The 72,089-nt window shown below is 38.7% G+C and overlaps 1 protein-coding gene across 1 annotated transcript; it reads left to right on the forward strand.

Moving 5' to 3' along the window:
- Positions 1-26,871: 26,871 nt before the first annotated feature.
- On the forward strand, positions 26,872-27,849 carry LOC114311598 (UPF0481 protein At3g47200-like). The gene has a single exon (XM_028257725.2). It carries the CDS (start codon positions 26,872-26,874, stop codon positions 27,847-27,849), a length of 978 nt encoding a protein of 325 aa, XP_028113526.2.
- The last annotated feature ends 44,240 nt before the right edge of the window (positions 27,850-72,089 follow it).

A 72,089-nucleotide genomic window follows, 5' to 3' on the forward strand; every position in this document is an offset into this window, starting at 1 on the left:
GCTCGAGCGTGAAATACAAACTCGTAGTACTTTTACAGACAGAAGACCAACGCTTAAGCTCAATAAGGGCCACTCGAGCCAAGATCGCTCAAGCTCAAGAAGTTTTGCTTGAGCATAGATTACCACTTCCCAATACTTTTGCAGACCTGCAAAAGTACTGAGAGTTTACAAAGACCGCTTGAGTGCAAGAAGTAGGGCTGCTCGCGGGTCGGTTTTGGCCGGGTGCGGGTCAAAACCGACCCGACCCGCACTTATGCGGTTGGGGAAAAATGGACCCGCAACCGCCCGCGATGCGGTTCGCGGTTTGTGCGGGCGGGTGCGGTTCAGTTTGCGATTTAGGTTTTTTTTTTTTTTTTTTTTTTTTTTTTTTTTTTAACTTAAGCAAATTTGACATTTTTTGTTACTTTCTAAACACTTTTTTTTTTTAGAAGAGTTATAAATTAAATTACAAGATATACAATTCATGATCATAATAAATAGTCCACATGTTAGATAAGATGATATGGAACCATGCTTGAGGATAGTAAGTAATCTTCCTCCTTAGCTTGCAAAAACAAACCCTTAAAAGTCAAACTAGTAACACTAATTTAAATATGCAAAAACAAACCCTTAAAAGTCAAACTAGTAACACTAATTTTAATAGTGGATTAATCTTCACTGTTTAGCTTTTAATATGCAATAATGTGATAATAGAATGACAATTCAAAATATCATATTTAACTCTGTCTACTAGACTAATGGAATATAATGATTTTTTTTTTTATATGTATAAATAAAAGTCAAACTAGTAACACTAATTTAAATATCATTAGATCATGATAATGTATATAAGTGCCCATGTAATAAATTTTACTTTCATCCAAAATGTAAAAATAAAAATAATAACTAGTTATCTCCATCCATCCAAAATGCAAAAAATAATAATAATAACTAGTTATTTTTTCTTCAAAAAAAAAAAAAAAAAAAGATGCGGGTTGCGGGCGGGTCGGGTTCGACCCGAACCCGACCTTTTGCCATTTTCTTGACCCGCACCCGCTCGCCTACCTACATCGAAACCGCCCAAAGCACTGCAGGTAGGGTAGGGTCGGGCGGTTTGTGCGGGCGGGTGGGTTTGTTGCCCAGCCCTAACAAGAAGTGATGCCCGAGCGTAAGAGCAAAATTGTAGGCAACAAAAGTTTGAAAAATAAGCTACCAACCTATTCCAAACTCAAAGAGGTATAAGGGAAACAAGACATGAATAACTATAAAAAAATAATAAAACCCGGATCCAAAACATATAATGGGTCGAGTCTAAGCTAGAAACGCTACATTAATATTGAAATTTAAAATAACTCAATAATAATTTTCAAAACAAAATAAACTTTTTTGATAATTTATGACTTTTTTTAATACAATATGATAATTTCTACAGTAAAAAAATATTATTTTATTTAGATTAAAAATATTTTCATATTAAATAAGGGGCAAAATTGAGATAACATCAACCATTATGGAGCAATGAATTTTTTGAAAATATGTTATGAAAAATAGGATTTAGTTATCCATATTGAAACTTGATAGGGCTTTAGGGCCCATTTGTTTTTCGGTAAAGCAGTCTGGATTGGACTAATAGTAAAATAATATCCTGTTTGTTTTGGAAATGAAGGATCGGATTCATAGTCCCTTTGGACTACGAAAGGCCATGGTGAGCAAATTATGAGTTTGGGCGACGAGATGGTATTGAAAAATAGTCTGTTCGGCTTAGGATGTTACTGGTTGTTTGCCCGCTCAACTGGCCAAGTGCAAATTTTTTTTTTCTTTTTTACATGTGAACATTGACTTTTAATTATTTTTTTTCGTTAAGTAAAAACCATGGTTTTTATTTGTTTTATTATTTTATAAAAAAATAATTTAAAAATCTTCCACTAACAACTATCATAAAAACAAACACACTTTTACTTAATTTCCTCACATTAGAAGAAATTACACATTTTGCTACTAAATTTGGCGACCAAAACAAAATTAGTCGCCAAAAGTGACATTTTTTGCAACTAAAAAATATATTAGTCGGCGTTGGTTCAAGATTTAGCTACTATATTATTTTAGTTGAGATATGTTATTTATTGGCGACTAAAAAAAATTGAGTTGCTAAATATGTAGTCATAGGCGACTAAAAAATTGTTAGTCGACTATAGTCTACATTTTAGGCTATGAAAAATTTAATTTGGTCATCGTATACAATTATTTGCCGACAAAAGGAAGTTTAGTCGCCAAATACAAGGCTTATTTTTTGGGTTACTCTTTGCCGACAAAAGAATTTCGTCACCAAATATGAGCTTTTGGTGACTAAAAAAATTTAGTCGTCATATAATAACTCTTTGCCGGCCAAAAATAAAAAATAAAAAAATTTGGAGCAAAATAGTACTTTTGGCTATGAAAGTGTTAGTTGCCAATTACCTATCTTTACTCTACAAAAGCTTTTGTCAATGTTTACAGTACCTGTTCCGCCTAAAAGTAGTTTAGTTGCTAAAGGTAGAATTTTTTTTTAGAGGGAAAGGAATTAATATTGGCGTCTGCGTCTTCTCTGTACACTTAAACAAAATTTGCTCTCTGTTTTGTGTCACACACATAGAGAACAGAGTCACCTCCAAATTTCACCTCCGCTTACCACTGAAGTCACCACCGTCGCTAGCCATCGTCGCTCACCATTGTAGCACGTCACCCTCGCCATGGCTGCAAATCACCACCACCACTGCCGCGAATCACAGGTTTCTCTCTCTTTCTCTCTCTCTCTCTCTCTCTCTCTCCCTTAATCTATTTCCCCATTTCTCACACAATACTCTAGGGTTCTATATGATTTTTTTTAGTTTAATTTTGTGTTGATTTTTGAAATTGGTTTGGTTCAGGTGGTTTGATTTCTAGAGTTTTATGGGTTTGATATCCAAAATGGGTAAATATTTTAGTGGTTTGATACCTTTCCCCCTCTTTTTTCTTTCTCTCTCATTAGTTTGAAAACCCTAATCTGTTGCTCATGTATTTATTTTCATGTTTGGCTGGTAAAATGTGATTGTATATTTATTAACCATGACTGAATATTTGAATTGGAATTTGATGCTATGATGCTATAATTGCAATAGTATAAAAAAGAACATTCCCAAAAAACAAAATTTAATAGAAAGAAAACCTTGAAAAACACTCATATATACAGGTCTACAATTTATATTTGACTTTTCTATTTAATTGGATCATAATTCAACTTCCAAATAAATGCATTTTCACTTGACATTAATAAGAATCATATGAAAAACAAATTAAGGCATAAAAAAAAAAAGAATAGAACTTACATGAATCTTGATGTGTAGATGGTAGAGAGAGGAGTGATGAAACTCATAACGGAATGCAATGAAAGAGAGAAACAAAGGGTTAAGAGATTAAAGGTGTTTATGGGATTAAAAGGGTGTTAAGTTTGTCGTCATTTATTACTGGAAACGAATGTTTTTTGGGTCAGTTAATTTGGTCCAATAACCATGTTTGCTCCTTTTCAACATAGAGACAAATTTGTTACTATGTATAGTTCCCAAAAAGTTAACAACTCATTTTTAACTGCTTAATCATTGTTGGAGCCATTATTTCCATTTATTTTCCTTTTGAACTAGAAGAGAGGTACTGGGCATACTCAAACATGAGGAAATACAGTTGTTTCAATCTTAAGTTCTACACTTATGTCTTTGGAATTCAAAAATGAATTTAAGAAAATGTTAGACCTTTGTATGGTCTATTATGAGTTTGGTTTTATAATTTGAATATTTTATTATATAAAAAATCTGGCGACCATTGTTTGTAAGAAAAAAAATTGATCGATTTGATAATCATGACTTAGTATTCGTTGTAATGAAAATCCCTATTCATGCTTTTCTTTCTCTCTTATTGTAGCACTTTGTCATTTTCTTGTAATTATGTCATGAGATAAAAAAAAGTAAGTGCTAATATTAATTCACATTGGCACCTTGAAGATTTATTTAGTGATCATATATTCATTTGAGTACGATGTTGATTCTAAGTTCACTAATATGATTTGGCCTACACTTCAGAAGAAGCTTGTAAAATAGAGAATAGGACAAATAGGATGTTCTACTATTAACAAACCTTGCATACTGTGGATTGGAGATTGTTAAGTATTTTGCTATGTGTTGTCCATTCCCATGTTCATCTTTGCTTGGTTTGTAGGGTTCGAAAGATGGAAAAGAGTTGGATGATGATAAACAATAGATTGAAATGTAAAGAGTATCAACAAGGTGTTCGGTCATTTATTGAATTTGCTACGAAGAATTTAGGCCCACATGATCAAATTCGTTGTTCGTGTGTCAATTTCTTGAACGGCACAAAATTTAGTCGACGAATTGTATTGTTGCACTTGATTCAAAGAGGAATCGTGTGCTCTTATAGAACTTGGGTGCACCATGGGGAACATGTTCCTATGTGTCGTGATGATCCTGCTATGAAAAACAATGATAGTCAAAGAGATGGAGCTGGAATGACAGACAAACACAATTTTTTGGATGAGTTGTTTGTTAATTTAGAAGAGATTTACATGAGTGGTCTCATGGATGATCATATCGATGAAGAACCAAATAGTTCGGAGAGGCAAAATTTATTAAAGTTCATTAAGTTGTTCAATGAGATGCAAATAGTTGGCGTAAGTAAGATCATTGTACTTACAAATTGTCAATTATTTGTAATATTGTTATTTGGCATTTCAATTAGATTGTCAATTATTTGTAATATATGTAGTTGCAAGTTTTGATTATTTGGTTGTGTTTAACCTGGGTGAACTAGGTCAACTCATGTACATGAACCTACACTAGGAAAAGGAGTGCCAAAAAAAAAAAAAAAAGTGCCAATAAAAAATGCGAGAAATTGCATGTGTATGTCAATCAACTGTTGAATGCAATCACTAGAGGGAATGCCACCCCAGCAACGAATGAGTTGGAACTGTAGATTAGGAGGTTGTGCCCTTTTAAAGGCATGAAGTCATGGAACAAAATTGATCAGAGTACTAACAATGTTGTTGTCCAAGCTGTGCTAGTAATTATTGATCTTGCGATAAATGTCCTTATTACCTATAAGTATACGTGTTGAAATTAATTATTGTAATACTTCATTTGTTATGCTTGTAGGACAAGTTTCATATCGGCGAGGATTTTCATAGTATAAACAAGCTCAAAAGATCATTCATAGAAAGGCCTATGTCTTGTACAAGGATTGGAGATACAACCTAAAGCAAAAGTTCCTTCAACTTCAGAAATAGGGTGTTGATGACCCCTACAGTCATCCGCCTATGGGCGTGAGCTTGGAGGATTGGAAATGTAACGCCCCAAAATAATAACCATAATTCATGTCATGACAATTGTTAAATAACAATACAATTATAAATAAAGTAGCCTTCTATTCATAGGGTTCCATTTTACAAAATGTAACACATTCAGTTATACATTCATAAGTCATAACTCTGAATCTATAGCATGTGTTACACGTTAAAGATATGAAATAGAAGTTTAACAGATATATAAATGCCCTAGTGGCCACAACTTTCCAAGACGATACTTGGTTACAATTTAAGCACTAGGCTTGTACAAAAATAGTTACGACAATAACAAAAAGAAGCTCTTGGCTCCAGGTCCTCCCAAGCTATGGCCTTGGTAGAGGAAAATCATCAGCACTTGAAAATGACTTTTCATATAGGGTGAGCCAAAGCTTAGTAGAGATACACTAACACAGTGTATGAATCTTAACAAAGCTATAAGGTGAATGCATATGCAATGCTCGTGCCAAAATATTTTATATCTCTTTCCAAAAACTATGCAATGCCAAGTTTATACGACAATTCATGAAATTATTTCATTTTCAAGAGAGAACAGGGCAATGGATATAACACTGGGAATCTGTAGGACATGTTTGCAAGTAAGCTATATAAGCACTACCAATTACCATTTTTACCGGTATTAACCCGAAGGCTCGGCACATATCCACGTGGGTTTCTGAACTTTCACCAAGGATAAGTAGGCCAACATAATTCTATAACTACACCCCTACCAAGATTCACTAATGCATTCACCCATTTTTCTCAAAACAATATACATTTTCTGTTAAGTATGTAACAATGCTCAATGCAAATAGATGAGAAATTAGTTTCAATTCTCCTAATTCTCATGCAATTTCTATAACGATCATAGTTGTCCTCCATCGATAGCCCAAAATAGATATCTCTAAACAGATAGCTAAACTCCACAAAGATATACTTTCCAAAATTTCAAGATGGGGTTGATAATGCATATCCAACACCACCACCATCATCATCATTATCATCATCATCATCATCATCTTTCCAATTTCATAAAAAAAAAAAAATAAAACGCCCAATACCATTTCCATTTCCCTTTTACAAAATCAAATGTTCACATTTCAAGATGAAATCCCATTTCTTTATTAATTCAATTCAAACGATAAAAATCCATTATTTTATCACCCCTCAACTACATTTACAAATCCACAATCATTTCCAAGAAACCATCTTGAAAACCCCTATTTTGATTTCAAAGCCAAAACCCTAGATTCCTTAAGAAATCCCCAATATCAAGATATTGTGTAGAAAGACAAATAACTAAGTTAAAAACCATACTAAAATGCAAAAAAATCCTTACCTCAAGGCTAGAAGACAAGAGAGGGCATGGAGAAATCTCGATGAAGCAGAAACCAACTTTGTTTCGATTAGAATGAAGCTTTAGGTGAGCTCTACCTTTTTAACAAAGAGACAAAGGTGTAGAGATCAATAAATTGAGAGTATACGGAGATTGAAGATGAGTTTTAAAGAGAGAAGGTCTAGATTTAGGGTTTTGAAATGTTTAGAGAGAGAGAGATAAGAAAAAGTGACTCAGAAGATGACTTTTACAGACTGATATAAGCACAGACCGCTCGAGAGACCAAAACACAATAAGTGAGACTGCTCGAAGTAATCACTTGAGCGCACAATGACACCCTCCCAGAAGTTTTGCAGACAAAAGCTAACCACTTGAGCTCAAGAAGGACTGCTCAAGCGCAGGAAACACCGCTCGAGTGAAGAACACTACCCTCCCAGTACTTTTTGCAAACCTGCAATATAGCGACCCCGGTCTTTTCCCATTTGATTATTGTATCCGGACTTAGGTTCCGTAGATTCTGTCATTGTATAATTGGTGTTGTTGTCCTTTATTTTCTCTTTTGGAATTATAGGATGTGTTGGGCAGGTTTGTTTCAGGTTGGTTGGGTTTAGAAACCAAGTGTTGCTGTCCAGGTTTTTCGTGTTTCGCTCGAGCGAGGCGTTGGTCGCTCGAGCGAGATGTCGTTTTGGTTCTTCGCTCGAGCTGGGGTTTGGGTCGCTCGAGCGAGAGTTGGCGTCCTGTATGGACCTGTAGCTTTGCATTCTTGGCTCGAGCGAGCTTTTCTTCGCTCGAGCGAGTTAGTTCATCTTTCGCTCGAGCTATAGTTTCTTCGCTCGAGCGTGTGTCTGTTTACAGACCTGAGGGTTTGAGTTCTTCGCTCGATCGAGCTTTCTTTCGCTCGAGCGAGCTTTTGGGTTGTTGGCTCGAGCAAGGCTTCCTTGGCTCGAGCGTAGTTTCTCTGTGTCTGGTCGCTCGAGCGAGCCTGTCCAGTATATATTTACAGCAGCGGGTTTTGATCAGTCCTTTTCATCTTCTTTTTGATTCCAAACCCTAGGTCCGACTTCTCTCTCTCCCTACTCACCTTCTCTCTTAGATTTGATCCATTTAGGGAGTGTTTCTACCCTAGATCCTTCATTAAAAAGATAGAGTGAGGTAAGGGCTTCCATTTAATCTGAGCATTTGGCGATTTGGAGCACTTTGGTATTTGGGCACTCATCTCTTTCTGCACCATTTGAGTTGTTTTCTTTGAGGTAGGGATTTCCTACTCCATTTTATAGGTTTTGTTCTAAGTTTTGGTATTTTAACATGTTGGGGATACTTTGGTAAATTTTGGGAAAAACCCTAGTTGTATTATTGAATTAATTTGTATAAGTAATTCAAGGAATTGGGAAAAGAGGGTTAAATTCATGGAATTGGGGAATTCATTGATTAAATGGCGTAACTGGGTAATTGGTATCATTTGTCTATTGAATTGTTGATATAGTTATTTTCAGTTTAGAAATAACTGTTTTGGGCTATCGGTGGAGGATAGTCGTGATTGTTGTAGACATTGCATGTGGATTAGGAATAACTGAAACTAATCATATTGGTTAAGTCATTAATTTTGACTATGGAATTGATACAGAAAATACGTGTATTGATTGAGCATTGCATTTGCATACATTGTTTTGTGTGTGGGAGGAGATAGGGGATGTACTCCACGGTTTAGGGGAAGATAGGGGATGGACCTCTAAACCGGATTTTGTTTGGGAGGAGATAGGGGATGGACTCCATTAGCATCACTTTTATGTGTGCTTATTTATATAGAAGTGTTTTATTGATACAGCACTAAAATGTGTATCAATCTGGAAGTATGAAGTGTTTGATTTGAGCTTGAGTCTCATTTGTTTGTTGATATTGGAAGGATGTGAAGATTATATATGTGATTCACTGTTGCAAGTTTGGCCAGGTTCTGAGCCACGTCGATAAAATTGGAAAGTAAAACGTATCTTAGACAATAGTGTCATGAGACTGTAAAATGAAGTAATTGATTATCTTGGTTAACCATCTGTTGAATGCTATTACTTTATTCATTGCTTGTATGTGGTTTAGTATATTTCTACTGGGCTGTGGCTCACCCTTTATGGGAACATCATTTTCAGGTTCAGGTGATAAACTACCTCCAAGGACTTAGTTTGGGAGGGTTTGGCTTCTGGGTTGAAGAAGACTACTTTTAGTTAATTGTCTTTAATTATTAGTACATGTAAACATTCAAGCCTTGGGCTTTTTCTTGTATTGAGTTACCAAGTACTGGCTTGGAAAGATGTAAGCCTGTAGGGCATTTTATTCGATGATGCATGTAATACTTTATTTGGTAATACTCTGATGAATGAATTAATAAATTGTCTTCTTTAAATAATGCATGTCAATGATATATAATGGGTTAATTTTGAGGGCGTTACATGCAAATATACTGGAAGTTCACAAAGACTGCTCGATCAACCAAAGGACCACTCGAGTTCACTAACTAAAATTTGGGCAAGGACGACTTTGAAAAACAGACTCCGAACATGTTCCAAACGCAACGAAAACACTCTAATAACCAAACTTAACAAAGAATAAGATGAAATAAAACATAAACCACCATCAAGACAACGAATCCTGAATCCAAAAATAAATGAGTCGGGTCTAAACCAGAATCGTTATAGGAAACATATGATTGATGTCGCTTGGAAAGATGAATCTCATTCGGCAACAAATGAATATAAATGACTCTATTGATTTGATATTGTATTATGCCTTGATATGTAATAATTGTTGAATATATATATATTTGTTTTTTGGTTAGAAATGATCGAAAGCTGGTAAAGCAAACAGGAGTATGCTACCATATAATCATACAAGTGGATCTCGATCGTTTCCAATAGAATGTTGATTATGGTGAGAAGTTGTTCATCTCAACATATAGAAATCACTTTCCATGTTTCAATTTTCTCTTACATTTTGTGCAATTCTTCATTTTTGTTATTTGAAATAAACAGGTAGATGAGAATGGAGAGCTAGATTTTCCTGAATTTTATTCGAAATCGTATAAGTCGAAGAAGACTAATGACTGGATTCATCCCAAATGTGTTGAGCTACATGTAAGTATTGAACATTGACGCTAATTGTATTTAATATTCCTTAGTAAGGTGGACAAAATTCCTTCGTTATTTTTTCTTCAGTTTAATAGTCTTTTTTTTTTTTTTAAATGACAGGATGAGATGGTGAATTTACAAGTGGCAGCCACCAAAGTGGGGACACCATTGACCCAGGAGGAAATGTCAAGGCAAGTGCCTAGACAAAAAAATTAAAAATAAATAAAATTTACTTGTGTGGATTTGGCATAGGCCCACAACCCTCTTCCACATCAGATAGTGCATCACGAGCTCATGATAAACATATCGAGGCAATGAGAGCTGAGATGGAGATTCTTCATGAAAAGTGACAAAGGGATCACGAAGAGCTCATGGGAGAGAAAAATGGGCGCCAAAGAGATCGTGAAAATCTTATAAGGGAGAGAGCCGAGATGATGAAACAAGTCAAAGAAGGAAAAAAAACAAGGAAGGCACAACAATAACAACTCAATCTTCTTAACAACATGGTTTTATGGCTCATAACCCTCTTGCAAGGTTCAGATGGTCATCCTACTATTTGGTAAAAAGAATATAATTCATATGACACTAAAAGATTACTAATGTAAATCAATTTCCTTCCAACCTGTTTTGCAGACTAGGAACAACATACATTCATTTAAGTTCAAAACAGCAAAATAAAAATAATCTAACCCACTTTCAAACTTGCTTTGGCTGAGAGTTAGAGCTTGAAAACGGGTTAAACGCAGTCGAAGCAGGGCGTTTCGGGGGGTGAAAATGCAAAACAGTCCTTCACCATCATATGGATGCCATGGCCACCTTTGTAGTGACAAATAGTACATATGCCAATAGACAGCACGTAATTAGCACGTGTAGGTTGAGAGTTAGAGCCGAAAACGCCTAAAACTTAGTCAAAAAAAGGCTTTCAGGGGGACGAAAAATGCCAAATAGCCCCTAAACCAATGTGTGGCTACCACGAGTAGAATCCTCGTGACAAATACAACCTGTGGCCATAGACGGCATGCAATTTGCATGCGTAGTTTGAGAATTAGAGCCGAAAATGCCTTAAACTTAGTCTAAAAAAGGCTTTTGAGGGGCGAAAATGCAAAACAGCCCTTGAACCAACGTATAGATGTTACAAGAAGCATCCTCATAACAAATAGGACTTGTGGCCATAGACGACATGTAATTCGCACACATAGTTTGAGAGTTAGAACCGAAAACGTCTTAAACTTAGTCGAAAAAGGGCTTTCAGAGGGACGAAAATGTAAAACAGCCCTTGAACCAATGTATGGCTGTCACAGGCAATATCTTCAAGACATATAGGACCTGTGGCCATAGACAGCATGTAATTCGCATGCGTAGTTTGAGAGTGAGAGCCGAAAATGCCTTAAACTTAGTCCAAAAAGGGTTTTCGGTGGGCGAAATGTAAAACAGCTCTCGAACCAATGTATGGATGTTATGGGCAACATCCTCATGACAAATAGGACATGTGGCCATAGACGACATGTAATTCGCATGCGTAGTTTGAGAGTTAGAGCTGAAAACGCCTCAAACTTAGTTCAAAAAGGGCTTTCACGAGGTGAAAATGCAAAACAGCCCTCGAACCAATGTATGGCTATCACGGGTAGCATCCTCATGATAAATAGGACCTATGGCCATAGACAGCATGTAATTCACTAATGTAGTTTGAGAGTTAGAGTCGAAAATACCTTGTACTTATTCGAAAAAGGGCTTTCGAAGGGAGGAAATGTAAAATAGCCCCTGAACCAATGTATGGCTATCACGGACAGCATCATCATGAAAAATAGGACTTGTGGCCATAGACGGCATGTAATTCGCACGCGTAGTTTGAGAGTTATAGCTGAAAATGCCTTGAACTTAGTCGAAAAAGGGCTTTCGGAGGGTGAAAATACAAAACAGCCCCTAAACTAATGTATGGCTATCATGGGCAGCATCCTTGTATCAAATAGGAGTTGTGGCCACATATGGCATGTAATTTGAACACATAGTTTCCGAGTTAGAGCCGAAAACATCTTAAACTTACTCCAAAAAGGGCTTTCGAGGGGAAGGGAATGCAAAATAGCCCCCGAACGAATGTATGGATATTACGGGCAACATCCTCATGACAAATAGGATATGTGGCCATAGACGGTATAGCGACCCCGGTCTTTTCCCATTTGATTATTGTATCCGGACTTAGGTTCCGTAGATTCTGTCATTGTATAATTGTTGTTGTTGTCCCTTATTTTCTCATTTGGAATTATAGGATGTGTTGGGCAGGTTTGTTTCAGGTTGGTTGGGTTTAGAAACCAAGTGTTGCTGTCCAGGTTTTTGGTTCTTCGCTCGAGCGAGGAGTTGTTCGCTCGAGCGAGAGGTTGCGTCTGATTTTGGACCTGTAGCTGTGCATTCTTGGCTCGAGCGAGCTTTTCTTCGCTCGAGCGAGTTAGTTCGTTCTTCGCTCGAGCAATAGTTCCTTCGCTCGAGCGTGTGTCTGGTTACAGACCTGAGGGTTTGAGTTCTTCGCTCGACCGAGCTTTCTTTCGCTCGAGCGAGCTTTTGGGTTGTTGGCTCGAGCAAGGTTTCCTTGGCTCGAGCGTAGTTTCTTTGTGTCTGGTCGCTCGAGCGACCATGTCTTCGCTCGAGCGAGCCTGTCCAGTTTATATACACAGCAGCGGGTTTTGATCAGTCCTTTTGATCTTCTTTTGATTCCAAACCCTAGGTCCGACCTCTCTCTCTCCCTACTCACCTTCTCTCTTAGATTTGATCCACTTAGGGAGTGTTTCTACCCTAGATCCTTTATTAAAAAGATAGAGTGAGGCAAGGGCTTCCATTTAATCCGAGCATTTGGCGATTTGGAGCACTTTGGTATTTGGGCACTCATCTCTTTCTTCACCATTTGAGTTGTTTTCTTTGAGGTAGGGATTTCCTACTCCATTTTATAGGTTTTGTTCTAAGCTTTGGTAATTTGATATGTTGGGGATACTTTGGTAAATTTTGGGAAAAACCCTAGTTGTGTTATTGAATTAATTTGTATAAGTAATTCATGGAATTGGGAAAAGATGGTTAAATTCATGGAATTGGGGAATTCATTGATTAAATAGCGTAATTGGGTAGTTGGAATCATTTGTCTATTTAATTGTTGATATAGTTATTTTCAGTTTAGAAATAACTGTTTTGGGCTATCGGTGGAGGATAGTCGTGATTGTTGTAGACATTGCATGTGGATTAGGAATAACTGAAACTAATCATATTGGTTAAGTCATTAATTTTGACTATGGCATTGATACAGAAAATACGTGTATTGATTGAGCATTGCATTTGCATACATTGTTTTGTGTGTGGGAGGAGATAGGGGATGTACTCCACGGTTTAGGGGAAGATAGGGGATGGACCTCTAAACCGGATTTTGTTTGGGAGGAGATAGGGGATGGACTCCATTAGCATCACTTTTGTGTATGCTTATTTATATAGAAGTGTTTTATTGATACAGCACTAAAATGTGTATCAATCTGGAAGTATGAAGTGTTTGACTTGAGCTTGAGTCTCATTTGTTGTTGATATTGGAAGAATGTGAATATGATATATGTGATTCACTGTTGTAAGTTTGGCCAGGTTCTGAGCCATGTTGATAAAATTGGAAAGTAAAACGTATCTTTGGCAATAGTGTCATGAGACTGTAAAATGAAGTAATTGATTATTTTGGTTGACCATCTGTTGAATGCTATTGCTTTATTCATTGCTTATATGTGGTTTAGTATATTTCTACTGGGCTGTGGCTCACCCTTTATGGGAACATCATTTTCAGGTTCAGGTGATAAACTACCTCCAAGGACTTAGCTTGGGAGGGTTTGGCTTCTGGATTGAAGAAGAATACCTTTAGTTAATAGTTGTTATTTATTAGTACATGTAAACATTCAAGCCTAGGGCTTTTCTTGTATTGAGATTAGAACTTATATTTTTGAATCCAAGTGTTGACTTGGAAAGATGTAAGCCTGTAGGGCATTTTATTCGATGTTACATGTAATGCTTTATTTAGTAATACTCTGATGAATGAATTAATAAATTGTCTTCTTTAAATAAAGCATGTCAATGATATATAATGGGTTAATTTTGAGGGCGTTACAACTTGGTATCAGAGCGTACCGGGTTTGAATACTTTGGGTACGTGGGAAGTGATTAGTATCACATTGGGTTCGTCTCGTTTGATAGAGACTTAGTGTAATGTTATATGCTTATGTGATAACATGTTTATGTGATTATGTGGGTATGGAATGTAGTTTCTAGGATGTTGATTGGACCCTTGAGTTTCTTGTAGTCTTGTTGGAAAGGCACTTGATCACTGCTGCTTCCAACCGGAACTATAGTAACGCATTGGGACTATCATTATCCGGGAATGAAATTCGTAGGTGCTTATGTGATTATGTGCTTACGTGGAATGTATTATTGTTGTCCATTGCATTAGGACGCGAGTGTTTAGCTTCGGCACATTTATTAATGTGCTAATGTCTCTGTTTCCTTTATTAGGATGTCAGGACGAGGACGAGGACGCGGTAGGCGTGGTAGGCCGGGTAGGCAGGAGGTGCCTGTGACAGAGGAGATTCCGGCGGTTCAGGAGGGAATTGGCCAGGCCAATGTGGCCGAGCCAGTAGGCCAGCAGGCTATGGGCGCTCTAGCCCGAGAGATAGCAGGGGCATTCAGGGAGTCGGTAGGCATTCTCAGAGCTGCGAATCAAGCTCAGGTTGTTGCTGCTGATGCAGGACCTTCCTTTCTAAAGAGGGAGTTCTTCCGGTCTAATCCGGATGAATTTGTGGGTGATCCTAAAGAGCCGCTTAAGGCAGATGAATGGCTCGAACAGACAACGAAGACGTTTGAGATGCTTGGCATCGAAGACGAGGGGTTGAGAGTGACCTTGGCATCTTTCCAGTTGAAGGGGGATGCAGGTCAGTGGTGGAAGTTTACTAAGGGGCGTATAGGAGGTACGTGGGAGGCTTTTGTGAATGCTTTCCAGGAGAAGTTCTTATCTTCAACAGTCAGGGAGAAGCTGCGAGACCAGTTGTGTCAGCTTAAGCAGGCGAGTTCTTCAGTGGCCGAATTTGAGGCTGTATTCACTAGTTTGTCCAGGTTTGCACCTGAGTTGGTGGCGTCTGAGGAACGCCGTTGTATTGAGTTTGAGAAGAAGTTGAGGCGTGGCCTCAAGCTGAGAGTTGGGGGAACTATGATTCGGGATTATGGGCGTATGGTTGATGCTGCAGCCCACATGGAAATCATGATGCAGGAGGAGGAGGAAGGGCAGAAGGGCTCCAAGAGGAGTCAGGATGGTCAGAATGATGGTAGGAGACAGAAGGGTTTTAATCCCCAGCAGTCTCAGGGTAGCTTTTCCAGATCGACTTTTCCTGTACCGAGTGGTAGTTCGGGGAAAGGCAGTCAGGGAGATATTACCTGTTTCAAGTGTGGCCAGCTGGGCCACAAGTCTCCAGTTTGTCCTCAGAGGGGAGGAGTTCAGAGAGCAGCATCTTCTTCGGCTCGATCTCAGAGCCAGAGTCAGGGTAGAGGTCAGCCACTCTCGTGTTATCAGTGTGGTCAGCCAGGGCATATGAAGAGGTATTGCCCGCAGTTGGGTGGCACATCAGGTGCATCTGGTTTGAGGCCGATTCAGGGTCAGCAGCCAGCTCAGTCGGGTCAGGCCTCGAGGGCCAATCAGGGGGGGGGGCTTCATCGTCTCAGTCGGTGCAGCAATCTTATGCTCCTAGGATTGAGCAAGGTGATCAGAGGTCGTCTGGGCGCGTGTATGCTGTTACCGCGCAGGATCTTGTGCCAGCACCATCAGTTGTGAGAGGTACCTTCTTGTTTTGCAACTCGGTTGCTAATGTTTTGATTGATATGGGTGCATCTCATTCCTTTGTGTCTGCTGCATTTGCATCTGTTTTGGAGTTGGAGTTAGCACAGTTAGCATCTCCTATTTGTGTAGTGTCACCTCTTGGGGGTGAATTGATCTTGAAACAAGGTGTTAGGGGTTGTGATATAGAGGTTGATTATCATAGAATCCCATTTTCCTTTGTAGTTATGCCTATGAGGGGTTTCGATGTTATTTTGGGTATGGACTGGTTATCGTCATACCGGGCAGTTATTGATTGCTACCGCCAGAGGGTCACTTGTTGTACCGTGAGCGGAGAGTATTTTCATTTTCTGGGGGACCGGGTTGGTGATGTGTTGCCACCGGGGTATGTTCCGCGAGGACGGAGTGAGCTTAGTGGTCTACTTGCTAACCTTTCGATTAGTGAGGATGTTGAGACTCAGATTGTGTTGCCAAGGGTGGTTTGTGAGTACTCGGACGTCTTTCCCGAGGATCTTGTTGGTTTGCCACCGCATCGAGAGATTGAGTTCTCTATTGACCTGGTGCCCGGCACGGCGCCGATTTCTATGGCACCTTATCGTTTTGCCCCAGCCGAGTTAGTTGAGTTGAAGATTCAGCTCCAGGAGTTGCTAGACAAGGGTTTTATACGTCCTAGTGTTTCGCCGTGGGGAGCACCAGCCCTCTTTGTCAAAAAGAAAGGTGGTGCTTTGAGACTGTGTATAGATTACCGAAAATTGAATCGGGCTACGGTTAAGAATAACTACCCTATGCCTCGTATAGATGATCTGTTTGACCAGTTGAAGGGTTCCCATTGTTTCTCTAAGATAGACTTGAGATCAGGTTACCACCAGTTGAGGGTCAGAGAGGAGGATATTCCGAAGACGGCATTCCGTACGCGGTATGGCCATTATGAGTTTCTGGTGATGCCATTTGGACTCACCAATGCACCGGCAGTCTTTATGGACTTGATGAACCGGATCTTCCGGGAATTCTTGGATCGGTTTGTAGTAGTTTTTGTGGACGACATCCTTATCTATTCGCCTTCTGAGAAGGAGCATGAGTCACACTTGAGGGTGGTGCTTGAGTTACTTAGAGTCCATAGGCTGTATGCCAAATTTGGGAAGTGTGAGTTCTGGCTGAGGGAAGTCAAATTCTTAGGCCACGTGGTATCCGGGGAAGGAGTGTCTGTTGATACATCTAAGGTGGAGGCAGTGCAAGATTGGGCACAGCCTAAGAGTGTATTTGAGATCCGTAGTTTTCTGGGATTAGCTGGGTATTACCGTCGGTTTGTGAAAGATTTCTCCAGATTAGCTTCGCCTTTAACTAGATTGACTCGGAAGGGAGTCAAATTTGTTTGGAGTGAGACTTGTGAAAAGTCGTTTCAGGAGTTGAAAGTTAGACTGACCACCGCTCCAGTATTGATTATTCCAGAGAGAGGGTTGGGTTATACAGTCTATTGTGACGCCTCACGAGAGGGTCTGGGTTGTGTGTTAATGCAAGAGGGGAAAGTAGTTGCCTATGGCTCACGTTAGTTGAAAATTCACGAGCAGAATTACCCTACGCATGATCTAGAGTTAGCAGCTGTGATATTTGCCTTGAAGATTTGGAGGCATTATCTTTATGGTGAGAAATTTGAGGTATTCTCGGATCATAAGAGTCTGAAATATTTGTTTACACAGAAAGATTTGAATTTGAGGCAGAGGAGGTGGATGGAGTTCATAGAAGATTATGACTTTGAGTTGCATTATCATCCGGGAAAGGCCAATGTGGTGGCCGATGCCCTTAGTAGAAAACCTGTTGGTGTCATAGCTAGTATAGCCATCCGAGAATGGGAGATGTTGGGTGCACTTGGGGAGTTTGATTTACTTCTGGGTGAATCCGTTGAGGCTGCGGCCTTGTTTTCTGTTATTGCACGGCCTACACTTGTGACTCGAGTGTTAGAGGCTCAGAGAGGTGACTTTGAGGTAGAATCTCTTCGTGAGAAGATTTCCGGTGGAAAGGTTGAGAAGGATTTGACGGTATATTCCGACCTGAGTGTGAGATACCGAGACCGTCTGTTTGTGCCGGAGTCTTGCCGAGAGGAGGTACTCCGAGAGTTTCATCATTCACGTCTTGCGGTGCATCCGGGGGGCACTAAGATGTATCGGGATTTGGGTCGCCAGTTCTGGTGGCGGGGTATGAAGAGAGATGTGGCAGCTTTTGTGTCTAAGTGCCTTACTTGTCAGCAAGTGAAGGCTGAACACCAGAGGCCAGCGGGTTTGTTGTAACCCTTGCCTATTGCTGAGTGGAAGTGGGAACACGTCACTATGGACTTCGTTGTGGGTCTTCCGAGGACTCAGCGGGGTAGTGATGCTATTTGGGTGGTTGTAGACCGGTTGACTAAGTCGGCGCACTTCATTCCTAGGCGCGTGAGAGATTCGGTAGATCATCTTGCCGACTTGTACATTCGGGACATAGTGAGGTTACACGGGGTTCCAGTGACGATTGTCTCAGATAGAGATCCTCGTTTTACTGCCAGGTTGTGGCAGAGTTTGCAGAGTGCCTTAGGCACTAAGTTGACCTTTAGCACGGCTTATCATCCTCAGACTGACGGACAGTCCGAGCGTACTATTCAAATACTTGAGGATATGCTTCGGGGTTGTGTTCTAGACTTTAGTGGATCGTGGGAGAGGCACTTGCCGTTGGTATAGTTTGCCTACAACAACAGTTTCCAGTCTAGTATCGGTATGGCACCATTTGAGGCCTTGTATGGCCGACCGTGTAGATCTCCTGTTTGTTGGGCTGAGGTGGGTGATGCACCTCTGTTGGATCCGGAGCTGGTGAGGGAAACGACGGAGAAAGTTGAGCTTATCCGTAAGAGGCTTGTTACAGCACAGAGTCGTCAGAAATCTTATGCCGACCGTAGGAGGAGACCCTTGGTGTTTGCGGTGGGTGATCATGTCTTTCTGAAGATATCACCTAGACGGGGTTTGATGAGGTTTGGGAAGAGTGGGAAGTTGTCCCCTCGGTTCATTGGTCCGTTTGAGATCCTTGAGAGGATTGGCGAGGCTGCTTATCGTTTAGCTTTGCCGCCGCAGTTGTCCGGAGTACTTGACGTGTTTCATGTGAGTATGCTTCGGAAGTATGAGCCGGATCCATCACATGTGTTGGATTGGACCGATTTAGTGGTTGATGAGGATGTCTCGTATGAGGAGAGACCGGTTCGGGTATTGGATAGGCGGGATCAAGTTTTGCGAGGCAAGACCATCCCTTTGGTAAAAAGTTTTGTGGAAACATCATGGAGTGGAGGAAGCCACTTGGGAGCGTGAATTGGAAGTCCGCGAAAAATACCCGGACATGTTTATTCATTTGTAATCTTATATTTAGATTTTGTAATATTGTTGAACTTAAGAGCTTTACATATGTCTTAAGTTGTAAAACGTTGAGTATGTTTTGGTAAAGGGGTGTATCTTGAAACTTGCTTCATTACAGAAGTTTAGTATGGCATTGCATATGTTGATTACATTGCGGAGTGTGTTATATATATCATGTAATTAAATATGATATGGGGATTGTTAACATTGAAAGGAATAATGCATTTGTATACAGGTTGAGACATATGTTGTGTTATATATTTAATATGAGATGCCTCTTGATAAAGATATGAAATGACCAGTTTTGGGTCAAGATGTTTACTAATGAATTGTAAAAAAAAAATTTTGTTTTCAAAAACTTATGCTTAATTTCGGGGACGAAATTCTTTGAAGGGGGGGAGGTTATAGCGACCCCGATCTTTTCCCATTTGATTATTGTATCCGGACTTAGGTTCCGTAGATTCTGTCATTGTATAATTGTTGTTGTTGTCCCTTATTTTCTCATTTGGAATTATAGGATGTGTTGGGCAGGTTTGTTTCAGGTTGGTTGGGTTTAGAAACCAAGTGTTGCTGTCCAGGTTTTTGGTTCTTCGCTCGAGCGAGGAGTTGTTCGCTCGAACGAGAGGTTGCGTCTGATTTTGGACCTGTAGCTATGCATTCTTGGCTCGAGCGAGCTTTTCTTTGCTCGAGCGAGTTAGTTCGTTCTTCGCTCGAGCAATAGTTCCTTCGCTCGAGCGTGTGTCTGGTTACAGACCTGAGGGTTGGAGTTCTTCGCTCGACCGAGCTTTCTTTCGCTCGACCGAGCTTTTGGGTTGTTGGCTCGAGCAAGGTTTCCTTGGCTCGAGCATAGTTTCTTTGTGTCTGGTCGCTCGAGCGACCATGTCTTCGCTCGAGCGAGCCTGTCCAGTTTATATACACAGCAGCGGGTTTTGATCAGTCCTTTTGATCTTCTTTTGATTCCAAACCCTAGGTCCGACCTCTCTCTCTCCCTACTCACCTTCTCTCTTAGATTTGATCCACTTAGGGAGTGTTTCTACCCTAGATCCTTCATTAAAAAGATAGAGTGAGGCAAGGGCTTCCATTTAATCTAAGCATTTGGCGATTTGGAGCACTTTGGTATTTGGGCACTCATCTCTTTCTTCACCATTTGAGTTGTTTTCTTTGAGGTAGGGATTTCCTACTCCATTTTATAGGTTTTGTTCTAAGCTTTGGTAATTTGATATGTTGGGGATACTTTGGTAAATTTTGGGAAAAACCCTAGTTGTGTTATTGAATTAATTTGTATAAGTAATTCATGGAATTGGGAAAAGATGGTTAAATTCATGGAATTGGGGAATTCATTGATTAAATAGCGTAATTGGGTAGTTGGAATCATTTGTCTATTTAATTGTTGATATAGTTATTTTCAGTTTAGAAATAATTGTTTTGGGCTATCGGTGGAGGATAGTCGTGATTGTTGTAGACATTGCATGTGGATTAGGAATAACTGAAACTAATCATATTGGTTTAAGTCATTAATTTTGACTATGGCATTGATACAGAAAATACGTGTATTGATTGAGCATTGCATTTGCATACATTGTTTTGTGTGTGGGAGGAGATAGGGGATGTACTCCACGGTTTAGGGGAAGATAGGGGATGGACCTCTAAACCGGATTTTGTTTGGGAGGAGATAGGGGATGGACTCCATTAGCATCACTTTTGTGTATGCTTATTTATATAGAAGTGTTTTATTGATACAGCACTAAAATGTGTATCAATCTGGAAGTATGAAGTGTTTGATTTGAGCTTGAGTCTCATTTGTTGTTGATATTGGAAGAATGTGAATATGATATATGTGATTCACTGTTGTAAGTTTGGCCAGGTTCTGAGCCATGTTGATAAAATTGGAAAGTAAAACGTATCTTTGGCAATAGTGTCATGAGACTGTAAAATGAAGTAATTGATTATTTTGGTTGACCATCTATTGAATGCTATTACTTTATTCATTGCTTATATGTGGTTTAGTATATTTCTACTGGGCTGTGGCTCACCCTTTATGGGAACATCATTTTCAGGTTCAGGTGATAAACTACCTCCAAGGACTTAGCTTGGGAGGGTTTGGCTTCTGGATTGAAGAAGAATACCTTTAGTTAATAGTTGTTATTTATTAGTACATGTAAACATTCAAGCCTAGGGCTTTTCTTGTATTGAGATTAGAACTTATATTTTTGAATCCAAGTGTTGGCTTGGAAAGATGTAAGCCTGTAGGGCATTTTATTCGATGTTACATGTAATGCTTTATTTAGTAATACTCTGATGAATGAATTAATAAATTGTCTTCTTTAAATAATGCATGTCAATGATATATAATGGGTTAATTTTGAGGGCGTTACAGACGGCATGTAATTCACATGTGTAGTTTGACAGTTATAGCCAAAAACGCCTTGAACTCAGTCGAAAAAGGGCTTTCGAGAGGCAAAAATGCAAAACAACCCCCAAACCAATGTATGGCTATTATGGCTAAGTTAGTTTTTATTTTTTATTTTTTCTTTGATAGACCATTAAGCAAGTTAGAAGATAAATCAAGTTTGTTTAGGAAAAACTAGCTCCATTGATTTTCTCGTCTCCTTGAACACATCTCCACCTATACATGTGGATGCGTTATAGTTTACACAACCCCTAGATTTCAAATATCCTTGGTCAGGATCACAATTGACCATTATGTTGCAATAAAAAGTATAGTCATAGAAATAAAGCACTCTAGAAGAATCTAACCAAATCAAATTATATGTATCAATGTCGTTCTAAGGGAAATAACTCTCACTCTCATTCTCATTCGAGAAGTAACTGAATTTGAATGAATTATCGATATTAAACAAAGCATAATCATCCTTATTAAGTAAACTAAAATTGTACCCATTCCACATTCCACTTCTGCAATGAACAACTCTTCTCGATCTTTTCCAAGTTATAAGTGGTTTTGTGTTGTTTAGATCAATACCTAGAGTGAAACCCCCCAGATCCGGATCCTCTAATGTTGACCATGAAGCGATAAACCGATGTTGCGTTGATGTTAATACTAGAAGATTGTTCAAAGTTGAGAGTGATGGCAATCCCTCTGCTGTCATTGATCATCAGCTACCGCTCTTGAGTTATCTTTTGTACTCTAGAGCTATCTGTCAATGGATTGTCTCTATTGGCAAGCAATACCACCGTCTTGCTTCCAAATAGTGTTGTGTTGACTTGAATTCCCAAGTAGCGGTTGGTGGATCCACTAGGGCTGCTGAAGAAGCCTAGTTGAAAATACCCATTTGGAGAGGATATATTTTCCCATTCTCTTATTTCTTGGCCAACTACAAGCATTTCTGTTGAATTGGAAACATTGAAATGAAAGAACCAGCAAGAGAACACCAACAACCCCAAACAAGGCAAAAAATCAACCACCAAACATTGTTTCATCCGGTTTGCATCTAATTCTATAGAAATTAATGATTCACATGAAAATAGCATTCCACAATATATACTTCTCTAAAATTTTGAAATTGATGGAACAATCAATACTTGTTTTTCTTTTCACATGAAAATAGCATTCCACAATATATACTTTTCAATTGAAAATAGCATTCCATAATAATAGCATTCCATCAAGGAAGTAATTCTAAAATTCTTCCATGTACTTTTCAGTCCAACTACATGAATACAGTACATGTTTTTCTTGATATGGCCACATCAACAAATACTGAAGATGTTTTCCTTGAGAAGAAGAGGAAAGTGATGGAACAATCAAGTAGCATCTCCATGAATATGTCTTCTACAGTTCATGGAACTGGATTGAAAGTAAAAAAATTAAAAACCCAAAAAACTGCACAAGGGACAGATCACAGTCAACACCAAACAGCTATTAGTAATGCATTACTATGTAGTTTTAAAAAAACATGAATAGATAGATACATACATTGAAGCATGCATTTCTCAATACTAATGTGTGCAAATTTTGTTTTTTTTAGATGGCTTTTGGAATGGACTTGTGGATATTCCTTTTTTGTGTATTTTTGTTGTGGTGCAGATTATGATGGTTGTTTATACCACGACAAATGGCCATTTCGCATGGTAGTACATACATTTTTTGTACACAAAGGGCTTGATTTTCTTAACTTAATTGTTATGTTTTGTGTGGAATTATTATTTCAGTTTGGACTATGGTTTGTATGGAATTATACTTTTAAAGTTATACATTTTTGGATGGTTGGAAGTGAAATGGATATAGATATATTTTGAAATGATTAATAATACATGTATGCTTTGTTCATATACGTAGTACATGTTGTAAACAAATTAGAATTTGGAGAAAAAAATACAAAATTATGTTTTTGGCGACTAAAATATTCGTGTGGCAAAGGGAAGTATATAATTTAGCGACTAAATAGTTAGTAGCTAAAAAAATTGAAATCTTTTTTTTTTTTTGACGACTAAAAGTTTAGTAGCCGAAAAACAAATCACACTTTAGGCGACTAAAATGTTTAGTAGCTACAAAATTGCAAACAAACAACAAAAAAAATTTGGCGACTAAAGATTTAGTAGGTAAAATCAAGTCAGACTTTAGGCTACTAAAAGTTTAATAGCCGAAAAAAAATCAAATATTAGGTGACTAAATTATTTAGTAGCTAAACAAAAATAACCTAAACAACAAAACATTTTTGGCGACTAAAGGTTTAGTAGGCAAAAACAAATCAGACTTTTGGCGACCAAAAGTTTAGTAGTGAAAAAAAATCAAACTTTAGGTAACTAAAATATTTAGTAGCTAAAAAAAATAACATGAAATAAAAAAAAATTTATTTGGCGACTACAATTTTAGTCGTTGAAAATAATTCTCAAGTTTTGCCGACAACAAATTTTAGTCACCGAAAATGTTATATTTAATTTTACTTTAATTTTTTTGGCGACTAAAAAAATGGTTGGCAATTTAATACTTTTGGTGACTACCCTTTTTTCAGTAGCGAATAACCTTCCCCGACAATTGTTCACCGACTAACCTGGTGACCAAAATTTTTAGTTGCTAAAAACCTTCACCGACTAAAACATGACTTTTTGCTATTTGTTGTAGTGTCACTATCAATCCCCTCCATCCTACCTCTGAAAATAAATTGGCCCTTATAGTAATCTTAAGAGCAAAATAGGACTTATTGGTTATTTTTCGTTTATTATTTTATATGTGGGCATGTAGAATGAAGGTGTTAAAGTTGTTTAATGTTATTTGGGTTCTTCAATAGGAGAGCTCAAAGATTGTTTTATTTAGACCCGATACCCTCTCCAATCCATATATAATTTACATATATCTATATATATGTATATCAAACAGTTGTCAGCCCCATTGAAAGCTAATGTAAAGAATAGGAGAATGAGGGCAAGAGCTAGTGCAAGGATTTTCAAATTGTGAAGTCCATTTCTCAATATCTCATGGTGATGGCGAGATTAAATGGTACGTATTTAAATTTATTTAAATTATTTAATTTTATCAAATTATTATAGTATTTTAATTCCTAATATATAGGAAAAGTGATTTTTTGCAATTGCATGAGAAGGGAAGAAGACTTTTCCCCTTTTTATTGAGTGAAAAAGTGTTTCCTTTTGGAGTAGTGCTATTATTTCCCACAAAATTCCCCACCAATTGACAATTTTAGACCAAATCCTGCAGGAATAATAGTAGCGAATGAGCAAATGAACTGTTGACTCTTCTTCATTACCATAAAATGCACAATGGATGGGAATGTGGATTATATGGCGTCTAAGAAGGAGATTTGCAGTTGCAATTCGATCGCACCACACCAACCATTCGAATGCTTTTATCTTCGGTGGTGCAACTGTCTTCCATAAATTCATCACAAGAAAGGATGGCACCAGAAGAGAGATCTCAAATAAATCGTAAAGAGACTTAACAGTGAAAATTCTTGATGAAAGGGGAGTCTAGATCAGTTTGTCCTCCACAGGATCTCTGTTTCTTTGGACCTACTGCAACCTTCCAAGCATATCATGGTGCATGTCCTCCTCCCAAGCTCTCAATGGTCTCTTGTATGAAATAATACACTACAACTGAGTGCCCAAATTCTGATGAGTCAAATATTGATGAACAAAGTAGTCCTTATCAGTTGCAAGTAAAAGAAGTATGGGATATAGAGAGGACAAAGGTGAATTAAAAAGCCATCCATCAGTCCAAAATTTGATCCTTTTACTATTGCCCAATATGAACTGGAGGTTATCAATGAATGCAGCTAGACATTTCAAATGCTTTTCTTCATGGAGTTCTTGAGGAGGAGGTTTACATGTTGCAACCTCCAGGTTTTGAACATTCTGCTCACCCTTAAGCTGTTTGTCATCTTCACAAAGCCCTGTATGGACTTAAACAAGCACCAAGGGCATGGTATTCTACATTTTCATCATTTTTGCTATCTCAGGGGTTCAAGATCAGCAAATGTGATTCTTCTCTCTTTCTTAAACAATCTGGGTTCATCTTTCTTGGCTTGCTAGTGTATGTTGATGACATTTTGGTCACTGGTAGTGACAGTAGCCACATTCAAGATCCTGTTACTAAAATGCATCAAGTTTTTTTCCATGAAAGAGTTCGGCTCCATTTCCTACTTTCTTGGCATATCAGTTCACACATCAAGGTCTACTACTGTTCTTTCACAAACAAAATATGCTCAAGACATACTTACTAAAGCTGGTATGTTGGAATGCAAACCATGTTCTTCTCCTATCTCTGTGAAACCTAGTTTATCTCCTAATTCGGACCTGCCTTTTGATAATCCCTCCGTCTATAGGAGTATAGTTGGGGGCATTACAATATTTAACCATTACTAGGCCTGATCTGTCATATGTAGTAAATCAGCTTTGCCAACATATGCATAACCCTACTGTTGGTGATTATGCTGGTGTAAAACGGTTGCTTCGATTTGTTAAAGGCACACTATCCCATGGTCTTACATATACACCCAGTTCCTTTGATCTTCAAGCTTACTCAGATTCTAATTGGGCTGGGGATTCAGTTGATAGAAAATCCACATTTGGATATTGTGTGTTTTTGGGTTCTAATATCATCTCTTGGTCAGCTAAAAAGCAAGCTACAGTATCTCACTCATCCACAGAGGCAGAATATCGATCTCTAGCTCATACAGCTGCAGAAATGGCTTGGCTTGACATGTTGCTTCAAGAATTTTGTATTGTTTCTCCCACCACACCTTGTCTCTGGTGTGACAATGTTTCTGCCATCGCTCTGGCCTCTAATCCAGTTTTTCATTCCAAATCTAAACACATAGAGGTTGATTGTCATTTTGCTCGAGATCGAGTGCTTGCTAAACAACTTGTATTACAATATGTTCCCACCATTGATCAGTTGGCTGACATTTTCACCAAGCCTTTGCCTGTCTCTCGGTTTTCCTATCTTAAAGACAAGTTCCTCATTCCATCAGCTTGCGGGGGAATGTTGAGGATCATAGCTCAGCTGATTGCAGCAGACACAACAACAGCTTAGCTCATCTTACAGCAGCAGCTTAGCTCAACTTAGCTGAGTCATCAGCTAAGATATTATCTTGTATCAGCTAGGATATTTTTTTATATCTGTTAGAGTTTGTTACAAGCTTGTATTTGTTAGAGTTAGTTACAAGAGTTTGTTAGATTAGTTATAGAGTTGGTTAGGTTCATTGTATAAAAGCATGATAGATGTATCAATATTATTCATTGAGAGTGAAATATGTTATGATTAGAGAATTCATTAATCTGAGTGTTTCATCTTTAAAGTACGTGATCCACTACACAATCAAAGCAAGGAAGCTTATGAACCAGAAGTAGTTGCTATTGGTCCTTATCACCATGGTAAGGATAATTTGAAACCAATGGAAGATAATAAATTACGTTACTTTCAACAGTTTCTTGAAAGAAGAAATGAAACTTGTGTGGAAAACTACATTGTGGCGATACGAGATTCCGAAAAAGAAGCACGCAACTTTTATGCAGATCCCATTCGCCTTGGTTCAAATGAGTTTGTGGAAATGATGCTTCTTGGCAGCTGCTTCATCATCCAGTTATTTCACAAGTTTAGGAATGTCGAACTCGGAAAGGATGACCCCATTTTCCAGTTAGAACATATTGAATCGAGCATAAGGCGTGATTTAATGTTATTTGAATATCAACTTCCATTCTTTGTCCTCGTGAAGTTGTTCAACATGCCCAAAAATCCTGCAGCTTCACTAAATAGCTTCGTTTACATGTCCCATGAATTTTTCAATGGTGCAACACCATGTGAACTTTTAGAACCTCCTTTTGGAGATCTAGAGATACTTGAAATCAAACATCTTCTAGGCCTGTTGCATTATTGTTATTGCTATCAATTTAATTCAATGGTATCCCAAAACAATGATCCAATAGAAAAAGAGTTCCTAAAGTCTGCGACAGAGCTTCATGAAGCTGGGATCAAATTCAAGAAGGTCGAGGAAGGGAGTTTGTTCAACATAAAGTTTGTAAACGGGACAATTGAAATCCCAACTTTAAAAGTTGACGACGATACAGAGTCTTTTCATAGAAATTTAGTTGCATACGAGAATTACCTTCATGTTCATGATACTTCAAGGAATTATTTCACTGCGTATATGAAATTCATGGATTTCCTCGTGAACTCCTCAGAAGATGTCAAAATACTGACTCACCATGGAATTATTCAAAACCTTTTAGGTGACAATGCGGTGGTTTCCACTATGTTGAGCAAGCTCGGCAACAATGTCGTGATACCTTTTCTTGGTTACCATGAAGTTTATAACAATGTGAACAAGCATTGCAGGAAGAGTTGGAATGGAACATATGGTTGTCGACCTTAAGACGGGAATATTTCAACACTCCATGGACACTCATCTTGTTTCTTGTTGCTCTTTTGTTGCTTTTACTCACTGTGGTGCAAACTATATTTTCTAGTCCTACTTTTGTCTAATTGTCCTAGATTTGCTTCAAGTCCTATTTCTTGTCATTTCAATCATGAAAACCTATATGATGTTTAGATAATATAAACTATGTAATAATGGGAGCCTTGTGGGATGGTTTCTATTCTGTTATCACTACAAGAAAATGCAGTTTTGGCGACCACTTTTGCTGACTAAAAATATTTTGGTTGCCAAAAGTTGTGGAATTGGCGACCAAAATTTTGGTCGGCAAAAATGTAATTTCAACGCCTAAAATATATTTTAGTCGCTGTATAGATAGTTTTGGCAACTAAAATAATTTAGTCGCTGAATGAAAAATAAAAATTTATTTTTTATCTTTAGTGACCAAAATTTTGGTCTGCAAAAATTTAATTTCAATGACTAAAAATTTTTTTTGTCAGTGTATATATAGTTTTGGCAACTGAAATAATTTAGTCACCGAAAGAAAAATAAAAATTTAGTTTTTATCTTTGGCGACCAAAATTTTGGTCGGCAAAAATTTAATTTCAGCGACTAAAAAATATTTTACTCGCGATATAGATAATTTTGGCAACTAAAATAATCTAGTCGTTGAATGAAAAATAAAAATTTATTTTTTATCTTTGGCGACCAAAAGTTTGGTCGGCAAAAATTTAATTTCAGCGACTAAAAAATATTTTGGTCGGTGTATATATAGCTTTGGCAACTAAAATAATTTAGTCGCTGAAAGAAAAATAAAAATTTAGTTTTTATCTTTGGCGACCAAAATTTTGGTCAGCAAAAATTTAATTTCAGCGACTAAAAAATATTTTTTTAGTCGCGGTATAGATAATTTTGGCAACTAAAATAATCTAGTCGCTCAATGAAAAATAAAAATTTATTTTTTATCTTTGGCGACCAAAAGTTTGGTCGGCAAAAATTTAATTTCAGCGTCTAAAAAATATTTTGGTCGCTGTATATATAGTTTTGAAACCTAAAATAAATTAGTCGCTGAAAGAAAAATAAAAATTTAGTTTTTATCTTTGGCGACCAAAATTTTGGTTGGCAAAAATTTAATTTCAGAGACTAAAAGATAGTTTAGTCGCTATATAGATAGTTTTGGCAACTAAAATAATTTAGTCGGTAAATGAAAAATCAAAATTCACATTTTATCTTTGGCGACCAAAATTTTGGTCGGTAAAAATTTAATTTTAGCAACTAAAAAATATTTTAGTCGCGGTATAGATAGTTTTGACAACTAAAATAATCTAGTCGCTGAATGAAAAATAAAAATTTATTTGTTATCTTTGGCGACCAAAAGTTTGGTCGGCAAAAATTTAATTTCAGCGACTAAAAATTATTTTCGTCGCTGTATATATAGTTTTGGCAACTAAAATAATTTAGTCGCTGAAAGAAAAATAAAAATTTAGTTTTTATCTTTGGTGACCAAAATTTTGGTCGGCAAAAATTTAATTTCAGCGACTAAAAAATATTTTAGTCGCGGTATCGATAATTTTGGCAACTAAAATAAACTAATCGCTGAATGAAAAATAAAAATTTATTTTTAATCTTTGGCGACCAAAAGTTTGGTTGGCAAAAATTTAATTTCAGCGACTAAAAAATATTTTGGTCGTTGTATATATAGTTTTGGCAACTAAAATAATTTAGTCGCTGAAAGAAAAATAAAAATTTACTTTTTATCTTTGGCGACCAAAATTTTGGTCGGCAAAAATTTAATTTTAGCGACTTTTTAGTCGCTGTATAGATAGTTTTGATGGCTAAAATAATGTAGTCGCTAAATGAAAAATAAAAATTTACTTTTTATCTTTGGCGACCAGAAGTTTGGTCGCAAAAAGTTTATTTTCAGCGACTAATAAATATTTTAGTCATTGTATAGTTACTTTTGGCTACTAAATTTATTTAGTCGCTGAATGGAAAATAGAAATTTACTTTTATTTTTGGTGACTAAAAGTTTGGTCGGCAAAAATTTATTTTCAGCAACTAAATAAATTTTAGTCGTCATATACCAACTTTTGCCGACTAAAAGAAATTTAGTCGCCAAATATCTTGTATAATTTTATTTTTAATCTTTGGTAACTATCTCATTTGGTCGGCAAATATACATTTTTGGTGACTAAAACACATTTAGTTGGCAATAAAACTCAATTTTTTTTGTGGGAGCACATGCTACTCAATTTGAGTTCATGTTTAATCTTATTATTATTATCATTATTATTTATTATTATAATTTTATTTTTTATTTATTATCATTTTGGAGGGATTTTTAAATTAATTTGGTGAGGAACTCCAGAGGGATTTCAAACACACTAAAATGAGTTAGGGCTTAAACACATCTCACTCTCTCACTCTGTGACTCTTTCTCTCTCGCATCTGCCCTCTTCCGATTCTCTCACGCCTCTGTCTCTATCATTCCATTACTCTCTCTCTCTCTCTCTCTCTTTCTCTCTCTCTATCTCTTTCTTTTTCTCTCTCACGCCGATTGCCCTCCTTTTGATATTGAATCTCTATCGCTTTGTTTCCATCGTCGTCGGGTAAGGAGCATCACTGCCATCAAGCACCCACCATCGATCCACTATTGGAGCATTACCCCAGTATGTCCTCTCTATTTTGCCTTCTCTCTGTCCCTCTCCCTACCTCTTTTCCCCTAATATCTATCTCTCTCACTCTGTGACTCTCTCTGTCGTTGTTTTCTCTTTGACTAAAGTAATTTTGTTCTATAATGTCTCACCCACCAGGGCCTTCACCATCCCCATTTTCTGGAGCATCTTCAACTCTCCCTAAAAAAAATTTAAGGTATAAATATCCCTCTCTTTCTATCTATCTCGCTTAACTTTATTTCTCTCTATCTCTCTCATATCTCTTCTCTCTCCGTCTCTCTCGCTCATCTCTTTTCTCTCTATCTCTATCTATGTCTCTCTCATTCATCACTCTTCTCTCTCTGTCTCTTTTTCTGTCTTTCACTCTATATCTCTTTCTCTATTTGTCTCTTACCCATCTCTCTTCTCTCTATCTCTCTTCTTTCTCTATCTCTATCTCTCTCATTCATCTCTCTTCTCTCTATCTCTGTCTCTGTCTCTCTCGCTCATCTTTCTTCTTTCTCTGTCTCTCTATTTTTCTATGTCTTTCTCTCGATCATCTCTTTTTGCTCTCTTTCTTTCTCTCTCTCTCTCTCGCTCTCTCTCTCTCTGTCTATCTCTCGCTCATCTCTTGTTTCTTTCTCTTTTTCTATCTGTTTGTCTGTCTCTCTATCTCTCTTTGTCACTCTCTCACTCATCACTCTTCTCTCTCGTTCTCTCTCTGTGTCTGTCTGTCTGTCTCTCACTCATCACTCTTCTCTCTTTCTTTCTCTCTTTGTGTCTGTCTGTCTCTCTCCCCCATTGTGTTCATCTTGCTCACTCTCTCCCTCCCCTCTTCTCTATTTACCGAGCTCTCCACTACAAGAAAATGCACTTTTAGCGACCATTTTGTCTCTCTCTCTCTCTCTCACACTCATCACTCTATCTCTCTTCTCTATCTGTCTCTCACTTATCTCTCTCTCACCACCCATCTCCTCTGCCACCTTCACCACTACTAGAAACGTCATTCCACTACCACCATTATTACCACTGTTGCCACTCCATCTCTACGACTACCATTACTACCACCATCGCTACCACAACCACTACCACCACTGCTACCACTACTACTACTACTACTACTACTATTACCTTTCCTCCACCACCGCCACTCCATCTCCTCTACCATTACCACAACTTCACCACTAATCTCCTTTGCCATCACCATCATCACCACCACCACCTTCACCATTACTACCGCTCCCTTTCCTCTACCACAAAAAATTAGCTCTTGATTTTTAGTGACAAAAAAAAAATGGGTCACAAAAAATATTTTTCATCGACCATAAAAATTAATTTTATTTTAACGAAAAATATTTTTCATTAAAATATTACCCCTACTTCTATCAAATAAAAAAAAAATTCATTAAAATAAAATAAAAAACTAATTTCCCCCCTTTTTTTACTGACTCACCGAACCGCCTGCCCAAACTTAATTTCCCCCATTTTTTCCCTCTGCCTTTTCCCCCCACTTTTTTTCATTTTCTTTCAGGTTTGTAGAGCCCTTAATTTCACAACATTGTTTCAAAATAGTGAACAAACCTTAATCTGAGAGAGAGAAGATAGAGGGTTTGAAGAGAGACTGAGGATGAAGGGGAAGGGTTTCAGTCAGCAGCGAGGCTGGTTCAGCAGCTGTGAGACAATACGCTTCTTTTGACTCTTCTTTCAACTCTCTTATTCCAGTCGGTTCCTCTATCGACTGGATTGAAATGGTTCCTCTATATCTCTATGTGACTGTGTATCCTTGGAACAACAATGATGTAGTTTTATAATCCAAACTGATCTTAAACCCTATGGCCATTCGGTTCGTCTCCACTATGGCCAGAGACAAACCCATCTTCCCTGCACTCTCATTCTTTTATTTATTTATTTATTTTTGAACAGCCTTGCACTCTCATTCATGTCTCTCTAACTCAATGCAATTGATCTTAGATCCAAAACACTTAAATCCTCTTCTAATCAGTCAAAATGAAAAACCGACTAGCCATAGGGTTTTAATTTATGAATAATCAAGCTTTGTGGGCTATATTTGGAAGATACTTTCAATTGATTTTCGCTTAGTACTGCAACTTGTTATTTTTCCCTAATCAGTTGAAAGTTATGAGTATAAATGGGGATGACTATTGAATTGTGCTTCAGCTCTATGACTCTGCAGTTGATAGATGGTTATTTATCTAAGATGTGCTTCAACTGTGTGACTCTGCAGTCAGTTACCAGCAATTTTTTGGGTATGTGACCATTGATGCCAAGAAATAGAAAGCTCTGGTTCTTGAAGCTGAATCAAATCCGGCTTCCAAGCCTCTTGTTATCTGGTTAAATGGAGGTATAGTATAAAAAAAAATCATTTGTTGGTGGAGAATCTTCATGGAGAAATAGCAATACAACAGTGGCTTTGAATATTTATAGATATGTAGTGGAAGATGTGTTTCTCAATTATTGAGTGAAGTTGATAGAAACTCTTTACCTTGTTTTCTGGTTGTGAAAATGTCAATATACATTAGATCAAAGGGGCCTAAATTTGCCTCATCAAATGGCCTTTCTCTAAGAATCCAACTGTTTTCTGATGCGCTTGTTGGAACCTGGCACACATTCTTTAGTTAAAAAAGGAAGGCTTAGGTACGAAGTAATGAATATTTATTCTTGACAATGTTGCCTTTTTTTGGGAGGGGGGGTTTAGGTAGTTGAACTTCTAGTTCCATCAGATGATAAACTTCAAATTATGTGCAACCGAAAAGGACAAGAGAGAGAGAGAGAGACAGAGAGAGAGAGAGAGAGACAGAGAGAGAGAGAATGCTATACATCTTTCGTTTCTTCTCTATTACTAATAATTTGGGCAACTAATCTTTTTCCCCCTTTCACAAAATGCAGAGTTTGGCTCTCTACAGGCAAAAGTTAGATGAGATGTTTCAATGATGATGATATCAGTCAAGTATATGAATTTTGTTGATTTTCTTTTGCTTCTAATTCCCTTCTTCATACTTTCCTAGCATCACAGCTTTTATCATTTTGCAGAGTCTTGCCTTTTGTTGCACTTCCAATCTGCATATGTATCTGTGTCATGTTCAAGGTGAAAAGTTGTTATGCATCATAAGCACGTTCTCTGAAACTGTTATATCCATCATAAAGCTGGTTACTGCTCTTTTGTAGTTTTTGTATTTCTTTTAGGGTTACATGTTTATGATAGGTTGTGAAGTTTAATCATATGATAGAAACTGAAATCAGATGATATTAATCTCAGACTTTTGAATCCCTTTGTGAAATTCAATGACTTCGTAATGTAGGGATTTTTTATCATAGGGAAGAAAGATGTTTACTAGGCCTTAGAATTGTAGTATTAGTGATGGCAAGGTGTTTTCCAGTCGCTATATGCACATGAAAGGTTTACTTTGCACCAGATATCAAATTTAGCTTCAAATGGATTGTATGAATAGCGTGTTTTGGTTGTCATGGAAATTGAATCTATATGCTGTGTTTGAAATAAGATTTGAAACTATATGATTCTTGTGATGTTCACAGTTTGTTATGATGTCTTTTGGTGTTTGTGGTCTTATCATGTGATGCATCAACCACTTTATCTCCCTGGTCAAGAATTTGAAAAGTAAAAAATGGTTTTTTTTTTTATACTATATATATACCCTTACAAGTTATATAGACGATTTGGCTTCTAAGAATTGATTTCATGTGATTGTGTGCTTATTGATCCACAAAAAAAAAATATGTTGATTCGATTTTGTTTATGCAGATATTTGATTTGTTTGATGTGAAATGCAATGGGGTTAGGAGAATTTGTTCATTTATTAGGCATTTTTCATCCAAATGCATCTGTAGCAGACATAAATGAAGGACTCTGTATAGCCCTAAATAGATAAGAATAACTGTTTTAATCTCAAGTTGAATCAGTTTTGCAGTCATTCAGCTTTGTGCAAGATTGTTCCCAATATTCAATGAGAAAAATAAGGAAATTTAGGACAAGTGTCCTCCCTAATTCAATAATCAAAGAAAATAATAGAACTAGTCCTACAGAATAAAACACATTTTCAGTATTGCATCACATAATTGATTTGGTGCATATCCACCTGAACGCTGCTTTTTCTGAAATTATAGGTTCCTACCAGAACTGTCCCTTTTGAAGGAAACTTCAATTAGGGGTCTCTCATTATCTACTCCAAAGCTAAATTTAGTTTCTGAGAATGCAGTATGTTGTTTGTGGGACGGAGAACTTATAATTGTATGAGAGTGTATCTTAAAGAAGTATATTTCTTGTTTAGATTTCTGCTTGGAATATTTAGATGAACTTCTAGTTGTTGCCCTTTTCATCATATAGTATATGCCTTGTCTAGTAAATGGCGGTAATTAAAATTGAATATGCATTTCAAAAGTTTATGCTTTACAAAAAGGTGATGTTATTAATATGCAAGGATCATTCAAATTTTGTCAATTGTGTATGGTTTTCTACAGATGGTAGCAAGTTCATTATGGTAAGCTCTGATGAGAAGGGTATACTATATGATGCGAAAACTGGAGAGAAAATTGGAGAGCTATACTCAGAGGATGGTCATAAAGGCAGCATTTACGTTGTTAGCTGGAGCCCTGATGGTAAACAGGTAATCGGTGTTGTGTGGATTCTCTCTCGAGCTGCTTCTAGTTGATTTTCTGTTCAAAATTTGGTTATTAAATTTTCAGATTTGATTTTTTGGATTTTTTTTTCTGAAACGTTCAAACACAGTGGACATTTATGTATTAAATATGGAAGTGATTGATACCCCCTCTCCCCACCACCCCCACACACACGTGGGGGTTGGTGATTGGAGAAGGAAAAAAAAAATTGGCCAATTTCAGGCCAGTGGGGCTCGTGGGGGTCCAAATCATTTTTCTATTAAATAATTGTTTTTCCCAGAAATTTTGCTAGTTTTAGACTGAGAAAAAGGAAATATTGCATCTGCAGAGGATCTGTTGAATTATATAAGAACATTTTAGTGTAACACGGAACATCATTTGTTCACTAAATTTTGTAATTGGGTTCTTTGCATGTTAGTAATATTATAACCGACAAACTTAGGGAGTGAGAAGGTGTGGGGAACTATAGGATTGATTTTTTTCTTCTTTTTCCCCTTAATAGCACAAAATCAACTAGGTTGAACATAAATAATTATTATCTTTCTTATTCACTGAGCAGTGAACCATTATTTCATGGTTTATTTTGTGTCTACTTTTAGAAATGTATAATACATGCTCCTCCTCTCTCTGATATGGATCAGATTGGTAAAGTTGGAATAATGGCTGCCTACAATGGGATTTGTGGTGGCTTTAGGGCAAGAAAAACTCTTGTATTTTCAGGGTTGTGAAAGGTGGGGGAAAAGTTTTAGGGTTTGTGAAGCGAAAAGGGTTGTAATTTTCTAGAATATTGAAATAGTATACTTCTGGATTTTCTTAATAACAACTATTTCAGGGTTTTTAATGTTCCCAGACCTCTCAAGGCCATCTTGTCCTCTGATAGTGTATCTTTTGGCTTATAGTTGATTTACTGGAATTTGATGTTTTGAAAAGAAAAAAAGAAAGTGTAAATAAATACCAAAATACAAGGGAAATGGCTGGTATTGATTTATGCTTTGCTGGATAAGGTTTTGGAGATTGAAATATGGGTTATTACTTGTTGGGAGTCTGTGAGCAGTATTACGGGATAGTAATTTTGCAGCTATGTGAAGAAGAGTGCTTCACCTTTTCGCAAGAATTAATCAACATAACACAAGCATAAAGTCATACAAAGAACTCTCTTTATAGGTTGTTCTACATTATCGAATTTTGTTCACACTCTGACTCTGAGAATGGGAAATTGGGGCACTGGCAATTGAAATTGTTCTGGACCTTATAGAAATATAGAAATCACGTATATTGACCCAATGTTATGATATGTAACCTAATAACCTATTTAGTACGGACATTTCTTCAGAGGTGACGAATAGTTGTCCGAGATGTGTCAGACACGGACAGGCGCTAGACACACTCCGGACACGCTAGGACACTTGGGACACGTTGTGAACACGTTAAGACACACTGATGGCGTGCTGAGGACCATTGTTTTCAAAAAAAAATTAAAATTTTCATTTATTTTATTAAAATAGCATACTTAAAGTTAATAAATTTGATAAAATTAAATATTTGATATAAAATAAATATTAAATATTTAAAAATATAATATATAATAAATATATAAAATTATATGTTTTGCACATGTCCCCAACATGTCGGGCCCTACATCTTTTAAAAATTTGTGTGTCCGTATGTCTGTGTCGTGTCACATATCCGTGTCCGTACTTCTTAACTAATAAGAGATAAATAATAGGGTAAATTATGTAGACCTCCCTCAAGTAATAAGAAATATAGATAGCTTCATAGTCTTGGCATGATTACACTGTACATACCTCAAAATTTAAATTCATTTAACACTTTAACACGTAGAGTTTGTTAATCTCATGGATGCTAAATAATGGCCATCATGTTTATACTAAAATATCTATCATACCCTTAAACGTAGATTACTTATATCCAAGCACCAGTATTCCTTAATTGAATCACATTTTTCTAAAAGGAATCACACTCCATCTTCTCACTCTCTCTCTCTCCCCCTGCTCCCTTGCAACCCCATCTATCTCAGCCACCCCACAACCTAACTCTCCCTCATCACTGAAGGTAGATTACCTTCAGTATAACTACATCTGCTAATGTTTGCTAAGGTCCCCCAAGTAACTCTCCCTCATAACTGCTAATAGTTAGGTTGACAACATCTTCAGCATCTGCTCAAACGTAGATTACCTTCAGTACTACAAGTAATTCTATTTAGATGAACTGTCCCTTGGAATATTTAGAGTGTATCTTAAACTGTAATAACTTTTTGAAATGTGTATTCAATTTTAAATACTGCCATTTACTAGACAAGAAATATTTAGATGAACTTGCTACTATTTGATTTCTTGTAGTACTGCCATTTACTTTTTGATTAGTTACATTGTCTATCACACTGTTGGGCTATTGGTGTCTGCTAATGTTTGTTAATTTTATGAACTTATTGTTTGAATAGGTTTTGATGCGTTATATTAGGACACTTAGCACCTGTGGTTTGGATACTCTGAAGGACTTCAATTATGAAACGGTTGAACCGAGTACATAAATGGTCTTAGGGGAGAGTTGAGCAAAATACTCACATTAGCACAACAAGACATTTTTGTAGTTGACAGGGAGAGTTGAAGAGAAAAGGAGATGGTTTGAGGGGATTCATCAAGCTGTAGAAGCCAAAGAAGGTGTCAAAATTTAGGTATCTCTTGAGGTTTCAATCTTTACAGAGTTTTTCTTCACATCAAAACTTTCTTTCTTATTGTACTCAAAGCTATATTATCCTTACACTTGCTAGGCTCAATTCCTTTAACCCAGCAAAAACCATGATTGATGAATTGATTACAAAGATTCAGTGCTTTTATATTTAATCTAATCATAACAAACTAATCTAACCACGTGTAGACACCCCATTTTTGACCGTCCTCAAGACTTGGACGTCACCGATTGAACACTCGGTGATTATCCATGTTTGTGTTCGTTTGGAGTTCCCGGAGGTCTCGGCTCGCGCGCCTTGCCTCAGGATCCCCGAACTCGACCGTTTAGTGTCTGGTTTTGCACCAAACACTTGCATCTTGCCCTTGAGAGGCAGGGTAGGGCTTTTAGACCATCCCCACCCACCACCGGCAGTGGCTAGAGGCCACCGGCTGGTGTTTGCTGCCACCGGCAATGTTTATTGCCGGCCGGCACTATTTGTTGCCAGTCAGCACTATTTAGTGCCGGCCGGCTCTCTTTTTGGCTAAGATGGCATTTTTGGCCGGCCGGTTACTGTGCAGTTGCTTTTTGAGATATTTTTAGGCAGCTGTATTGCAGTGACTTTCCCTCCATACACGTGTATGGAGGGATGGCCCTCTAGTTGGGCTTAACTTGTAAGTTTTGCAAGTTTGGTTGGATAGATAGAGAGAGGCTTGGTCTCTTGGCTAAAAAAGGGAGAGTTGAGATATTTTGAGGGCAAGAACAGCCATTGTTGAGCTCTGGTTCTAGGGTTTGAGTTAGATACATTTTCTATCTCTCTTTCCCTCTCATTTTGTACACTAGGTGTTTTGTGTCTTACTATTGCACACAAACACCTAGTGTTTCACCTTCCTCTTGGAGCTGAGGTTCTAAAGGGTTTGTTTTGAAGTTTTGGTGTTGGATCCAAGCTAAAGGAGGCCATTGGAGCACCATTTGTGAAGAGGTCTACAAGGGTGAGAACCTAGTCTCATTTTCCCCCATTTTTGCATTGATTTTCTACTTGTCTTAGAGCTGTTTTTGTGCTTATTGTATAACATAAAAAAGTTCTGTTTTTAGGCCCTCTTTATTGTTTATTAAGAGTGTTTTGTTGTTTGAGGGTGGTTGACCCCCCTTAGGCCTTGAAAGGCCTCATTTTGGGCCATTTTGTGCTAGCTCCGGGATTTTGGTGTTGGGGTCTCTTCACCACTGAAATCTTGAGGGATTTCAGTGGTGAAGATGATGCCTTGAAGTCCCAAGAAGGAGAGGGCCACCCCCTCTCCTTGTTGTCCTTGAAAAGGGCATGTTTTGGCCTCTTGAGAGAGCATTATGCTTGAGTGTGTGTTGAGCATGTTTAGGTTGTTTTTCATGCTTATATATCCATAATATAACATGATTTTAAATTGGTTTTGGTACTCCATGCATGCTTAGCATAGTTGCCATGTAATGCCTTGTTTATGCCTTAATGTGCCTTAGGTTGTTAGCCTTTGTTGGAGCATGTTTTAGGCTTAGTCTTGTGAAGATTATGTGCTTATTTTGCCATGTTCTAGGTCTGTCCTAAGTTGCTTGGGTCAAATTTGGCATGCATCATATAGCTCCTTTGTATTTGGGCTTGTTGGCCTTGGGTATGTGCATGTGTAGCATGACATCTTTGCATCGAATTGGTGATTTGGGGTCCCTCCACATGTTATTTCAGTCCCATTTCCATGCTTGTTTGATTGCCTTGCATGCCCCTTTAATGCTTTGGAAGCTTGTGTAGCAATGCTCCATGTTTTGGTGTTTATGCATGTCTTTGTTTTCGAGTCACTTAGATGCCATCTAAGTAGTCCTTTAGCTTTGTTTTAACATGCTAAACCTCTGATTTTGGTCCTTCCTTTCATGCCATGTTTGGTCTTGTTAAGTGTAGTCCAATACCCCATTGATTTGCTTTGAACACTTAGGCCATTTGGTGCATGCTTGGCTTAATTTGTTGCTTGGTTTGGCACCATGTATTAGCATGATTTTCAGAGCTTATGTTGCATGCTAATTAGTCCATGATTCCCCCTTTCAAATGTGTTTAAGGGTTATTCAATTTGTGCTTAAGTGTTGGCCTTCAATTATGTGCATGTGTGCATGTATTTGGTCCCTCATTATAGCATTTTGGCTACTGTTTTAGGCCTATTTAGAGTTGCCTAATTCATGCATAAATCCATCTTTGCATCCATTTGCATGCCCCTATGTTTGCTTGTATGCTTGCATAAGCTTGTCACCATGCCATGTTGCATCCTTAGCTTGTATGCTTAGGTTGCATTGCATTTTGCATGCATTCCTTGTCCCTTGATTTGGTGATAGGGATTAGGACTTTGGTTTGATTTGGTTTGCATGCATTTGAAATCAAAGTTGCATACTTGGTTCTTTGGGCCATCATGCATGGAAATGCGTGATTGGTGGTCCGAGAATCGAGGCACATGCCCCTTTGAGTCGCAAACATGATAAGGGACATGATTATTGCATACATGCCTTGAATTGTGCTGCCATGCTTTGCCTTGCCCTCTGTTGCTGTCAGTTGCAGGTTCTACAGGAACACTCTGCCGACTGGCAGTGTAAGGTGCTGGCCGGCAACAATTTCTCTGCCGACAGCTTCATTTTGTGCCGATGGATACAAACCAGTGCCGGTGGTGATTCCACTCAGCCGGTGGCACTCCCCAGTGTCTAGGGATGCAGTCCTGAGGTTTTGACAGCCTCCAGAGGAGTGAAGGAAGGAAAACAGAGGCAGCCTATGCATGGCGGCGCGTTTCCCGAGGCAGTTTACTGTTTTTTCTTTAGCTTAATTTAATTTGTTAATTAAATTAATTAATTTGTAATTATTAATTAGCTTGCATAGTTAATTAATCTGTAATATTTATTTGGTCCCTCCGAGCGAGGGCAAATCTGTAATAAGTGTGCGTGAGTGTGTGTATGTCTTCCAACCTCACATCTTTCTTCCCTTTTATTTACCTGCTTATGATGGTAGATTAGGGCACGCTTAAATTAGCATACCTTATGCTACGCATGCGTGCATTCATGCATTTGTACTACATGCATTAGGCTCGGTACATCACGCTAACTGCATTTGTACTTCAAATTCTAAACTGAATATGTGATAGTTGTGCATTCTCACATGCCATGTTTAGGATAGCCGAGCCTATTCTAGCAACACTTTGTATGCGATGCATTAGGTACTTAACATGGACTTGGATCATGCATGTTTGCTAACGAGCTCTTTGTTTTGGCACGGAGTACGATGTAAGTATTTCCGCTTTAGCATATCGCATGAGTGTGAATGTTGCCATGATAGCATGCCTAACATGTGGCTAAATGCTTATGTGTTAAACTGTTTTGGATGCCTGTGGGTGGAGGTTGGATTGTTTGAGTTGGAAAAACTCATTGAAATCCGTGTTTTAGCCTACTTACGAGTAGCAAAATCTAAAGTATTTCCAAAGCAAACGGATATGCAATGTTTATTCCGAAGTTAGGCAATCTAGTCTATACTTGTTTGCTGCGTGCATAACATAGTAATTCTAGGCTAATAATTGGAATAAGAACACGTAAAGTTTTCAAAATCGGATATCATAGTTAGTAGAGGCCGGTCTTCGGACCGGGCGAGAGGGGGTGCTCATAGCTGACCTTCCCCGATCGTACCCAAGCTCCCGAGCCGAGACAACTCCGGTGATGACGGACATGTGGCCTTCGGCACCGAGTTAGGGTTTCCTAAATTTCCCCTGTTCAAAAATATTTAGGTGGCGACTCTGTATCTGGCGAAGCAGTCCATGTTTGGCACTACTTTTCAAAAAATCTGTTTTCTCAAACGATTTGCCGGATTTGGACTCTTTGGTTCAGATTAAGAACCGTGACACAAATTGAGTCCGAACTGTAGCATGAGGCCCATACGGGCGCGTCTACACCACGGTTTAATTCTAACAGCCTAACTACTTGAAACAGTTATGCTAGTTCTCTTTATAACACGTGAGCATGACTGAAGCTATAGCCCTATCTGTTCTGACTTTAGCTGCTCTGGCTGCGGTTGGTACTGCAACCTTTATAGCGACCCCGGTCTTTTCCCATTTGATTATTGTATCCGGACTTAGGTTCCGTAGATTCTGTCATTGTATAATTGTTGTTGTTGTCCCTTATTTTCTCATTTGGAATTATAGGATGTGTTGGGCAGGTTTGTTTCAGGTTGGTTGAGCTTAGGAACCAAGTCTAGTTGCCCAGATTTTGGCTTGTCCGCTCGAGCGGGGGTTTGGACGCTCGAGCGGGGAATACACCCATCCAGTATGTCCTGTGTAATGTTGGCCGCTCGAGCGGGGGATTGGACGCTCGAGCGGGAAGTCGTGAGTGACGCTCGAGCGGGGAGTTGGGCGCTCGAGCGGGGACCTGTCTGCAAAAACTTCTGGGAGAGTGCATTCGCCGCTCGAGCGGGAGTTTGGCCGCTCGAGCGGGAGTCTGTGAGTGGCGCTCGAGCGGGGGTTTCCACGCTCGAGCGGGGCGACTGGTATAAAAATCCGAGATCCGACTTTCAGGATCATTTTTCATCTCCTTTTTTATTTTAAAACCCTAGAACCGTCTTCTCCCTCTCCCTACACACCTTCTCTCTTAGGTTTGATCTACTTAGAGTGTATTTCTACCCTAAGCCCTTTGTTAAAAAGATAGAGTGAGTCGAGGGCTTTCATTTAATCTGAACATTTGGCGATTTGGAGCACTTTGGTATTTGGGCACTCATCTTTGTCTTCACCATTTGTGTTGTTTTCTTCGAGGTAGGGATTTCCTACTCCATTTTATAGGTTTTGTTCTAAGCTTTGGTAATTTGATATGTTGGGGATACTTTGGTAAATTTTGGGAAAAACCCTAGTTGTAATATTGAATTAATTTGTATAAGTAATTCATGGAATTGGGAAAAGATGGTTAAATTCATGGAATTGGGGTATTCATTGGTTAAATAGCGTAATTGGGTAATTGGAATCATTTGTCTATTGAATTGTTGACATAGTTATTTTCAGTTTAGAAATAACTGTTTTGGGCTATCGGTGGAGGATAGTCGTGATTGTTGTAGACATTGCATGTGGATTAGGAATAACTGAAACTAATCACATTGGTTAAGTCATTAATTTTGACTATGGCATTGATACAGAAAATACGTGTATTGATTGAGCATTGCATTTGCATACATTGTTTTGTGTGTGGGAGGAGATAGGGGATGTACTCCACGGTTTAGGGGAAGATAGGGGATGGGCCTCTAAACCGGATTTTGTTTGGGAGGAGATAGGGGATGGACTCCATTAGCATCACTTTTATGTGTGCTTATTTATATAGAAGTGTTTTATTGATACATCACTAAAATGTGTATCAATCTGGAAGTATGAAGTGTTTGATTTGAGCTTGAGTCTCATTTGTTTGTTGATATTGGAAGGATGTGAATATGATATATGTGATTCACTGTTATAAGTTTGGCCAGGTTCTGAGCCATGTTGATAAAATTGGAAAGTAAAACGTATCTTTGGCAATAGTGTCATGAGACTGTAAAATGAAGTAATTGATTATTTTGGTTAACCATCTGTTGAATGCTATTGCTTTATTCATTGCTTATATTTGGTTTAGTATATTTCTACTGGGCTGTGGCTCACCCTTTATGGGAACATCATTTTCAGGTTCAGGTGATAAACTACCTCCAAGGACTTAGCTTGGGAGGGTTTGGCTTCTGGATTGAAGAAGACTACCTTTAGTTAATAGTTTTTATTTATTAGTACATGTAAACATTCAAGCCTAGGGCTTTTCTTGTATTGAGATTAGAACTCATATTTTTGAATCCAAGTGTTGGCTTGGAAAGATGTAAGCCTGTAGGGCATTTTATTCGATGTTACATGTAATGCTTTATTTAGTAATACTCTGATGAATAAATTAATAAATTGTCTTCTTTAAATAATGCATGTCAATGATATATAATGGGTTAATTTTGAGGGTGTTGCAACCTTGCTGTGTTGACCTGGCCTGGTCTTGCTGCAGCTGGGGTTGCAGTGGCTAGCTCTGGCTTATGCTCTATTTTGATATAATGTGTGCCTGTCACATTTACATGTAGTGAGATTTGTTATTATACTTATATAATAATTACTGAGAAATATATCATGCATCCATAATCATGTCATATCATCATTGTAAATTTTTTCCCTACTCAGCATAGCAAGTTAATATGTATACGATTTAGGTAAAAATAAAGTGGGTGGTGGATTCTCATCATTCATTGTGTTCATGCCAACATGTACAAAATTATAATGGATGATTCATGTTTTTCTACTTCAAAATCTTCATTGACAATGTGTCACAGTGTAATTTTGTTTCCCTTTCCTACCCCCTTAGCAGCCCAATGCTAACTTTAATATTCGGATCCATCATGATTTTTCTTGACTTTTTATGCTATTATAATTTTATGTCTATAGTTGTTAACTGGGTATTTTAGTTGTGGTTTCACTAATAGATAGCTTTTGCTAGAAAATTGAATATCTTATCTTATCTGTTTCACTAATTGATTTGTGTGTCTTTCTCTTTGCAGCTAGCAGAAGCAGCAAAAGCACAATTTTCACGTGATTATAGTGATAACCTTGCTCTTGTCCGGGCTTATGAGACCTGGAAAGAAGCTGAAAGAGACGTAGCTGGATATGAATATTGTTGGAAGAATTTTCTTTTTGCTCAATCAATGAAAGTTGTTGATGCTCTGTGAAGGGAGTTCTACTCTTCACTTAAGGAATATGCTTTAAATTTTAATGCTAAGTGGATGTGAATTGGATGATTATATAGATTACAAGTGGATTTTTAATTGAACGAATATGTAGTTTGGAATTACTTGTGGATGAAAACTTATAATAGTTGTTCACCTTAATTAAACAGGTTCAGAGTTTGATGATTTATATAGTTTGTTGAATGTTCATGATTCAGGTGAATTGTTGGTTTGATTGATTATTGTAAATAACAAATTGTACTGAATAGATTGGATAGATTATTATGAATTACAGGTTTATTTTATTGCATGTTGGCGCAAACATTCGTTTTGGCGACCAAAACTTTTTGGTCCTAGAATGTCACAATTGGCAACCAAAATTTTTGGTCGTGGAATGTGACAATTGGCGACCAAACTTTTTGGTCGTGGAATGTGATAATTGGCGACCAAATTTTTTGGTCGTGGAATGTGGCAATTGGCGACTAACATGTTTGGTTGGGAATATGTCACTTTTCGCGACTAAAGTGTTTTAGCGACTAAATGGATTAGTCGCAGTAATGATATATTTAGAGATCAAAAATTTAGTCGGCAAATTCAACTTTTTCCCGACTAACAAAAGTTTTGGTCGCTAATTACTTTTGCCGACCCTCAATTGGCGACCAAGGTGGCGACCAAAACAATTGGTCGCGAATAGCTTTTGCCGACTAAAAATTGACTTTTGCCGACCAAATTTTTGTCGCCAAAATTGCGATTTCTTGTAGTGAATATTGCCGACCAAATTTTTTAGTCGTGGAATGTGACAATTGGCGACGAAATTTGTTAGTCGTGGAAATGGGTGACAATTGCCGACCAAACTATTTGGTCGTTGAATGTGTGAATTGGCGACTAACGTGTTTGGTCGGGAAAATATGACTTTTTGCTACTAAAGTGTTTTAGCTACTAAATGGATTAGTCGTAGTAATTATATAGTTAGTGACCAAAAATTTAGTCAGCAAATATAACTTTTTCATTTTAGTCGCTAATTACTTTCCGTGACCCTCAATTAGCGACCAAAGTGGCGACCAAAAAAATTTGTCGAGGATAACTTTTCCCGACTAAAAATGGACTTTTGCCGACCAAATTTTTAGTCGGCAAAAGTATGAATTCTTGTAGTATATGAATAAAATTTCTTTTCTGTTTGCCAAACAACAAACAAATATATATATATATATATATTGATCAATCAGGCCAATGCTTTGCAAAATACATTCAATGGACAATCTGACTTTGATTAATTTCTGAACCCAGTTTACAAATTTTGAAATTGAGACAAAATTAGCAGCCACTTAGCTGAGTTTAATAACTAAAATATCAATTTTTTTATTGGTTTTATTTAACGAAAATAGGTAGATGGTTTAAATTCAAAACAAATAAAAAATTTAGAATTTAAGTTGATAAAATTAAAATTTCAAATTTAATTTATAAAGGTCAAGCCCTGAATTTTTATTGGTAATTTCCCTAATATGTTTTAAACAAACTCCATTTTATTGTGGTTCTTGGCATATCCATCTTTATTTTCAATTCTAATATGCTGAATATTTTTTTTATTGCTTGAGGCCAGAGGCCCCCCTAAAAAATCATGTGGGGCTCAATTGAAAGGAAAATTATATATGAGTATTGTTAGGACCAACTAAAATTTTATATTAGCAGTCTAAATAAATTGAAACAAGTGTTACTATTAGTATTCCATTTATTATTTTAGATCTTCCATTTTTTGACATTTTTTTTATTACAATAATACTAAAGAGAACATCAATCATTTTGGGACATTTCATCTTACGATTAAGCCAACACGCCCACTAAATCATTAGATATGGTTTATGAGAGTATCCAATTCCATCATCACTCATTTGTCTTTTCCAAATCCCCCCTTCAAAACCTACCCACCCTTAAAACTTTGAGAATCCTTCGGTGGTGATATTCCATCAGCAACGGTTGCAAACATTCGATCACACACACTTATCTAACAATGAGAATGAGTGAAAGGTTTTTCAACAACCACAACTTTACGAGACGAGAGGAGTACAACAATGTAAATTTAGAGAAGGTTTATAGTTTTGATGATGCTCTTAGTTCGGAGGAGATTGGCCTTATAAAGGTAAATTTCTTGAAAAACACAGGAAAAATGGCAAAAATTGTTCGTATTTTTTACGATACTAAACTCTTAAATATATGACCAAAATTCAGGAGCACGACCCTGAATATTTGTTATTTGTTTGAGAACACTAATCCGAACATGGAAATTTAATATACTTTGAAGGGTTAAAATTGTTTACGTTTTCAGGAGTTTTCATTTTTTCAAGTTCAAGAATATAGACTAAAACATTAGTTATTTGTTCAGGAACACAAGTCCGAACATAACTTATTTGTTGAGGAACACAAGTCTGAACATTCTTAGTGAAAGAGAGATGAGAGAGACTTCGGGGATGTAAGAGGAACGAAATTGAGACTGAGCAAAATGCAGATTTGCTCCCTTTGTATTATACATATATATACATATATATATATATATATATATATATATATATAATTATATCCTTTGTGTTTAGGGTTTAGGGTTGATCAAGGAAATGGATGGAATTGAAGGAAGACATGCGCACTTAATCCAAAGAAAAAGTGAAGATCATAGAGAATATGTTCCTTATACCGATCAATTCACTTCATAAATAGTTTTCTTCCACTGTCATGAGAGAGAGAGAATGGATTGTAGGAAGTTTTTTTTGTTAAGGTTTTGGGAGATAATGGTTTTCAAAGGTGTAGGTGTGCATTTGAGTGAGGATGAAATTTTCATAACGATAATTTTGATATTATTTAAGGGAAGGAACGGAATTTTAAGAGTTTTAAAATTTATAAGTGGGGGTCCAAAATAAGAAATACAGTGCTAATAGTAGCACTCATGGAAATATATATATATATATGGGTAAATTACAAATACATCCCTTGAGATTTGCTTAAAATACGGATTGTCCCTTATAATTCTACAATTCTATCACACCCCTTCAAGCTTTTAATTACATAACAAATAACTCATTTTACTAATAAATCATCAGGTCAATTAATTGTTTTTAAATAATTTCAATTAACAATTCAATTAATTTTATTATTGTATAGAAGAGCAGTTAGGAATTTCATTTTTTTGTTAATTCGGTTAAATAAAAAATTTTAACAAGGGGATATTTATAATTTTCAAAATCGCATAAAACATTTTGTATTTTAAGTAAATCTCAAAAGGTGTATTTATAATTTATTCTCAACATATATTATATAATGAGTCCAAATAGAGTCTCATGTCAATAACCCACCAAGTTACCAAAACAAAAACTTCTTTTCTCCTTGTCTCTTTATATATGTGGAGGGTGGAAATCAAAATCCAATCCAATAAATATAGAAGTCTAAAGAAACTAGGTAAGCCCAAACGAATAAAGCTGAAAATAAACAAGAGCCAACAGATTGATCGAGTGTATCAGATGAAATCAAGCTTAAAATACACTGATCCTTGACAGAAAGATGGCCATCCGATTGGGGTAGATCCAACAGCCAAAGACGAGTGCAAGTTGTCCACTACCGCAATGACCTCCAGTAGAAGGATATCCATCTGATCAACTAAGATTTGACGGTCGTTCTCAATGCAAGTTGGCCATTACTTTCGACGGTGAGCCAACTGTTCGACAAGCAAAGATCTAATGATAGGGTAGTGATTACAAGTTGGCCAGTAATTTCTGACAAAAGACCGACCGTCTATTCAAGAAGAGATCAACGACCGACAATGGCATACCAATTAACTATAAAAGGGCTTTAAGCAAACAGGTAAAAGGACACACAGAGAGGTAACTAAAAGCATCTACACAAACTTACCCTTCCTATAGAATAAGTGAAGCTCTCATCTATTCAAAGCTCTAGAGGAGGGCTTGTTTGGGAATTGAACATTTTAACTAAAAAGTCAAAAAGTCATTTAAAATTTTAAAAAAATCTAAAGGAAAAAATTTATATGAAAAAAGTACAGATTTATTCATATTCATTCTATTTTTTGCATACTTTTCTATAAAAAGTCAAAAAATTATTTCTAAACGCTTCAATTTCTTTTACTTCATAATTTAACTAAAAAATTACAAAAAAAAAAAAAAAAAACACTACTACTCAAAAGAATCCTAAGATGCCTTACCCTTGTGAGAGGCCATTCCGTGGGCATTTTTTATCCTTAACTTATAGGGCTAGGAAAAGTATAAATTTTCAAGATGGTATTAAATAGAGGATTTTTTTCCTTTTTTTTTTTTTTTTGCAAAATAGAAACGGAGAAATATCTCCTTTTTTTTTACCTTGCTTGGTTAACAAGCTATGAAGTACATGTACATGTATGAACATTGGTACTAGTATGATATGGGTACGTCAATACAGTAAAATTTAAAAAAAAAAAAAGGTATGGGTACGTCTTGGTACGCTTGTAAAAAAATATTTATTTTTAATTTAGAGTAATGTAAAAATTAATTAAATTATTTAATTTGTTAAGGTGTAACCTACAATTAATGTCAAAAGTAAAAGTATAAATCAAAATTAAATGTCAATATATTAAATAATTTACAAACTATAGTTTAATTTTAAAATCATGCTAAGTGTAACACAAAAAATAAAAAAGAAATCTAGTGAAATGACTTTTTTCTCTATAGTAGAAGAAAATATTGTTTCAATTGAGGTACGGTATGGTACGACTTTGGTATATACTAGGTATGTCTGGATACGCCAAAAATTAAGAAGAAAATTTTGGGTACGTCTTTTGTGTACCCGGTACATATGGAGAAGTACCATATGAGATACCGTAAGCCGGTAAGGATCCAATACGGACACGACATATTTTTTGAAGTACCCATGCTTCATAGTTAACAAGTGAAGCTTCCATTGCTCTTTTTTTTTTTTCCTTATTTATTTTTGTTTTCTTATGTGGCATGAAAAAATGACATATTTGTTTATATTTTCACAAGATTAATTTTTATATTGCTTTCTTAGGATGATCGTTTTATTTTTTTTTAAATTTTTTGTTGCAATAATATCTCTGTTTTGTTTTTTCTTCTATGTGGAGACTCGTATCCTCCTTGCGTTGAGATTTTCTTTATTTCTTTTGGGATCTATTTTGTACTTCGATGTACTTTATTGGATAACTTATTATCAGATGTGCAATATATTAAATCTTGTGCTTTCTCATAAAAATAAAATAAAAACATAAAAAAATTAAAAAAAAAAACCAACTAAAAAAGATTTGCTAGTTTAATAAGACTCATACTAATAGAAATACTTGTCCTACCGAGGCATAATTTATAACTTGCCATCTCCTGCCTTGTAGGCAATAAGATTTATTTTGGACCAAAGTACCCTTAGTGAAATTTTATTACCCTACTTCCTTACTGTCATCACTATCTATCTCCAACCACAACTGGCAAGCTTCAGCAGCCAGTTCAATAAACAACAATTTTTAGTGACCACTTTCTATAACCATTGACCACTTTTTGCAGACCATTGTGGTGTAGTAAAATTTTACTGACTTAGCACAACGAAATTTTCTTGTCACAATCTTTACTGGCATGATGACGGTGGAATTTTACACTAATTTCAAAAAGAGAGAACATAAAGAGAGAGAGAGAGGGAGAGAGAGACGTTATAACAACCTAAAATTTTCCACAAGAATATGCCAAGACAAATACAAGAATATACCCCAAAAAGCCATCTTTCTCACTTAACTAAGAGGTAAGAGATTACAATTCACCATGCACATTCCCACAATATTCGGAATTCGTATTCCAGTTCAATGAACTAGATGGTCTTACAAAATATAAGCCTCTAGGGCGTACAATAACAACAAAATAAATTAATAGTCTCGTTACAAAATCTCGATCCAAAATAACAAAATACACATGAATCCACTTTTTCAAAAGGAGCTATTGATTGTTCCAATCCATCAGGGAGGTAGTACTTCGTCAATTCCTGAAAAATAAGATAGGATTGAGCTATATGCCCAGTAGGAACACACTTAACAAAGTATTTAATCCTTTGAATAAGATTATGGCATCCTTGCGGCAAAACTTTAGAAAGAAATTTATCTTCACATATAATCTTTAACAACCATATAAATTCACAATAACCAAACAATGACAATTACTAACATTCACAACCATAGAAAGCAAACCATGAGTGTATCTGTAAGAGTCCAATTCAAGGCACCCTTTGCTTTATGTTTAAAAATTGCCCCCACATTTACCAGCTATTATACGACAGGGAGTGGGCTCCCCAAAGAAGACCATCATTTTTCCACTTTTGCCAACTATTATACGGCAAGATTGTGTGGAAACCCAAAAATATTTTTCCTACATTCGTTCAGCGATAAGCCTAGACAGGGTATTTGGGCACCCTTTTAAACTCCCTGCATGGGTACCAACACAACACCACATTTCCAAAACTGACTCTTACCCGGACTCATGCACAGGTAACAATTCATTCACATTTTATTCCATCAATGTAACGCCCTCAAAAAATTAACCCATTATATATATATCATTGCCATGCATTAATTAAAGAAGACAATTAATTAATTCATTCATCAGAGTATTACTAAACAAAGCATTACATGTAACATCGAATAAAATGCCCTACAGGCTTACATCTTTCCAAGCCAACACTTGGATTCAAAAATATGAGTTCTAATCCCAATACAAGAAAAGCCCTAGGCTTGAATGTTTACATGTACTAATAAATAACAACTATTAACTAAAGGTAGTCTTCTTCAATCCAGAAGCCAAACCCTCCCAAGCTAAGTCCTTGGAGGTAGTTTATCGCCTGAACCTGAAAATGATGTTCCCATAAAGGGTGAGCCACAGCCCAATAGAAATATACTAAACCACTTACAAGCAATGAATAAAGCAATAGTATTCAACAGATGGTTAACCAAGATAATCAATTACTTCATTTTACGATCTCATGACACTATTGTCTAAGATACGTTTTACTTTCCAATTTTATCAACATGGCTCAGAACCTGGCCAAACTTACAACAGTAAATCACATATATAATATTCACATCCTTCCAATATCAACAAACAAATGAGACTCAAGCTCAAATCAAACACTTCATACTTCCAAATTGATACACATTTTAGTGCTGTATCAATATAACACTTCTATATAAATAAGCACACATAAAAGTGATGCTAATGGAGTCCATCCCCTATCTCCTCCCAAACAAAATCCGGTTTAGAGGTCCATCCCCTATCTTCCCCTAAACCGTGGAGTACATCCCCTATCTCCTCCCACACACAAACAATGTATGCAAATGCAATGCTCAATCAATACACGTATTTTCTGTATCAATGCCATAGTCAACATTAATGACTTAACCAATGTGATTAGTTTCAGTTATTCCTAATCCACAGGCAATGTCTACAACAATCACGACTATCCTCCACCGATAGCCCAAAACAGTTATTTCTAAACTGAAAATAACTATGTCAACAATTCAATAGACAAATGATACCAATTACCCAATTACACCATTTAATCAATGAATTCCATGAATTTAACACTCTTTTCCCAATTCCATGAATCACTTATACAAATTAATTCAATAATACAACAAGGGTTTTTCCCAAAATTTATCAAAGTAACCCCAACATGTTAAAATACCAAAACTTAGAACAAAACCTATATAATGAAGTAGGAAATCCCTACCTCGAAGAAAACAACACAAATGGTGAAAACAAAGATGAGTGCCCAATTACCAAAGTGCTCCAAATTGCCAAATGTTCAGATTAAATGAAAGCCCTCAACTCCCTCTATCTTTTTAATGAAGGATCTAGGGTAGAAACACACCCTAAGTGGATCAAATCTAAGAAAGAAGGTGAGTAGGGAGAAGGAGAAGTCGGACCTAGGGTTTGGAATCAAAAAGAAGATGAAAAGGACTGATCAAAACCCGCTGCTGTAAATATATACTGGACAGGCTCGCTCGAGCGAAGACTTGGTTGCTCGAGCGACCAGACACAGAGAAACTACGCTCGATCCAAGGAAGCCTTGCTCGAGCCAACAACCCAAAAGCTCACTCGAGCGAAAGAAAGCTCGATCGAGCGAAGAACTCAAACCCTCAGGTCTGTAACCAGACACACGCTCGAGCGAAGGAACTATTGCTCGAGCGAAGAACGAACTAACTCGCTCGAGCGAAGAAAATCTCGCTCGAGCCAAGAATGCAAAGCTACAGGTCCAAACCAGATGCAAACTCTCGCTCGAGCTACCAAACCCCGGCTCGAGCGAAGAACCAAAAACAACTGCTCGCTCGAGCGACAAACTCCTCGCTCGAGCGAAGGTCCAAAATACTGGACAGCAACACTTGATTTCTAAACCCAACCAACCTGAAACAAACCTGCCCAACACATCCTAAAATTCCAAATGAGAAAATAAGGGACAACAACAACCATTATACAATGACAGAATCTACGGAACCTATGTCCGGACACAATAGTCAAATGGGAAAAGACCGGGGTCGCTATAACCTCCCCCCCTTCAAAGAATTTCGTCCCCGAAATTAAGCTTAAGTTTTTGAAAACAGATTTTTCTCAATTCCCAATGGTATTATAAAACAATAATAGACAGCTTGACCCAATGCTGGTCACTTCATCTCTTTATCAAGAGGCATCTCACAACATATACAAAATAACATATATTTCAACCTGTATCAATATTATGCATTATGCCTTTCAATGTTAACAATTCTCATATCATATTCAATCGCATGATATATACACCCCATTCACAATGTACTCAACAAATGCAATGTTACACTAAACTTCTATAATGAAGCAAGTTTCAAGATACACTCTTTTACCAAAACAAACTCAATGTTTTACAACTTAAGACATATATAAAGCTCTTAAGTTCAGCAATATAACAGAATCTAATTATAAGATTACAAATCAATAAACATGTCCGGATATTTCTCGCGGACTTCTAACTCACGTTCCCAAGTGGCTTCTTCCACTCCGTGGTGTTTCCACAAAACTTTGACCAAAGGGATGGTTTTTCCTCGCAAAACTTGATCCCGCCTATCCAAGACCCGAACCGGTCTCTCCTCATACGAAACATCCTCATCAACCACTAAATCGGTCCAATTCAACACATGAGATGGATCCGGCTCATGCTTCCGAAGCATACTCACATGAAACAGGTCATGTACTCCGGACAACTGCGGCGGCAAAGCTAAACGACAAGCAGCCTCGCCAATCCTCTCAAGGATCTCAAACGGACCAATGAACCGAGGGGACAACTTCCCACTCTTCCCAAACCTCATCAAACCCCGTCTAGGTGATATCTTCAGAAAGACATGATCACCCACCGCAAACACCAAGGGTCTCCTCCTACGGTCGGCATAAGATTTCTGACGACTCTGTGCTGTAACAAGCCTCTTACGGATAAACCCAACTTTCTCCGTCGTTTCCCTCACCAACTCCGGACCCAACAGAGGTGCATCACCCACCTCAGCCTAACAAACAGGAGATCTACACGGTCGGCCATACAAGGCCTCAAATGGTGCCATACCGATACTAGACTGGAAACTGTTGTTGTAGGCAAACTCTACCAACGGCAAGTGCCTCTCCCACGATCCACTAAAGTCTAGGACACAACCCCGAAGCATATCCTCAAGTATGTGAATAGTACGCTCGGACTGTCCGTCAGTCTGAGGATGATAAGCCGTGCTAAAAGTCAACTTAGTGCCTAAGGCACTCTGCAAACTCTGCCATAACCTAGCAGTAAAACGAGGATCTCTATCTGAGACGATCGGCACTGGGACCCCGTGCAATCTCACTATGTCCCGAATATACAAGTCGGCAAGATGATCTACCGTATCTCTTACGCGCATAGGAATAAAGTGCGCCGACTTAGTCAACCGGTCCACAACTACCCAAATAGCATCACTACCCCGCTGAGCCCTCGGAAGACCCACAACGAAGTCCATACTAACATGTTCCCACTTCCACTCGGCAATAGGCAAGGGTTGCAACAAACCCGCTGGCCTCTGATGTTCGGCCTTCACTTGCTGACAAGTAAGGCACTTAGATACGAAAGCTGCCACATCTCTCTTCATACCCCGCCACCAGAACTGGCGACCCAAATCCCAATACATCTTAGTGCCTCCCGGATGCACCGCAAGGCGTGAATGATGGAACTCTCGGAGTACTTCCTCTCGGCAAGACTCCGGCACAAACAGACGGTCTCGGTATCTTACACTGAGGTCGGGATACACCGTCAAACCTTTCTCAACCTTTCCACCGGAAATCTTCTCACGGAGAGATTCTACCTCAAGGTCACCTCTCTGAGCCTCTAACACTTGAGTCACAAGTGTAGGCTGAACAACAACAGAAAACAAGGCCGCAGCCTCAACGGATTCGCCCAGAAGTAAATCGAACTCCCCAAGTGCACCCATCATCTCCCATTCTCGGATGGCTATATTAGCTATGTCACCAACAGGTTTCCTGCTAAGGGCATCGGCCACCACATTGGCCTTTCCCGGATGATAATGCAATTCAAAGTCATAATCCTCTATAAACTCCATCCACCTCCTCTGCCTCAAGTTCAAGTCTTTCTGTGTAAACAAATATTTTAAACTCTTATGATCTGAGAACACCTCGAACCTCTCACCATAAAGATAATGCCTCCAAATCTTCAAGGCAAATATCACAGCTGCTAACTCTAGATCATGTGTAGGGTAATTCTGCTCGTGAATTTTCAACTGACGTGAGCCATAGGCAATTACTTTCCCCTCTTGCATTAACACACAACCCAGACCCTCTCGTGAGGCATCACAATAGACTGCATAACCCAACCCTCTCTCTGGAATAATCAATACTGGAGCGGTGGTCAGTCTAACTTTCAACTCCTGGAATGACTTTTCACACGTCTCACTCCATACAAATTTGACTCCCTTCCGTGTCAGTCTAGTCAACGGTGATGCTAACCTAGAGAAATCTTTCACAAACCGACGGTAATACCTAGCTAACCCCAGAAAACTGCGGATCTCAAACACACTCTTAGGCTGTGCCCAATCTTGCACTGCCTCAGTCTTGGACGTATCAACAGACACTCCTTCACTAGACACTACATGGCCTAAGAACTTGACCTCTTCCAGCCAGAACTCACACTTCCCAAACTTAGCATAAAGCTTATGGACTCTAAGTAACTCAAGCACCACTCTCAAGTGTTCCTTGTGCTTCTCCTCAGAAGGTGAATAGATAAGGATGTCGTCCACGAATACGACTACAAACCGATCCAAGAATTCCCGGAAGATCCGGTTCATCAAGTCCATAAAGACTGCCGGTGCATTGGTGAGCCCGAATGGCATCACCAAAAACTCATAATGGCCATACCGCGTACGGAATGCCGTCTTCGGAATATCCTCCTCTCTGACCCTCAACTGGTGGTAACCCGATCTCAAGTCTATCTTAGAGAAATAACGGGAACCCTTCAACTGGTCAAACAGGTCATCGATACGAGGCATAGGGTACTTATTCTTAACCGTAGCCCGATTCAATTTTCGATAATCTATACACAGTCTCAAAGCACCACCTTTCTTTTTAACAAAGAGGGCTGGTTCTCCCCACGGCGAAACACTAGGACGAATAAAACCCTTGTCTAGCAACTCCTGGAGCTGAATCTTCAACTCAACTAACTCGGCTGGGGCAAAACGATAAGGTGCCATGGAAATCGGCGCCGTGCCGGGCACTAGGTCAATAGAGAACTCAATCTCCCGATGCGGTGGCAAACCTACAAGATCCTCAGGAAAGACATCCGAGTACTCACAAACCACCCTTGGCAACACAATCTGAGTCTCATTATCCTCACTAATCAAAAGGTTAGCTAGTAGCCCACTAAGCTCACTCCTTCCTCGCCGAACATACCCCGGTGGCAACACATCACCAACCCGGTCCCCCAGAAAATGAAAATACTCTCCGCTCACGGTACAACAAGTGACCCTCTGGCAGTAGCAATCAATAACTGCCCGGTATGACGATAACCAGTCCATACCCAAAATAACATCGAAACCCCTCATAGGCATAACTACAAAGGAAAATGGGATTCTATGATAATCAACCTCTATATCACAACCCCTAACACCTTGTTTCAAAATCAATTCACCCCCAAGAGGTGATACCACACAAATAGGAGATGCTAACTGTGCTAACTCCAACTCCAAAACAGATGCAAATGCAGCAGACACAAAGGAATGAGATGCACCCGTATCAATCAAAACATTAGCAACCGAGTTGCAAAACAAAAAGGTACCTCTCACAACTGATGGTGCTGGCACAAGATCCTGCGCGGTAACAGCATACACGCGCCCAGACGACCTCTGATCAACTTGCTCAACCCTAGGAGCATAAGATTGCTGCACCGACTGAGACGATGAAGCCCCCTGATTGGCCCTCGAGGCCTGACTCGACTGAGCTGGCTGCTGACCCTGAATCGGCCTCACACCAGATGCACCAGGTGTGCCACCCAACTGTGGGCAATACCTCTTCATATGCCCTGGCTGACCACACTGATAACACGAGAGTGGCTGACCTCTACCCTGACTCTGGCTCTGAGATCGAGCCGAAGAAGATGCTGCACTCTGCACTCCTCCCCTCTGAGGACAAACTGGAGACTTGTGGCCCAGCTGGCCACACTTGAAACAGGTAATGTCTCCCTGACTGCCTTTCCCCGAACTAGCACTCGGTACAGGAAAAGTTGATCTCGAAAAGCTACCCTGAGACTGCTGGGGATTAAAACCCTTCTGTCTCCTACCATCATTCTGACCATCCTGACTCCTCTTGGAGCCCTTCTGCCCTTCCTCCTCCTGCTGCATCATGATTTCCATGTGGGCTGCAGCATCAACCATACGCCCATAATCCCGAATCATAGTTCCCCCAACTCTCAGCTTGAGGCCACGCCTCAACTTCTTCTCAAACTCAATACAGCGGCGTTCCTCAGACGCCACCAACTCAGGTGCAAACCTGGACAAGCTAGTAAATGCAGCCTCAAACTCGGCCACAGAAGAACTCGACTGCTTAAGCTGACAGAACTGGTCTCGCAGCTTCTCCCTGACTGCTGGAGATAAGAACTTCTCCTGGAAAGCATTCACAAAAGCCTCCCACGTACCTCCTATACGCCCCTTAGTAAACTTCCACCACTGACCCGCATCCCCCTTCAACTGGAAAGATGCCAAGGTCACTTTCAACCCCTCGTCTTCGATGCCAAGCATCTCAAATGTCTTCGTTGTCTGTTCGAGCCATTCATCTGCCTTAAGCGGCTCTTTAGGATCACCCATAAATTCATCCGGATTGGACCGAAAGAACTCCCTCTTCAGAAAGGAAGGTCCTGCATCCGCAATACCAGCCTGAGCTTGATTCTCAGCTCTGAGAATGCCTACTGACTCCCTGAATGCCCCTGCTATCTCTCGGGCTGGAGCGCCCATAGCCTGCTGGCCTACTGGCTCGGCCACATTGGCCTGGCCAATTCCCTCTTGAACTGCCGGAACCTCCTCTGGCACAGGCACCTCCTGCCTGCCCGGCCTACCACGCCTACCGCGTCCTCGTCCTCGTCCTGACATCCTAATAAAGGAAACAAAGACATTAGCACATTAATAAATGTGCCGAAGCTAAACACTCGCGTCCTAATGCAATGGACAACAATAGTACATTCCACATAAGCACATAATCACATAAGCACCTACGAATTTCATTCCCGGATAATGATAGTCCCAAAGGGTTACTATAGTTCCGGTTGGAAGCAGCAGTGATCAAGTGCCTTTCCAACAAGACTACTAGAAACTCAAGGGTCTAATCAACATCCTAGAAACTACATTCCATACCCACATAATCACATAAACATGTTATCACATAAGCATAAAACATTACACTAAGTCTCTATCAAACGAGACGAACCCAATGTGATACTAATCACTTCCCACGTACCCAAAGTATTCAAACCCGGTACGCTCTGATACCAAGTTGTAACGCCCTCAAAAAAATAACCCATTATATATATATCATTGCCATGCATTAATTAAAGAAGACAATTAATTAATTCATTCATCAGAGTATTACTAAACAAAGCATTACATGTAACATCGAATAAAATGCCCTACAGGCTTACATCTTTCCAAGCCAACACTTGGATTCAAAAATATGAGTTCTAATCCCAATACAAGAAAAGCCCTAGGCTTGAATGTTTACATGTACTAATAAATAACAACTATTAACTAAAGGTAGTCTTCTTCAATCCAGAAGCCAAACCCTCCCAAGCTAAGTCCTTGGAGGTAGTTTATCGCCTGAACCTGAAAATGATGTTCCCATAAAGGGTGAGCCACAGCCCAGTAGAAATATACTAAACCACTTATAAGCAATGAATAAAGCAATAGTATTCAACAGATGGTTAACCAAGATAATCAATTACTTCATTTTACGATCTCATGACACTATTGTCTAAGATACGTTTTACTTTCCAATTTTATCAACATGGCTCAGAACCTGGCCAAACTTACAACAGTAAATCACATATATAATATTCACATCCTTCCAATATCAACAAACAAATGAGACTCAAGCTCAAATCAAACACTTCATACTTCCAAATTGATACACATTTTAGTGCTGTATCAATATAACACTTCTATATAAATAAGCACACATAAAAGTGATGCTAATGGAGTCCATCCCCTATCTCCTCCCAAACAAAATCCGGTTTAGAGGTCCATCCCCTATCTTCCCCTAAACCGTGGAGTACATCCCCTATCTCCTCCCACACACAAACAATGTATGCAAATGCAATGCTCAATCAATACACGTATTTTCTGTATCAATGCCATAGTCAACATTAATGACTTAACCAATGTGATTAGTTTCAGTTATTCCTAATCCACATGCAATGTCTACAACAATCACGACTATCCTCCACCGATAGCCCAAAACAGTTATTTCTAAACTGAAAATAACTATGTCAACAATTCAATAGACAAATGATACCAATTACCCAATTACACCATTTAATCAATGAATTCCATGAATTTAACACTCTTTTCCCAATTCCATGAATCACTTATACAAATTAATTCAATAATACAACAAGGGTTTTTCCCAAAATTTATCAAAGTAACCCCAACATGTTAAAATACCAAAACTTAGAACAAAACCTATATAATGGAGTAGGAAATCCCTACCTCGAAGAAAACAACACAAATGGTGAAGACAAAGATGAGTGCCCAATTACCAAAGTGCTCCAAATTGCCAAATGTTCAGATTAAATGAAAGCCCTCAACTCCCTCTATCTTTTTAATGAAGGATCTAGGGTAGAAACACACCCTAAGTGGATCAAATCTAAGAAAGAAGGTGAGTAGGGAGAAGGAGAAGTCGGACCTAGGGTTTGGAATCAAAAAGAAGATGAAAAGGACTGATCAAAACCCGCTGCTGTAAATATATACTGGACAGGCTCGCTCGAGCGAAGACTTGGTTGCTCGAGCGACCAGACACAGAGAAACTACGCTCGATCCAAGGAAGCCTTGCTCGAGCCAACAACCCAAAAGCTCGCTCGAGCGAAAGAAAGCTCGATCGAGCGAAGAACTCAAACCCTCAGGTCTGTAACCAGACACACGCTCGAGCGAAGGAACTATTGCTCGAGCGAAGAACGAACTAACTCGCTCGAGCGAAGAAAATCTCGCTCGAGCCAAGAATGCAAAGCTACAAGTCCAAACCAGATGCAAACTCTCGCTCGAGCTACCAAACCCCGGCTCGAGCGAAGAACCAAAAACAACTGCTCGCTCGAGCGACAAACTCCTCGCTCGAGCGAAGATCCAAAATACTGGACAGCAACACTTGATTTCTAAACCCAACCAACCTGAAACAAACCTGCCCAACACATCCTAAAATTCCAAATGAGAAAATAAGGGACAACAACAACCATTATACAGTGACAGAATCTACGGAACCTATGTCCGGACACAATAGTCAAATGGGAAAAGACCGGGGTCGCTATAATCAACAACATCCAACATTGCCAAAGAATTGAATACAACACAAGATTTAAAGAAAATAACATCCAAGCCACAATTCCTTTACTATATCAACATCCACGTCTTTCATCTATTTATTATTCACAATATTTCATGAATCAAAAGAAATTCCTTTCAAAGTGGTGTTTTCAACCCAAATTGAGAATCTAGGGTTTTACCAAATTTGGGGGTTTTTCTACTTCATCATAAATATGGGTTTTAACAACATTTACGTACAAGTTTTGAAAGGAGAGAGTAAAGAAATTTCAAGCAAGAGTCAAATAAAATGATTTATTTGTGTAAAACATGAGCTTAATCCAACAATACCCTCAAATTAACTCATAAGTCATAACCACACCATGAAATCTCTTCGAAACAAAGAAATGCTGGGGTAAAAGTGTCCCTACCTCAAGTTGTGAAGAGGACAACTCGGAAGACCCAAAGTTGATGAAACCACTTACTTCTTGGATCAATAGAAAGCCCTTGACACGCTCTACAACCTTTCTCAAAGGACCCAAGTGAGAAGATACTTCTAGGTGAGTAGATCTAAGGGTTTAGGTGGGAAAAAGTTGAGTTTAGAGAGAGAGAGAGACTCACGATTTGAGAGAAAGGAGGAGGAGAAAATTATGAGAGAGGAGTGCTTTGGGTCTATTTATAGTAGTAGAAAAGTAGCCCTAAAGTCAATGAAAAGGATAAGTCCAAAACCCCCAAAAGTAGGGCCCATTCGAACCCCAAAATTCTGGAAAAAAAAAACACACAAGGGTCGACTCCTGATGTGGTGGTGTCGACCCTTCAAGAATAAAAGACGATCTGACAATAGGCAAGGTGTTGACCCTTGGACAGGAAGGGTCGACACTAAATTCTAGCAACTAACACCTAGATTCAGCAACATACAAGGGTTGACCTTTCCTAGATTGGTGTCGACCCTTGAGGCCAGCAACAAAAGATAGGTGTCGACACCACCAAGGCCGGTGCCGACCCTAAATTCTAGCAACACTGCCAGAACACAACAACAAGTAAGGGTTGACCCTTAGGAAGGCTAGTGTCAACCCCATAATAGAATTTTTAAGTTTTCAAGGAACTTTAAGACAAGAGCAAATGCGAATGAAGAAACCCAATGAGTTTAAGTCGGATTGTACTCTTTCAAAACCAAATAACTCCATAGATTTCCAAAATGAAAATAAAGGGATTAAATACACCTTTCAATAGATTAAAAGACCCAAGTGTTACAACCTTCCCACCTTAGGAAATTTTGCCCTCGAAATAATATCCGTCCTCACCATGATAACAAGGTATGGTAATAATATCATATTTATTCAATCCTCAATAACCTCACAACTAAGCAAAAATATATATATCAAATTGACTCCAAGACAAGGAAACAATAGAAGATTTTAGCTCATGTCCAATTCATCAAGTACAAAGAAGGAACAACAAAACAAGTACGTCACAATTTAGAAAATAAGTCAAGGTACTTCTCACGAATCTCCGCTTCACGTTACCATGTAGCTTCCTCCACACCGTGATGGCGCCATAACACTTTAACTAAGGGGATTGTTTTACCCCTCAAAACTTGTTCTCTAGTATCTAAGATTTGGAGTGGCTTTTCTTCATAAGACACATCTTTGTCTATCTCAATCTCCGTCTAATCTAACACATGAGAGGGATCGGGTGCGTACTTGCGAAGCATAGACACGTGAAACACATTTTGGACCCCGGAGAGTTATGGTGGAATTGCAAGGCGATATGCAACTTCTCCAATCCGCTCAATGATATCAAAGGGGCCGATGAATCTAGGTGATAGCTTTCCACTCCGGCCAAATCTCATCAACTATTTTCTAGGTGATATCTTCACAAAGACATAGTCACCTACTTCAAAGGATAAGGGTCGTCTTCTTCTATCTGCATAGCTCTTTTGCCGGCTTTGAGAGGTGACTAACCTTTTCCGAATGAGGGCTATTTTCTCAGTAGTTTCACAAACTAGATCTGAGCCTAGAAAGGGTGAATCTCCCACTTTAGTCCAACATACTGGTGATCTACACGGACGCCCATACAATGCCTCAAAAGGTGCCATCTTAATACTTGCTTGGTAGTTATTGTTATAAGCAAATTAAACTAAGGGTAGGTGCTTCTCCCAAGACCCTTTAAAATCTAATACACATGCACTCAACATGTCTTCCAAAATCTGAATAGTACGTTCGGATTGTCCATCGGTCTAGGGGTGGTAAGCAGTACTAAAATTCATTCGAGTACCCAAGGCACTTTAAAGACTTTTCCATAGCCTACTGTAAAGCGAGGGTCTTTATCAGACACTATACTCACTGGTATCCTACGGAGGCGAACAATCTCACGAATATAAAGTTTATCTAGAAACTCTATGGAATCTCCCATGCTCATGGCGAGGAAGTGAGTGAACTTAGTAAGTCTATCCACGATCACCCATATTGCATCATTGCTTCTTTGAGTTCTAGGAAGGCCATAAACAAAATCCATGTTGACGTGTTCCCACTTCCATTCAGTAACCAAAAAAGGTTATAGCAATCCAGCCTGTCTTTGGTGTTCAGTCTTAACTTATTGACATGTCAAACACTTGGACACAAATGAGGCTACATTCTTTTTCATACCCCTCCACCAAAATTGGTGACTTAGATTATGCTACATTTTGGTGCCTCTGGGATGCACAGCTAGGTCGGAATGATGGAAGTCCCTCAAAACTTCATTTCTCATGGATTCAGGTACAAACAATCAGTCGAGGTAACGAACACTATAATCTGCATGAATATTTAAACCCCTCTCTTCCTTCCTTCGAAGAATTCTCCCTTTAATTGCATCCACTTCTAGATCACCTAGTTGTGCTTCAATTACTCTTGCAACAAGGGTAGGTTAGGCGATGGTGGTGAAGAGGGTAGCCTTTTCCAAAGATTCACCAAGCTGTAAAGCAAATTCATTAGCATCCCCTATCATCTTCCATTCCCTCATCGCTAGACTAGCCATCGTACTTACTGATTTTCTACACAAAGCATCCGCTACTACATTGGCCTTGCCGGGTTGGTAGTGTATCTCAAAGTCATAGTCCTCTAGGAACTCCATCCATTGCCGTTGGCGTAGATTCAAGTCTTTCTGGGAGAATAAGTGTTTGAGGCTTTTGTGGTCGAAGAAAACTTCAAACTTTTCACTATATAGATAATGTCTCTACAACTTCAAGGAAAAAACAACAACGAGTAGTTCTAAGTCATGTGTCGGGTAGTTCCTTTCATGCGTCTTTAGTTGACGCGAGCCATATGCTACAACCTTTCCCTCTTGCATTAGAGCACCTCCCAATCCCTCTCTTGAGGCATCACAATACACCGTATAACCTAACCCTCATTCTGGAATGATAAGAATTGGAGCAGTGGTGAATCTAAGCTTTAGTTCTTGAAAGGAATTCTAACATGCTTCGTTTTTACAGGTCAATCTAGTTAATGGTGATGCTATGGAAGAGAAATTTTTGACGAATTGGCGGTAGTAACCGGCTAAACCAAGAAAGCTACGAATTTCTGAGGCATTTTTAGGCTACTCCCAATTCTACACAGTTTCTATTTTTGAAGAATCTACCACAACTCCGTCTTCCAAAACCACGTGACCCAAAAACTTTCCTTCAGAAAGCCAGAATTCACATTTCTTATATTTTACGTACAAATGGTGGTCCCTAAGAAGTTGCAAGATAATACAAAGATGCCCTTCATGCTCCTCTTCGGAAGGTGAATAGATAAGAATATCGTCTACAAAGACGACCACAAATTTGTCAAGAAACTCCCGAAAGACCCTATTCATCAAATCCATAAGTGTGGCTGGAGCATTAGTCAACCCAAAAGGCATAACCAAGAACTCATAATGACCATATTTGGTACGAAAAGCAGTTTTAGGAATATCCTCCTCTCAAACTCGGATTTGGTGATAACCAGACCTTAAATCTTTCTTCGCAAAGCAACACGAGCCTTTAAGTTGATCGAAGAGATCATCTATCCCGGGCAAGGGATATTTATTCTTAACTATGGCTTGATTCAATTTACAGTAGTCTATGCACAATCTTAAGGACCCATCATTCTTCTTTGCAAACAGTGCCAAGGCTCCCCAAGGCGAGGTGCTAGGGCATATAAAGCCCTTACTAAGTAACTCTTGTAACTGTTCCTTCAGAACCACCAATTCAGCTGGAGCAAACCTATATGGCGATAAGGATATAGGTGTCGTACCTGGAAGTAAGTCTATAGTAAACTCTACTTCCCTATGAGGGGGTAATTCTGTAAGATCATCAGGAAAGACATCGAGTTATTTACGTACTACCTTTGGAAATTCATCTCGAACTACATCACTTCCGTTATCCAAAAAGGTCACTAAAAGAGAATTAAATTGGCCCGACTACGTAGATAGTATGAGGAGGGTAAGGATTTATCGTACTTATTCCCAAAAACGTGAAACAATCACTGCTTGCAGTGCACACCGTAACTCTCTCGATAACAATCTATGGTCGTTGGGTAAGTAAACAATCAATCCATACCGAGGATAACGTCAAAATCCAACATTTCCAACAGGACAAAATTAAACAGAAGTTATCGACCCGCCACTTCAATTACACACCCCTAACACCCCTGGGTTAGAGTGACCATACCCGCAATCGGTGACTTTACCGTAAGTGAAGATTTTAGTCGCCTACTCTCTAACTCCAACAATGATGCAAATGATGTGGCAATAAATGAATGTAATGCTCTAATGTCAATCAACGCATTATCCCAAGTATTAAAAATGAGGAATGCACCTCTCACAACTGATGGCCCCGACGCTTTCTCGAAAGCAGTGACAGCGTACACTCTTCCTTGTGACCTCTGCTCTTTTACATCACCTCTCTGAACATAAGCTTGTTGTGCGGATTGAGTAGATGTGGCTCCCTGAACTGTCCTGGATGCTTGTCCTGACTGAGCCGGCTGATAAGATTGCCTCTGTCCCTAACTCATCTGTAAACCTCCCGACTATCTAGACCCTGCCACACTCGGAGTCCTTACTTTCTGTGGGCAAAACTTCTTCAAATGTCCCAGCTGACCACATTGATAACAAGATTGGGGTTGGCTCCTATTCTGAGGTTAACCTTGTGGACGTATAGGTTGGGACTGTGCTCCACTTTTCTGTTTGCACTCTATAGCCTTGTGACCTAGTTGGCCACATCTATAACAAGCATCGCTAACTTGGGTCATACTTCCTGAACTTCCACCCATCATGGAAGTAGAGGATTTGGCATGTGGTAAGGTGATTGGACGGATGATGATAAACCCCCTGACCTCTTTGAAGAACCCGTGTCACCTCTTCGGCCTCTAGCATCAGAATGTCCTACACTCTTCAATTTTGTTTTACCTCTTCGGCCTTTACAATAATCTCCACATGAGCTGCCACTTCAACTAAACGATCATAATCACGTATCATATTGCCGGCCACCGTCATCAGGATCTTCAATCTCAACCTTTTCTCAAATTTGAGGCACCTTTGTTCTTCCATTGCCGCTAATTTGGGTGCAAAATGTGAGAGGCTAGTGAGTTTGGCTTCAAACTCTGCCACTGGTGCATCTAATTACAACAATTCTTCAAACTACTTCCTTAACCGCTTCTGTAGACACCCCATTTTCGACCGTCCTCAAGACTTGGTTGTGCTTGCAGGTACATCCAGCCACAAGTTCGATTGATCGTCAGGTACTCGACTTCCACGGTGGAACGTCACAGGTTTGAGCTTTCCAAACCCTATTTTCTTTCTGCCCCATTTTTGGACCATATGTTGGTCCTTTCACCATGCTTCTCTTGGTGAACTGCCGGCCATGCTTTGGCACTGCCGGCCTTAGATTCTTCCCTGCCTGCTACTGATGATGCCTGCCGGCCATTAGTGAGGCACTGCCGGCCACCACTGATGGTCGGCAGAACACTTGTCTCAGTAGGTTTCACGCCAGATCTTTTGAGCCAGTTGGTTTTCACTAATCTCCCCTCCATTCACATGTATGGAGGGATGAAGCTCTTGCCAAGCTTCTTGAACAAGCTTTGCATTGCCCTCTTCTATATAAGGAGAGGCTCTTCCTTTCTATCAGAGGTTGAGCAATTTTTAGAGAAGTTGTATCTCTCTCTCTCTCTATATATATATATTGCATTGAATAGTGTCCCAAAGTGTGTTTTCCTCTCACTTTTGCACTACAACACATAGGGATACACTACCATCTTTGAGCTGAGGTTCTTGGGAGTGTTGTTTGAGCTCTGAAAGTGGGTTTTGGGCACCTGAGATTGCTGGTTTCGAAGTTTAGCTTCAAGGGTGAGCATATTCCTTTGTTAAGCATTTATTTGTATCTCATTTTGGCCATCCTTGCATATTGTTTTAGGCCTTGCTTTCAACTGAAAAAAGTTCTGTATTTAAGTGCTTTTGATGATTGTTTAAGGCCTCTTTCGTGTTAAGGGTGTTCTACCTTCTTGTTTGCCTTGTTTGGCCTTATTTTGCGCCATGCCTTAAGGCTTTTGAGTTGGTCTTTGCTTGGCCTTTTAGCCACTAAAATCCAGTGGATTTTCAGTAGTAGGCATGTGGTTTTGAGGCCTAAAATCAGAGGGGGGTGACCCCCCTCTCTTTTTGTTTTGTTTGCTTGAGTTATTGGCCTATCACATGAGCATGTATCTCTATACTTTTGAGGTTTAGTTCAGGCATTTTTTTTTGTGACTTTTAGGCCCTGCCTTGACTCTGTCCATGGCTAGTTTGGTCACTTCATGCATGCTTCTTGTATGTGTAGTGTAAGCCCATTTGTGGCTCATCAAAGGAGCATGCCTTTCTTGCATGTGTTGGCTCCATTTTAGTAGGTTTTTGATGTTGTTTTAGCATGCCATTACTCTGTTTTCGGTGGGTTTGGTTGGCCCTTGCATGCTCCATGCACTTGTAGTGCATTTCCATGAATTAGCCTAACATGCATCATGCTTTAACATGTCATTCTAGCATGCTTTTGGCTTAACTTTAAGAAGCTTTTGTCCATGTTGTAACATGTTTTAGCTTTGATTTTGTTTTTTTTGGCCATGCATGACTTGCTTTGTATAGCCATAGTGCAATCTAGCTTGTTAGCTTTGTGTACCAAGTCCACTAGCATGCATTACTTGGACTATTTGAATGATTTGGCATCATTTATTATGTGATTTCAGTTCATTTTTCATGATCACACACTTGCATTTATCACCTATTCCATGCTTGGGAGAGTTGGTGTTTTATGCCTCATGAATGGATCATTGTGCATACCATTAAGCCTAGGCCTTTGGGTCATCATATCAGTGCATTTTTGGTCTTGTTGTATCATGATGTAACTCTATTTTATGTCGTCCAAGTCATGCCATGTTTGGTTTTAATAGGTGTAGTGTAATACCCCTTTTGTAGCCTCGCATGCTTCATGTTTTTGGCCTTTTGTTCTAGCTCGCATTGGCTAGGTTCAAGCATGTTTTTAGTCTCACCTTGACCTGCCTTGGGACTGTTTTGGATGCCCTTGCCCCTTTAAGGCTTGCTTTGCATGACCATGGCTTAAATCCATTTCCTAGTTTCGAGCTGTGAGTTTTCTTGCATGCTTTGTTTGTCTTGCTAGGGTGGTTTGGCACCATTCCATGCATGTTTTTAGAACTTATGGTGCTGTCACATATTCACGCTTGTCACTCTTTAAGTGTGCTTAAGAGTCGCATCTTTATGCTTCGATCCCTGAGCCAATTGGCATACATGCCTGTCTTGCCTTTCTCATGCTTTTCATACCATCATTTAGCACTAATGGCCACTGATTTGCGGCATGACTGAGGTCTACCCTTTTGGTTTAAGTCCATTGAGTATGCTACGTATATCGCATTGGGTATGCCATATCGTTCATTGCATATAGTATGCCATCCTACTTCGCATCGTGCATGCCACGTAGTTATTTGCATTGTGTATGCCAAGTTATTTTGCCTTGCATTGAGTATGCATGTCCCTAACATTGTTAATTTGTCCTTATATCATTGCATTGAGCATCCATGCATTAGCATTGTTCGCATATCATTAGCTCTGTTAAGTTAATCATATCATATTGCATTGAGTATGTCATGTAGTTGCATGTTTGCATGCTTAAGTCATATTGCATGTTTGCCATGCTTGTGTTGCATTGTTGTTTGGATTAAGTATTAATTCGAGCACGAGAAACGAGAGACGTTTCATACTTCAAGTGATGAAACGTGCCTCAATTATCAGTCGTCGACGCTCTTGATAATGCATGATAGAGTTCTAGGCATTTGTGTGTTTTTGTGCATTCATTTTACATTGAATTTGCACCAGTTGGATCTTTGGCCATCATGCATCGAGATGCGTGATTGATGGTCTTGGATCCGATTTTGCCTCTCCCTTGATGTTTCGAGGTGATATGGGGCGACATGGTGCATACATATCCTTCGGAGACCCTCCCTTTCCTCTGCTTTGTGCTCTACTGCAGCTTGGTGTCACAATACACCAGTGGCCAGTAACCTCTCATCTGTGGCCGGCACCCCCCTCATCCTTGGCCGGCAGTGGGCACTCTTGGCCGGCTAGGTGGTCGGCAGTATCTCCTCATGGCCGGCAGGCCACTGTTGCACTCGCCAACATGTTCTTGGTAAGATCCAGCAGCAAATTCTCAAAGACACCCTGCAGACAGAGCCTCTAAAGAGCATTTGGAGAGCTTTCGAGAAGGGAATTGAGCATGCATCTTCAACTTCTTCAAGGCAGAGCTGAGACGGCCTAGTCTACATATTTTAATGCTTTATTTGTTAATTAGCATTTGATTTTGTAACTTAATTAATTTGTTAATTAGTTTAAGCTTTGTAATAATTAGTTGTGGCTAGTTATTCGATTTGGTTGTGTAATAATTAATTAGCTTGTTAGTTAGTTAATTAGTTAGCCCAGCTTATTTATTCGGACCCTCCGCCGAGAGAGCGAATTTTGTAATAAGTGTGCGTATGTGGGATGCATGTCTTCGAACCCCCATTTCTTTCTCCCTTTTACTTACCTGCTTTCTGTGGTTAGTTTTAGGGCATGTTTCAATTAGCATCCTTATGCTTGAATGTGTGCATCATTCATTCGTATTGCATGCACCGGGCTCGGCGCATCATACTAATTGCTTTGTATTTTAATTCCAAGTTGAATACGTGTATTAAGTTGCATTTCATATGCCATTCTAGAATAGCCGAGCCTATTTTAGTTAGATTCTCGCATGCGTTGCATTAACCATCTTAACATGAACTAGGGTCATGCATGACTTCTAACTAGTTCCCTGTTTTGGCTCGGAGTACACTGTGAGTGTTTATGCTTTAGCATACTGCATGTGTGTTAATGTTTCCATGATAGCATGCTTGTCATGAGGCTAATTGCTTATTTGCTATAACTGCCTGAATGCTTGTGGGTGAAGGTTGGATTACTTGAATTGGAACAATTCATCAAATCCCTGATTTAGCCTACTTGCAAGTAGCAAATTTCGAACCATCTTCAAACAAACGGATATGCAATGTTTTGTTCCAAATTAGGCGATCTAGTCTATACTTGTTTGCTGTGCGCATTACGTAGTAAAGATTAGCTAATTAACTGGAATAAGAGCACATGTGTTTTCAAAAAAAAAATATCATGCTTAGTACAGGCCGATCTTTGATCAGGCGAGCGGGGGTGCTCATTGCATGACCTTCCCCTCTTGTACCCAAGTTCCCGAGCCGAGGTAACTTTGGTGATGACGGACACGTGGCCTTAGGCATGAGTCAGGGTTTCCTAAATTTCCCAAAACAAAATATTTAGGTGGCGACTCTGTATCTGGCAAAGCAGTCCATGTTTGGCACTTCTTTATAAAAATCAGTTTTCTAAAACGATTTGCCGGATTTGGAGTCTTTGGTGATTTATCAGTCTTGCATTGCACTTTGCCAGATTAGATCCAGAACCGTGACATGAGTCCGAACTGTAGTAGCAACCCAATGAACGAAAACGGATTTCGAGCCAATTTCGCGCGCGGGGGCCATGGCGTTCAGGCACGTCTACTAGCTGTGGAAGGGAGGAATTTAACTTGAAAGGCTTGCACAAATGCTTCCCAAGTATGTTCAACCTTATGCTTTATGGATTTCCACCATTGCCCGACCTCTCCCTTCAATTGGTAGGCCACTAATGCCACTTGCAATTCATTTTCTCAAATGCCTAAGATTTCAAAGGACTTGACCACTTGCTCAAACCACTCGTTGGCTTTCATCAGATCAGGCTCGCCACTATACTCGGCAGGATTAGAAGAAAAGAAATCATTTTTCAAAAAGGAAGCTCTTGTTTCTCCTTCAATAGTTCTAGCCGCTTGCTCGCCACTCAATATTTCCATGGACTACTGTAGAGCCCCCGCCATTTTCCTAGCCAAGGCCCCCATAGCTTCTTTGGCCGGTGGAACGGGTATATTGTTTTGACCCACCCCTTCTTCTTGCGAAGGGACCTAGGGTTGGGTTGGGTTGGGTTGGAATATACATGCCTTCCCGACGGGGTCTACTACGAGCTCTAGCACGTCCAGACATCTATAAGAAATAGAGATAATATTAAATTCAAGACCAACTTTTTGCACCTAAGTGCTCCATTCTTAATCCTGACACTTGTACACCATGTAAACACACGAACTTCCACATAGAATAATCCAAACAATCACACATACAATCATATGAAAACACACATGAGTTCTCCTCCTAAGATATTAGCCAATTCCATGGCAATCAAGGACCTCAAAGTGGAAAGAACAGTGATCAAGTGCCTTTCCAAAAGGATTTCGATGAATGTAACGGACAAAAGCCATATCATAGAATTCAAACCCCATACTCACATAATCACATGAAGACACATAACACCCATGGCATCCTAAGCATTACATCCTAGCCTAGGGACCCTATTGTGACACACATCACTTCCCACGAGTCCGAGGTATTCTATCCTATGGCTCTGATACCATTTGCTAACACCCTGAAATTTTCCACAAGAATATGCCAAGACAAATACAAGAATATACCCTAAAAAGCCATCTTTCCCATTTAACTAAGAGGTAAGAGATTACAATTCACCATGCACATTCCCACAATATTCAAAATTCGTATTCCAGTTCAATGAACTAGATGGTCTTACAAAATATAAGACTCTAGGGCGTACAATAACAACAAAATAAATTAATAGTCATGTTAGAAAATCCCAATCCAAAATAACAAAATACACATGAATCCACTTGTAGACACCCCATTTTTGACCGTCCTCAAGACTTGGACGTCACCATTGGAACACTTGGTGATTACCCTTGTTTGTGTTCGTTTGGAGTTCTTGGAGGTCTCAGCTACGCGCCTTGCCTCAGGATCTCCGAACTCGACCGTTTAGTGTCTGGTTT

Source organism: Camellia sinensis, chromosome 7 (assembly GCF_055761805.1).
Source record: "Camellia sinensis isolate YWXY chromosome 7, ASM5576180v1, whole genome shotgun sequence".
Lineage (NCBI taxonomy): Eukaryota > Viridiplantae > Streptophyta > Magnoliopsida > Ericales > Theaceae > Camellia > Camellia sinensis.

What these genes read in the sequence shown, in the direction of transcription:
- LOC114311598 (XM_028257725.2), top strand. Translation starts at nt 26,872, where the DNA reads ATGGAAGATAATAAATTACGTTACTTTCAACAGTTTCTTGAAAGAAGA.